The sequence below is a fragment of the Rhododendron vialii genome, chromosome 8a (genome assembly GCF_030253575.1).
Source record: "Rhododendron vialii isolate Sample 1 chromosome 8a, ASM3025357v1".
NCBI lineage: Eukaryota > Viridiplantae > Streptophyta > Magnoliopsida > Ericales > Ericaceae > Rhododendron > Rhododendron vialii.
This window is the reverse complement of record NC_080564.1, coordinates 34708463-34779732: the sequence shown is the minus strand read 5'-3', so window position 1 is coordinate 34779732 and position 71270 is coordinate 34708463. Positions and strand designations below refer to the sequence as shown.

At 38.0% G+C, this 71270-nt stretch overlaps 5 protein-coding genes across 12 annotated transcripts; 1 reads left to right on the top strand and 4 right to left on the bottom strand.

Annotated features, from left to right (window-relative positions):
- The first annotated feature begins 7606 nt into the window (after positions 1–7606).
- LOC131335795 (transcription factor MYB1-like) lies at positions 7607–9628 on the top strand. Its single transcript, XM_058371305.1, has 3 exons — positions 7607–8027; positions 8167–8296; positions 9193–9628. The coding sequence occupies exons 1-3, from the start codon at positions 7856–7858 to the stop codon at positions 9518–9520; spliced, it is 630 nt and encodes a 209-aa protein (XP_058227288.1). The 5' UTR covers positions 7607–7855; the 3' UTR covers positions 9521–9628.
- A 5219-nt stretch (positions 9629–14847) lies between these two features.
- On the bottom strand, positions 14848–17399 carry LOC131335796 (ubiquitin-like protein ATG12). Of its 4 annotated transcripts, XM_058371308.1 has the most exons (6): positions 17255–17375; positions 17053–17111; positions 15880–15948; positions 15719–15781; positions 15203–15310; positions 14848–15105 (listed from the first exon to the last, which is right to left on the bottom strand). In XM_058371308.1, the coding sequence occupies exons 1-5, from the start codon at positions 17286–17288 to the stop codon at positions 15251–15253; spliced, it is 285 nt and encodes a 94-aa protein (XP_058227291.1). In that variant the 5' UTR covers positions 17289–17375; the 3' UTR covers positions 14848–15105; positions 15203–15250. The 4 variants fall into 4 exon arrangements, with proteins under 4 accessions (XP_058227291.1, XP_058227292.1, XP_058227290.1 ...); XM_058371309.1 differs by having other exon boundaries at positions 14848–15310; positions 15880–15955; positions 17060–17111; positions 17255–17398; XM_058371307.1 differs by having other exon boundaries at positions 14848–15310.
- A 3204-nt stretch (positions 17400–20603) lies between these two features.
- On the bottom strand, positions 20604–22353 carry LOC131335794 (transcription factor MYB1-like). Its single transcript, XM_058371304.1, has 2 exons — positions 22017–22353; positions 20604–21431 (listed from the first exon to the last, which is right to left on the bottom strand). The coding sequence occupies exons 1-2, from the start codon at positions 22277–22279 to the stop codon at positions 20840–20842; spliced, it is 855 nt and encodes a 284-aa protein (XP_058227287.1). The 5' UTR covers positions 22280–22353; the 3' UTR covers positions 20604–20839.
- Positions 22354–48227: 25874 nt separating this feature from the next.
- On the bottom strand, positions 48228–50036 carry LOC131335792 (transcription factor MYB1-like). Of its 2 annotated transcripts, none has more exons than XM_058371301.1 (3): positions 49620–50036; positions 49361–49496; positions 48228–48953 (listed from the first exon to the last, which is right to left on the bottom strand). In XM_058371301.1, the coding sequence occupies exons 1-3, from the start codon at positions 49747–49749 to the stop codon at positions 48386–48388; spliced, it is 834 nt and encodes a 277-aa protein (XP_058227284.1). In that variant the 5' UTR covers positions 49750–50036; the 3' UTR covers positions 48228–48385. The 2 variants fall into 2 exon arrangements, with proteins under 2 accessions (XP_058227284.1, XP_058227285.1); XM_058371302.1 differs by having other exon boundaries at positions 49361–49490.
- A 4013-nt stretch (positions 50037–54049) lies between these two features.
- LOC131335791 (uncharacterized) lies at positions 54050–66861 on the bottom strand. 4 transcript variants are annotated; one of them, XM_058371297.1, is made up of 18 exons: positions 66331–66861; positions 65207–65606; positions 65047–65118; positions 64896–64958; positions 64575–64751; positions 63962–64319; positions 63711–63889; positions 62872–63624; positions 61971–62255; positions 60640–60795; positions 59761–60194; positions 58933–59413; positions 58186–58497; positions 56827–57640; positions 56652–56710; positions 55726–56211; positions 55038–55076; positions 54050–54502 (listed from the first exon to the last, which is right to left on the bottom strand). In XM_058371297.1, exons 1-18 carry the CDS (start codon positions 66702–66704, stop codon positions 54317–54319), a joined length of 5628 nt encoding a protein of 1875 aa, XP_058227280.1. In that variant the 5' UTR covers positions 66705–66861; the 3' UTR covers positions 54050–54316. The 4 variants fall into 4 exon arrangements, with proteins under 4 accessions (XP_058227280.1, XP_058227281.1, XP_058227282.1 ...); XM_058371298.1 differs by having other exon boundaries at positions 63711–63877; XM_058371299.1 differs by lacking the exons at positions 63962–64319; positions 64575–64751; positions 64896–64958; ... (1 more) ...; positions 65207–65606; positions 66331–66861 and having other exon boundaries at positions 63718–63857.
- Positions 66862–71270: the final 4409 nt, after the last annotated feature.

The following is a 71270-nucleotide window of genomic DNA, read 5'->3' as shown; positions in this document are numbered from 1 at the left end:
TGGGCATGCATGTGATGTGATCTACTAGCTAGCTTGCTGGGACCTCAATAATTCTCACTTGGGTCAGATCAACATCATATAATTAGCTAGGCCGTACATTCAAAAAAAAAAAGAGTATCATTTATATAATTAGCTAGTTAAAAGGTGCCATGGGGCTGGGGGTATATATAGTTGAGAATCTCCACATATGCTTATTGCTTTCTAGTTTCTAGCTTAGGTCGACATTTTATGCAGTGCTGTTGTTAGGTTGATTCCTAGCTTGTCAACTTTTTAGCCGTTGGGGTTTGTGCGGCATATTACGTACAGTCGGGATAATGTGACAACTTCGTTGGAATGTTTTTCTCTCATTATGATTCCATTAATTTGCTCTATTTATGTTTCGCCGTTTAAAAAAATAATAATTTACGGTGCTTATGATTCTTTGGTGACCTCAAACCATATGTAATTTTCTCATACTCAGCTGATTAAGAAAAGGGGAACACAACTTTTGCATGTTTTGATGGTTTGGGTCCATCAATTACTAGCGTTCAAAAAAGCTAGAAAGGCAGAAGGATTTAGGCTTCAATTTAACCTTAAAAGTGGCAAAATCACTTTGCAAGATCAGTAAAAAAAAAACATCAATCACAAATGTAGCACTAATTTTTTATGTCTTTAATATTGGTCGATGATGGTTTAATTAATTTTTACTTTTCTAGTACTGTCAACTTCAATTCGTGCTGGTCTACTCAACCAAAAAAGTGAAGATAAGATTGAAGCTAGCTTTTGGCTTTTTATAAAGTTAATTATTAAAAGGCCTAGACATTTATGAATAAATAAGCATGAGTAATAGCAAAAAGATTTTTTTGAAAGCAAAATTTGTATTCATTAGTGGTAGCTTTTCCCTACTGGAAAGTCGATCGGCCAATTTGGATATCGGCTCTTCTAATGCGTAAGCCTGAAAGATTAACCGTACGGAACTCAAAGAAACCCGAAAGATTAATCCGCTCTCCTAAACTAAATAAGTATCATGTTCCATAGCATCGATCACCTTGTCGATAAACGAAAAATAGCATCGGTCACATTGGTTAGTGGTGCTCGTGCAAAAATGATACACAAACGTGATCACCATAATGTTAATTTAATGGTTCATAACTTCGTAGGCTAATAGAGCATAAGGTTAAGATGTAGATAAAGAGATAGCTGATCATGAGGAAGCTAGAGAGATTCTATGCAAGGATCGATTGATATCGAATCTTATGAACGCACTGGATAAACTTACAAATAAAATTTTGTACCCTCACTTGCGCAAAATCCTGGATCTGTCTTTGCACTTACAAATTGGATGTGAGGTGGCCTAAAGAGTTGCTGGCAAAGTGAATCGAACCAACAGACACCCTTATATGTTTATTAGCTTCGCGGGTACCCTATATTTCTATCCTTGTAATATTTCATTATCAAAAATAAGATTTTAGTTTTTCGCTGGAAAAAAAAATGCACACCACATATAAACATAAATTGCCCCTATAAATTTTTTATGCATAGTACTAAAATGCGCGGGCCAAGTGTGAATTATTCTTGGCTGCATCGAATTGCACTTGGCATCAACGAATTACTCTTGGCCGCATCGAATTACTTTTGGCCACTTCAAATTGCACTTGGCGGTTACGAATTGCATTTGGCCGCTACTAATTGCATTTGGCCGCATCAAATTGCATGGCCACGTGCAATTTGATGCGGCCAAGTGTAATTCGTAGCGGCCAAGTGCAATTAAATGCGGCCAAGAGTAATTCGATGCGGCCAAGTGCCATTTGATGCGGCGAAGAATAATTCGATGCGGCAAGTGCAATTCGATGCGGTCAAGAGTAATTCGTAGTGGCTAAGTGTAATTCGTAGCGGCGAAGTGCAATGCGATACGGCCAAAAGTAATACGATGCAGCGAAAAGTAATTCCTAGTCAATGGGAAAAATATTACTCCGTATAAGCTAATTAATCTGATCCAATAAGCTAATTAATCTGGGAAACAAATTTCGTCGTGATGCAGGGAGGCGTGTTGGAAAAGAAGAAACGCGCAATAAGGACAATCCAAAATAAGTTTGAACTCGAGATACTTTCTATACGAACAAATTACAAGTGATATGAGAAAACTTCTCAAATTTTCAATAATCAATCATAAACAACCAACTTAGCCCTAAGGCTTATAACTTAATTTATAATAGAAGAAACCTTACATGCTAAGAAATAAAAACAAGAAAACAATAAAATTAGAAACTAACAATTCTTCTTCTATTAGAGAATTAGGAAACTAATTACTCTTGGATACTTATTTTTTTCTAATTTGAAGATACTTAAATTTTTCTAATTTGAAGATTCCTAGCAAAATATTAAAATCAAATATACTAGTTTTTTAATGAAATATTATTTCAAAAAAATGATGCACTGAAATTCCTATATTAATTATAAATTATTGGCCTGCATCAACATCGTCTATTAATTAATGAATCTAATAACATAAGGTGCAAAAGCCCTGCATGTACTAGACCAATAAAGAGATCGAAAGCACGTGGTGTGTGAGCATCTAGATTTAATAACAAGAACTTAATTCCTTAATTACCCACTTTCTCTTGCTTAAGGTTGCATGGTTGTCCTAATCTCCTTGACTTTACCCCTAATATCCCCTGCTAATCAATTGCTGATTTTTAATTAAGTTAATTCCAATGACGTGATGACGTTTAGTTTTTCCTTCTTTCTTTCTGCAAGTTGAAAGATTAGAAAATACTAACCCCCAAAAAAGTTGAAAGATTAGTATAATTACTCGTGAGATGAGTTGCTTTATATACAACCAAAAGCTTGTTTGTTTGGCCTGATTTGTCATGGTCACTTCACTTGGTCTTCAAATCTTAATTCCTTATTTGCTAATTAATCCATTTGGTTGGCTATATGCCATTCCCCTATGCATTTTTCATGTGATCTTTTTCTTCATTCAATTTGACTGCGCTGAAGCCTCCTGCAAAGATCGATTTTGTAACGTGCAATGGCAGCACAGTATTATTCTGACGATACTGAGACTCTCGCAGATACGACAAAAAAAATGGCAAATATATTCCTCTACGCCGGCCAGAAGTTTCTACCGACATAACACAAAATCATTTCCCACTTACAGGCCGGCTGACACTTTGTTCTTGTTATGGTCTGAGATCAGTTCGCAATTAAACATATGTTTCCAGCTAATTAATGAGACATTTATTACCATAAAGCACCTTGGATTCCTGTGATGAAATAGCACCCGATCGAGCACTTGGCACAGTTGATTAAGGTGGTGTTCCCCTAAGTTTTAGCAATTCTTTTTTGCATTTATTAATTTTATGCAAAAAAAAAAAACAGAAAAATATACTGTGTATCACTGAATCACGTGTTTACAGCAATTGCCTAGGTAAATTGGTAAGTGAAATTACCCTCTTAACCTTCATAAAAAAAAAAAAACACCTGTTTACCCTAATTGCCCGACATATGCCCTCTAATTTATAATTAAGTTAAATCCAACTGACATATGCTGCGTTTGTCATGCGAAGACTAATTTGTCATTTAATTTTGTCTTCTAGTCTTAACACCTTTGCTAATTAATCCATATTCAATTGGCCATATTCGTGCCTTTCCCTTGTACACGTGATCATTTCATTCATTCAGTGTTCTGCTCGGTCCCCCTGCAAAGAATTTTTGTACCAAAGAATGGCAGTATATATGAAACATGGAATCTTTAATCCCCAAGGATTTGATCGGCCGGTGGGAGCATGACATTCGAGACTCCTGCTCTGGCTTTAATTGAACCACCTGTGAGTGAATTGTAAGATTAGTCAATGTGCGTGAATGTCGGACTAGACACCCTGAATTATAAATAGAAAAACAAGGTGCTTACTCCTCCAAAATCATAGGTTCGACTCTTTTTGGAGCCACTCAGTGGCAGATGGAAGGGGGTGCCAGCGGGTTAATTTCCTGCCCAATTCCAAATATTCTCTTTAATTGTACGTGCCTTTAATTTAAAAAGAGAGGTATTAGACCTATCAAGTAACAATATATATACACACACACGGTGGTTAATTATCGCTGTAGAACTACACGCGGTCTGGACCCTCGCTAAATACAAATCCTATATCCGCAATCAGAACTACTAGAGATTTTTCCAGTCACTAACTTTAGAATCCTAATTAGATTAGTCGAGATGGGATAAACGACCCGGACACTCAGTTATGAAAAACTGAATCGTGGAATCCCAGTACTGCTACAATAAATCATGCATCAAGCAATTGATTCATGCATGCTGCTTTAAAATTCAATTGGGACAATTGTGCGTAGTTGATGGCTAAAAGGGGGAACTTTAAAGAAAATCGTCTACAAGTGTTTTTTGGTCCAGTTTTAAGTGTCGTTTTCGCTAGTGAATGGTTGGTTTATGATTTCCTAAGATCAGTCGAGGTGCGTGTAAAGTTAACCCGGCCACCTGCATGGTTAGATAAAAAGAAGAAGTACAAACGTGACAAATAAATAAACTTGAAGAAGAAACTCTTGCCATTTCAGCCTTTTATGGGTACAGTGAGATTCATTCCATGGAAATCACAAATTAAGATGCTGTCGAGGGGCTTGTGAGGTTTATTTACTCTTCCCCAGAAGTTTCCACTCTTAATTTCACCTAACCTTGCAATTAAGACGAAAACACAAACCTAATTCCCACTTAATACTGTCACTTTGTTCTTGTTTTATTTTGATTAGCAAGACTAAATAATGAGACATTTATTATATTATTAGAATATAAAGAACCTGAGCAGTTGGCACATTGACCGGATTAAAAATTTGGCACACCTGGTTTCCTCAATATTGGGAAATTATTAACCCAAGGGGTTGGCCGATTAGATTAGTCAAGGCCTTGAGATCGACTTAAGAGTTTGTTTACTTCTAAGGTCTCAGGTTTAATATCTTTGAGATGCTATCAACTCATTTGCCCAGTTTCTATAGAGCAATTGCTCCTGCTTCAAGTGGGGCCCCTGCTAGATCGAAGACGATGAGTTTATGGTCCCTCAGCATTAGTTGAGGTTCCTGTAAGTTGACCCGAACACCTGGTTATATGAAAACGAAACTTATGTAATGGATCGGATTTATTGATCTCATCATGGTAAATTGGTAACAGTAAAGCTACAGTTCCCGACCGGGGAATCCCGATCTATACACATAAAAAATGGAGTGTTTGGATCGGTCACCTAAACAAGTCGGATGCCGTTGATTCTCACGCAAGCCCACTCAGATTTTTTCTTTAGAATTTTTGAACGGCTCGGATCAGCCGTCCGGTGGTCGGAGTGAGCCCGGCGGGGCGTAGGGATTCCGATTGGGAAAATGGGTCGGGAAGTGTAGACTTTCTGAATTGGTAATGGACCGACCGAAAATAGAAAAATCAGATGATTATCGTAAATGCTCTGCAAGGAAGCAGCTGATGTATGTGCTGTGAATTTTATCAATAAACAAGAGTTGCGTCATGTAAAATTTCGGTTTTTAATATTGTAAAGTCCGAAGAAGAGTACTTAATAGTTTGTTTCATAGAGTATATAATAATTCATCATGTTTGTATAGAAATTCATAACATTCTTGTAAAAAATCATAACTTGAGAGTTAAGACAAAAACCCATAACATACAACTATTATGAATTCAATGTTGGTGTCATACTGTGTGCAATTGTTATTTGTGTACAAAATTAAATTAAGTTATGAATTCTAGGTTGATGCTATGAATTTATGTACCGACGATATTGATCATTATACAATTCAAAGAGTGCCGCATATGGTAGATCCTAGTGGCATAATCCTTAAAATGCTCTACGCTCGCGGTCTTAATTTTTCATTCTTGTGAATTTTAGTATGGGATGTGAGTGTTTGCAAAAAATTATTTTGACAAATGTTTAGATTCTACCTCCTAAAAATCAGTTTATAATGTTTGTTAAAAATTTTACATAATCAATTTTTAGAATATATCTACAAATTCTAAGAACATGAAAAAGGAAAAAAAAAAATCTAAAAATTTCAAAACTAGGTTTGGGTAGTTTTTTGAGATTATGTAACACAAATTCTCAAGAAAGAAATGAAATTCTCATAATCTCGCAGCTGCAACAAAGAGATTTCTCAACTTCTCCTAAAATTCAGAAACTAAAATCTGCAGCAGAAACTAAAACCAAAATCGAAAATCTGTTTTCAATGCTATCGGGCGCAAACACGCTTGATGTATTTTAAAAACGCTTTTACGCTCGCTTTGTAGACACCCAAATGAAAAAGGTGTAATATAGTATGTCCGTACATCTATATATATACTATAAAACAGGGGACTAATTGATTTTGGATCCTCACTAGCTAGTATCACGTGGGATGGGAATTGGGATCTAGTATCATTGAGTAAACGATGAATTTGAGGAATATTATTAACAAAGGAAGAGACCAAACCAATCAGAGACATTCTTCAGCAGAATTATCCTCTTTTCATGCCCATCGCTCTGAAAAAATTAAACCCTTTGAATTACAAAACTGTTAGTAGGTAGCAGCTTAATTTTATACTGAAATAATCTCTCGTCTTCCTAATACTATTTGGCATGCAGTCCTCGATGTCGTATATATATATATATATATTAACATTTACTACAACTTTATAGTAATACCTATGGCTCCATTTCTTTTCCTTTTTTCTTTTTTTTAAATGCAGAGGGTCTCGGGTCAGCTTGCGTGCATTTTAGGCTAATCTCTACAGTCCCTCCCATAGTTTTTTGACACGCTTACGCGTTGGGGTGAGATGACTCCAAGAATTACTGGTAAGGAGAATCGAACCTGAGAACGGAAATCCCCTTAGTGAAAGCAAATCCTCTAAGTTTCAAGTCTAAGACCACTAGGTCAGGCAAACTTCTTCAGTGATTTGAACAAAGGGAGCGGAACCGAAGCTCCAAGCATCAGCCAAGACTAGATGTACTTGAAAGGTTAATCGAGTGAAGCTCCAAACACCCTTGAAAAAGAGAGAGAGAGAATTGGCAAATTTATTCCAGTTCCACCACATTGTTGTGATAAAATTACCGTGTTCACAACTCACCTCCATACAATTACCGTGACCTAAACGGTGATTTGAACAATTCATTCCCGAACACCTCGCATCGATACATGAATAATTCCTATAATTAAGAGTCTAAGACAGTCTTTCTGTAGTCTTAGCTTACAATTATTGATCTCGAACTATAATCAAATGCTCACACACCATTTTTTAAGGTTATCATGAGCTTAGGATCCGTGATTTCATAGTATATGTAAGACAGAGCATTCGTCAAAGATTTGAAAAAAACAAAAAAAGTAGATGACAAACCTAGGCCACCACATGATTACTGTGGTGATTAAATTACCACAACCATTTGATCTGTGGCCCTTTTCCCCCTCCATGTCCATGTCACTTTTTTTGCCTTTACTTTTTGTCCAAAGCAGGTGTAAGCGCACCATTGAAATTTTTAACCTTTTCTCTCTCTCTCTCTCTCTCTCATTGTAGTTGTGTTTATTTTATTCCTCTAATGTAGCAGCCTTTGCCCTTTATAGTCCTACCACGTCGCATGTCCACCAAGTTACTTTTTGGATTCTCTCATTGCTCAATCATCAAGTTCACAAAAAGTCCCTTGTGAATGCTCCTCATAATCCCCCTTTTCTCGCCTATATATATACCACACACAAAATCATATGGTTGTTGAAGTTGTATCCATGCACCAAGAAGGGTAGATGATTTTGAATTAGGGACCCATCTCATCACCCCCGTCCCTCCAAGTCAATTTCTCTCTCTCTCTCTCTCTCTCTCTCTCTCTCTCTCTCTCTCTCTGCTATGGCTCCTATGGCAGAAGAGTCCATCAAAATTGACAGGAAAAAAGACGATAAGTCAGTTAAGAAGGAGATGATGAACAGGGGTGCATGGACGGCTGAGGAAGATAGAAAACTAGCAGAGGTTATTGAAATCCATGGTCCAAAGAGGTGGAAGAAAATTGCAACCAAAGCAGGTATATATTTCTTCAACAATTTTATGAGTCTGAGTGCACATATATAGAAGAAGCGTATGCATATGTGAATACGTACATATGCAGTTCAAAATACTCATAATTAAGCTAAGATGTGTAGTACTTTTTTTTTATTTTGCAGGGCTCGATCGATGCGGTAAGAGTTGCAGACTGAGATGGATGAATTACTTAAGGCCGAATATCAAGAGAGGAAACATAACTGATCAAGAAGAAGACTTGATTCTTCGGCTTCATAAACTCCTAGGAAACAGGTTTGTCTAAATCTCCATTGTCTTAGTAATATTACTACGGTAGCTATATTTGTGTACTATCTAATGTGTCACTCTATAGGGGTGAGTATGGTCTGGATTGGTTCAGTTTTGTAATAAACCAAGAACCAAATCAATACCTATGGATTATGAATTTTGAGAACCAAACCAATTCATGAAATTCGTAAAACCTGATCAATTCAAACCTTTAAGATATGGATCGGTTTCGGTTTTGAACCATGGTTTGCTTGAAGTTAAAATATCAATTTTATACACGATTTAAAGTACTCAAAATGGCATAGATAAATAAAACCAAAACTTATACTGTATTTAAACTTAAAATTCTATTGAAATCTCCAAAACTCGTGAACTAATAGAAATTTAGGGTAATTACTATTCACAGTAAAGGAATGTAGCAGTGAAGTGGAGTACTAAATTAGGAAGCTAATTCACCATGGCATAGCATATGTTTATTGGTATATCTATAGTAAATTAAAAATATATCAATGCATATATACGGTCTAGATCGGTTTGGGACTGCAACCGTTAATGTAAATCCACAAATCAAATCATATAACTCAATTTTGAATTTTTTAAAATCAAGACCAAACCACACTACTTAAAAACCAAACAAAATAATTCGGTTTGAATTGATTTGGACTGGATTCACGGTTTAACGGATCATTTGCTCACCTTTATCACTCTATTTAAGTGATGTGGGTAGATGCATGAGAAGACATAACTAATAATTAATAACACTATATAACACGCCACAATAGATGATATTTATATATGATCAACATAGCGTTACTCTTTTCAGATGTAATAACAACTCCAAAATTAATGTTTTCTTTGATATCGGGTTTTTATAGTCCGATTCGCTTGATGTTTTCTTCCAGATGGTCTTTGATTGCTGGAAGACTACCAGGCCGAACAGATAATGAAATCAAGAACTACTGGAATTCTCATTTGAGCAAGAAAATAAATCAAGTGGAGAAACACAGGGAAGGCTCAAGAAGAGAGGGCTCCAGGAGTAAGAGAAGAAGGGTAGTAGAGAAGGCCAGCAAGGAGGGGGAAGGAGAGGACAGTAAATCTAACGGTTGTGAGGACTCGAAGGACGAATTCGATCGTGACGATTTCTTTGATTTCTCCAATGAGAGTCCCCTGACTTTAGAGTGGGTTAGCAAATTTCTTGAACTAGATAATAACCAATGTGAATTATCATAAAAATTGTCAAGAAAACTGTGTCAATATTGTACGTAGACTTATGTTTTCTCCAACTGCAAGTGTCTTGGTTCAGTGCATGATCATCAATTTGGATTTGGATTTGATGCATTTGTCTAGTCTTTAACTCCAAATCATTTCTAGATACTCCATTATTCTAATCTGAAATCATTTTCCATGTACCTTGCTCTTGTTTTTCTCTTCTTTCATCATCATATAGAGGAAACTGACAGGAGAAAAAAGGACCACTCAAACAGTGAAGTTTTTGGCATGTAGTTCACAATCAGATGAGAGAGAGAGAGAGAGAGAGAGAGAGAGAGAGAGAGAGAGAGAGAGATTTTCACTTTTTGGTGAAATGAGGTGGAGGAGTGAAGTCCAGTGTGAAACTGTAAAGACAGGCATAAAAAGAGAGATAATGAAAGTGGAAAAAGGAGGAAATTTACATCATGGGAGACATTAGTTGGAGCACAATTGGGTTATTGGACGAAGGCCATGGGGGAGTAAAAGGATTACCCTTTGCAGTTTGCAGAGAGATTTCTCCATGATAAAAGTGTCATCAACAAAGTGAACCATAGTCCCAGAAAAGAAATTCTGTTACCCACTTCATCAGCAAAAAAAAGAAACTACTAGTCTCTGAGTAATTAAGGCCATGCGCTCATTCTTTTCTTTCTTCTATTAACTAATGTCTAGGTATCGGAGTTCGAAAGTTAATCTCATGCATATCGGCCGATGCGTAATACCTTGCGTTGCATAATACAAATACTTCTGGTACTTAAGGCACCCAAGAAAGAAGTGTGGAGACAAGACATGTCGACACAGATACGTACGACATCTTATTTCGCAGAAAATAAGACCCATAAGCCTTACGTTTTAATACAAGTTTTTTTGATAAGTACATTTTAATACAAGTTACATGAGCATAAATTATTTATATCTAAGTTGGATTCAATTAGCATTGATACTAGAACTTTTTAAACTTCACTCTCACTCTTATTGTGTTCCTACCTTGTCTTAGCGTATCTTCAACGAGTTTGCACAAATCAAAAAACATAATTAGTGACAATATCGGTCCGTAGACTTGTCTATATTTCTTACCTATGTACAGTGACATACACTACTGGAGTCTGAGCCGGGCGCGCTTGGGATCCCGTCCCCCCTACGCGGGTGGTCCGGTACGAAGGGTGTTTTGTTTCACTCGTAGATTTGAGCATTCGAAAGGGTATTGATTCCTGACTCCAGATCAAGCCCATGATCTTGGCTGGCTATCAGCTAAAAGTTTTTTCTAGTGATTGCTGACGTTTCATTGAAAGGAGCAAGGTATCTTGCAGCATTTTTTACAATCTTTGTTCTTTTATGCAAAAACCAAATTCCAAGTTTCCGTCAAAAATTGTCAGGGATGACTCTCCGTTGCGTTTGGATGGTTAATGGCGAAACCAAATTCCAAGCATTTTAGAGGCTGTGATGCACTTGGAAGCACGTGGGGGTCTCAGTTTAGAAGTTTACCTTATTTAGGAGTGTTTTTTATGTCATCAATTAAAAAAAAAAAAAAAAAAAGGTTGCTCCACCAGTGTAATAGTATATATGATAGAATGACCTTAATTTATTTCTAGCTGCAATCACCTTTTCAGACACTTTGAAGGTGATGTCGTAAGTTTGACAACTACCGAATTTGATGCCCAATTTGACACCAAAAATGGCATTATCGAAATTCGACAATGAGTTTGGCGCAAGAGTGAAGGGAGATTTGTCATTTTCCATCTTCGAATTTCGACTTTGGCAGGACATTTGGTAAGAAGATGGACTTGCTCTAGTAGTGACAAATGTTGAGATTTTTTTTGAGTCGTATTTCAAAGTAACGACCAATAGATGACCCATGTGAAACTTTTGAACCCAAAAATCATTGAAATTTGAGACGAAACCCACAGTATATAGTAATATACTACCAGATGAAGAACGAGTACTTGAGTAGTACTGCCAACATCTTAAAGTCATTCATGTGAAATTTTACTACTACTACTACTACTACTACAAACGTACGTACTCTCATCTCTTACAAACGTAGTAAGTACACACACTGCTCATGCATTCAATCGCGAAATCAATGCCATATGATGCCACTTGCCAGTGACAATAGTATTGCAGAACTGACAAAAAAAGAAAAAGAAAAAGCAGAGGAAGGTTGTTGCCAATGCCAGGTTCGTTCGTTCGTTCAATGTCCCTCTCAGATTCAGTGGAGGAAGACAAGTAGGACTCCGTCCTTGCCAACCACACCCATAAATACTGCTTATATATACAACCCACCCACCCACATTATATATACATCAATGTAGGTTTATTCAATGCCCCGCCCGGCCGTAAGGATAGCAACGGGTAGGGTATGATTGGGGGATTCTATTTCCTTCCGATTCCTAATTGGAGAATTCTTTTTAATCCCCTCCTCCATTAAGGGAATCAATCGGGTGCATTGGGGTAAACTCATATCTAAACTACTTGAACAAGAAAGAATATAATAGCTTTAAAAAAAAACAAATTCATTTGTGCTACGACAAAAAAAAAAAAAAAAAAAACCAAACCATTTCAAATACAGAATAAAATAGGTCACAAATAAATACCATATGTACGAATTAAAGATTACATATGATTTTAACAAATACCATCCGTGAACTTTCTAGATACGGGTAGTCGGGCAGGTATCACAAAATCCTACCGGCCTCATATGAGAGCAGGGATTTTTTTTTTTTTTTTATGTTCAACCACATATACTCGCTCCAATTGGGTAAAAATCGGGTAATACCCACCTCCTAATAGATGGGGCTAGTACCCATCGGGTTTGGAGGAAATTGTCATCCTTACGACCAGGCATGCAACAATCAATTGTAATTTGTAAAGAAAACCTCTATATGCTGTTTGGGAGCCATCTGATTAGCATTTTGCATAGGGGTGGCAAACGGGCGGGTTTGGGTCAAATTGGGTAAGTTGTTAGTGGGTTGGGTCTTTAATGGGTCATTGACCCATTTAGACCCATTAACTATGAGTCTAATTACCCATACCCGACCCGACCCATTTATTTTAAAGCAAACCCGACCCGCCCATTAACCCAATTACATATATACTAAAAATTATGATCGAAAAATTAGAAAAGTAAAAAAAAATTATGATCGAAACTCATAAATTTTTTCAAAAAGACGAGAATAAGTAATTTTTTTTGTCTTATTGAACTTTTTTTATCTTTATTCAGAAAATTATAAGTTTCGATCAAATTTTTTTATTTTTCCGATTCCTCTCATCAAAACAAATTAATAAGTCACAAAAATATGACACAAAACAAAAAAAATGCAAAAAAAATTTGAATAAGGACAAAAAAATAAGTCAATTTTTTAATCCAAACCCTTTGCGGGACTGCCATGAGAGAAATTTATTCACGGCGGAGCACAATTTCACGGGTCCATTCGCGTAATTAACGGATGAGATGTGTTTTCAATTTTGACTGGTCAAAATAATTATTACCGGTCACAATTGATTTTTAATTCGGACCATTCAAAATATTTTTGGACGCGTGTAATTTAGCACAAAACAATTGAATAAAAGAGAAAGAAGGCCATGCTCCTGGAGATTGGGGTGGGGGCGGGGAGAGAGAGAGAGAGAGAGAGAGAGAGAGAGAGAGAGAGAGAGAGAGAGAGAGAGAGAGAGAGAGAGGGAGGGAGGGAGGGGGGCGTACTCCTCCACTTCCCAATTGCAAAAGAGACCAATTAAGAGATGGAATTTGGTGAGTTACTTTCATTGCCCATTGGGTCATTTAAGTTGACCCAATTAATGCCCAATTATGACCCAACTAATAATGGGTTAGCTGGGTTTGAACCCATTCTTACCCAACTAATAAATGGGTTGGGTTGGATCTATTTTCTAGTTGATGGGTCTGAATTTGTTAATGGGTCTGGGTTCAATTAGCCACCCCTAATTTTGCATTATGCAAATTTGCGTGTGTGCAGGAGGAGTTTTTAGAATGGATTCTACAAGAATACATTGTGACAGTTAATATGTGTTGAATAATGGGTCAATATCTTTGACTCTAGAATCCACTAGGTTTCCTTAATTTCACAAAGAAAAAAAAGGAGAATGCTAGGTATAAAGAAAACTTATCCCGAAAGTACTCCGAAAACAGCAATCAATGGTTGGGAATCACTTTAATGATTATGTCACACACATCAAAGTGAATCTCAACCACTAGTTGATCTTTTTGGGGTACTTTCGGGGTAAATTTTCTTTGTCCCTAGCATTTCTGGAGAAAAAATGGCAAAGCCCATGCCATGCTCATGATTTATCATGCTTGTTTCGTGCCCGCGCCAAAAACAACTATCCAACTCAACTCACCTATGTGTGCCATGTCGCCTTCTAAACGTGTCGTGCCAGTTCCCTGGCCTGTTTACACCTCTATTCGCATCTTAAATAAAGCTGAATCTGATCAAATCAACTCTACCGTCTAATCATAGTAATTCTTCAGTAAATATTCAAGTAGAGCCATGATGCCTTAGCTAATATATGAGTTGAATGTTGACAACAAGACTTGTTCGTGGTACCATTACCCTGTTTTCCAGTTTATTTTCTTCTCAGTCATCACATATCCACAGTTTTGGACCAGAGAAAACAACAGAAACTTTACCCCTTGCTGTTCAGATTTTAGAAACAAACAACTCTTCGAAATTAGATTGAGAAAAGGACCAGATATGATTCAGACATACAAAAAAAACAGAGTACGGAAGGAATATACACCGCACAGCAAGTTGCTAACTGAAGCACCAAAAAATTTGGTTGCCAACAAGTCAACTAGATTATGTGTGGAAAGTTTTGAAGCTCCCCATACCAAACCTTCAATCTTCAACCAAATGGTTTCCCCTTTTAAGGAATTGAAATACAAAAAGCCGATTTGGAGAAGCAATACCAAAAATTGCCCAACTGATAAAGTTTGTTGGGAATAAGTAAATTGGACCATCGAAGCCAATGGAATACCAATCCTGATCTGCTACAACAATAAACTAAAAAACGCAGAAATATTGCTCAAAACAGAGCGAGTGCATTAAGCCTATATGATATTTTCTTCGGTTTTTCCCATTCACCTTTAATTCATTGGTGGAAATGGTAAAAATGAAAATTTTGAAAACTCTGTTTTCACAACGATTGCATCGTTGACTTGTTGTATGCTAACAGTTTTAGTGGCATTCATAAACATCGCTTGGTTTTGCCCAAAATGTGGTTTGCATTGCAAAATAAACATGACAAAAGCGTGAAAAACAATTGGTTCTGAATGAAAGGAGAATGCCAGCTGCAACAACAATAAAATGTGAAACTTTTCGATTAACGAAACCCCAAAGAATACAATCAAATCCTACCGTGTTCAGTTTATCATGTACATCAATATCCTTTTTGACAAATTTTAGACATCCAACTTTATGCCCGCTACCATGCTTCTATTTTCCAAACAGTTGCAGGAGATGATGATCAAAAAAAAAAAAAAAAAAGTTCGGAGATGAAATAGCAGTCATTGCTACTCTGGTGATGGATAGTGATAGTTGGAGGAGGGGAGAAAGAACCTAATCATGAATGTGACGGTCATCAAGTTAATCACTTGCCAGATGATAGGACAAGATAGGTGAACTAAACTTGGAATATATTACGGAATGTGCTCACCATATGAAGAGAAGCATATGATGTACAGCTTAGATCCATCAGTGATATTTAGCCCCATGCCATGGAGCAAGCATAGTTAACCACCAGCTTTCCATCAAAACCGAAGTTCTGAAAATTCAGAAGCGGCAAAACTAAATTAGCAATTGAGGGCAAACTGCCTTCCAAACATTCCACATATCGATTTGGTGAAGACAATACAGATTACGATTGCAACAAATATAACTTAGGGACATATAGTAGCGACTGGAATCTAAACTTGGTAATTGGAAACTTTCTATTTAAGCACTCAGAACTAGCATGTGGTCTCACAGATTGGTACCGTGTCCCATATGGTCCTTCATGCTCAGAACATAGCAGAACTATTAGAGATTACAACTGAGCCCACATAGATACAAAAAACAGAATATGGTTAGGTTTGACTACTATCTGACAATTTAACCTTAACATAATTGCTGTAATATAAAGCATACTTATCCAAAAAACATGAGAAAATGAACTTAAAACGTAAAAACTTACATTATACAGATCAATCACCAGCTCGTCTGGGTTGGGTGAGAAGGCACTGTTGACATAAACAAACTGCAGAGAAATGACAGAATAACAAAAGAATGGATTATATAGCTGCAAGCCTTAGCGATTCAATACAAGCAGGCAACAAACCATGAGAAAATACCAACCAATGTCTCCCTGTGAAGCTGGCGACGAAGAAAGTCAATCACTTTAGCAAACTTATCAGTACCTCCAATCTGGGAACTCAAAGACAAAATGAAATAAGACTAAAGAGATAAGGATTCCCAGGAGTTGACTAAAGCCAGACAATCAATACTTAATAGCACCATGAAAGCTTAAACAGTCGCGACCTAGAGTTAAGTCTAGTTCACAATTGAGGAAGAATAATCCATGAACAACCAAATAATCCACCCCAACAACACAGCCTTTCCACGATAAAATAAAACTTCCTTGTGTTGGTACAGTTGTAGTTGATACACCAGAGAGAATATGATAGGAGTCTGTCCACTCCTAAAAACATATTTCAATTTGGCAGTACAGATATCCAGGTCTCAATCCTAAGAAGAGATAATGACAATATGCAACTCCGGCTGAGAGTCCCCTTACAGAACAATGTTGAATACATAATACGATGAGGTGATCATTCTAATTCAATCTCAACACAATTTCCTGAACATTTGAAACAGTTAAGAAGCCCTCACCCCAAGGGAGGCATAGAAAGCGGTTACCGCATCAAATTACATTACAGTTTCCTATGGTCGACCTAAAATCATCTATGGTACACTCCAACATACTGTTTCTCTTTTTCTTGCAGGCTACCTCCAATAAAGTTTATCCAAGAAGAAGAAGAACCCCTTTTTTTTGTTGAAGCACTATATAAACTATAAAGAATACTTTCGCACCATCCCCACCTCCACATGAACGAAAAAACAAAACCCTAGTCGGACCCTACGTTTCCCACTGGAAACTTTTTAAACAAGAATCCTGAATCACAAACATAAACATTGATCTGGCTTGGGTTCAAGAAAGTTCAAAGAAAGGACATAAGGTTAAAATTCAATGTTCTAAAAATTGCAAAGCGCTAGTCGGGTGGAAAAGGGGCACTTAGGCGCCGACTAGTCAGATGCCTAATTTAGGCGTTGGACTTGCGCTTAGGTGGGGACTAGTCGGCCGACTTTTAGGACGCTGTAAGATTTTATGTTCTTCAAGGTGAACTACGGTTTCAAATAGGGTACTCGCAACCAGTTCCACGAAAGGAACCAAGAATATTCAGATCAGAAGCAATTAATCGAAAGCTTAAATATGTGAAATCAAGAAATTAAAAAAAAAAAAAGACGTGCCTTGAACTTGGCTTGCTTGAGAATTGGGGCGTCACCAGTTGCTCTTAGATGGACAACAACTACATCAAAAAGGTAAAGGAGAAAAGCCATGAATGAATGATCAAAACCTCGTTATTATGCAGTTTATTAATCAACTGAAATCAAACCCTATTCGATATAATAATATCTAGAAAGAAATCATCTCCGGTGAATAGAGACCGACCTTTACGAGCAGATTTCGAGGACTCCGATGCCATGTTTCGGGGAAGAAGACGCGCCAACTGTGAGAACAACGTACTCCGACGACCTGCGATTGTGGGTATTCCTATTTCCACCAAGTATTTACTGTTTACAACCCACTTTTTTGTTGGGTCGGTTTAAGCCCGCCCACAATGGGCTGGGTGGGTTTGGTGATGAGCGATTTACGGGCTGGTCCAAAAATAGGCCCACTGCAGGAGAGCTCCAGCCCCATTTACAAAATGCACGGGGAAAAAAAAAAAACTAATACTAATATCAAATTTTGAAGGGAAAAAAACTCCGAAACAACGCAAGCCCGGATCAAAAAAAAAAAAACCGCAAGCCCCAATGTAGTTCCGTGGTTGAGCTGTACCAACTCACGGACTCACTTCGCCTGAGTTCCACTTAACCGCCTAACCTAAAAAAATAATGTCTATATTTTATGGAAAATGATAATGTCAAAACTCCAGCGCATAAAAATCTTGTATATTGCAAATGGTACAAGTTTTTTGTGCACTAGAGTTTTAGTACCAACAAAAACAGTTTTTGCATTATCATTTCCCTATTTTATTTGAAACACTACATAAGGGTCCATTTGATTAGTGAGAAAAATAAAATGAAAAGTGAAAATGATAGAAAGTGAAGTGAAAGAAAAGAAAAAGAAAATATATTTTTTCTCACATCTGTTTGGTTAGAATGAAAGTTTTGCCGAAAAGATGGAGGGAAGAAGATATCCTTGTTTGGGTGAATGCACAAATTAAAATGCACAAATTCTTCAAATACAAAACAATATAAAGCATAGCCCCAAATTCTATTTGAATTAGAAGCGGGGAAATTGAATTAATTATGAGTACTACAAAGACCCACATGAAAAAATCACTATTTCTCTTTTGCAGTTTTTTCTGTTCCTATTCAAAAACAAAATTGAATTTGTGTTTTTTGCATCAAATTTTGTGGATTATTGGTTCGTTTCGATGACAAAAATCCAAAAGGTAAAAAATTATTACCCAAACTAAATTTGTATATGTATGTTCATTTTTATGTATGTCAAAAAAAATGTTGAGTTTGTATAAAAGAAAAAACCATACTTCAATTGTGTTTTGTCTGACTTTTCTTTTCCTAACAAAGGAAACATAAAGTAGGCCCTAGTTGAGAGACTTGAAATCTTGCATCTTAAATTTTGTTTAAATGTAAGCATAATTTGTTGGTGTTATTAGGTATATTTACTTTTTAATTATATATTAACTATGATTAACGTTATTGAAATATGAACTAATTAAATTTAGTATTTTGACAAAGCTCCAATTGACAATACCCAAATATGATAGATATTATCGAAAAAGATATATATCTAGTTTTTAGAAACTCTAAAATATATATCTAGCTCTAGAATATTCTTGTGAAATATCTAGAGTTTTTTGTGAGAATTAGTTACATGTGTAATTTAGAATTACCTGAAAGTTTATCTTGTATGAAAATATCTTTGTACTATAGTCTTTCACGGAGGTAGTACTACAAATAAGGATGTGTTATAACTATTTTGTACCAATCCAAAAAAAATTTAAGTTGAAGTGTAATATAAATACTCTCATTTCTCACTCTTGTCTCTAGTATTCATGTGTCAATCAGGGGATCAGGAGGAAAAGTTAATGGAAGAGGTGGACCTTTTCTTGTGGAAGGCTAGTTGATCGACCATCCGAACCAGAGTTGAAAGTTTTGAGGATTTCGCGGCTAACTGGTTGCGGGAAAAGATCGTTTTTTTGTCTTTCCCAATATATGTCACTGTTTTTGAATTCCAAAAAGATGTTTACTGTTCAATGGATGTTTCCATCTTTGTTTCAAATTCATGCCTGCATAGTTCCTTGTCAATTTGTTCCTTGTCAATTCGCTATATAATTCCGTTTTCAATCTTGATTGCAGAATATTATTTTATGCTGAAATAAAGATTTTGATTTTTTGGCCATAGAGAGTTATTTGGGCCTGATTTTGTTCGAGCAGACACAATCAAACAGCAAACTAGATTATGTACTCTCTCTTTTTTTTTAAATCTGTCAAGCATTTCATTTCACACCAAAGGCCTCTACCGATTGTTTTCCCCAATTTGGTATTTGGACCGGTCTGATTTTCCTAGATCCAGTGGGTGTGGTAGGTGGGGGAATAAGCTTTGTTTGCTTCGGTTTTGTTATGCTTTTTTCGTTTTTTTCTTTTTTTGTTGTTGTATTTTGATTACGATCGAGCTGTATTTTTATGGTTTCTAGTTGGTTCCTCTACTACTAATCAGTCGCATACGGGATTCTTATGTCGACACCTCGTGTTGGTTTGCCTAGCATCATGTCCTTCAGCCCGTAGTCTGATGCACTTAATTATCGCATACACTTGCTCGTGTCTCCAATTCCGTTGTTTTGATTCAATCCTATTGCAGTGATGTAATCTCTTGCCCTTTGGTTTCTGTGACTATGAACTTCATATGTATCTCCACTAGAAACAATTTAATTGATGCCTAAGGTTGAATATACCAAAATTTTAAAATTTTAGGGGGTTAAATATTGTCTTGAAGACAGCGATAGGGTGTGTCCATAGTTGAATATACCAAAATCTCAAAATTTTAGGGAATTAAATATTGTTTTGAAGACAGCGATAGGATGTGTCCGTAATTGAATATGTCAAAATCTCAAAATTTTTGCAGGTTATAAATATTGTCTTGAAGAAAGCGATAGGGTCACACACTCAGTGAAGCATCTCTTTCATCTCTTTCTTCTGTCAGAGATTTTATACAAATATATATGTGCAAGTGGCACCAAATAATCATTTAGGATGTGTTCCGTACGTTTATCAATCAAATATGAATGCTGCTGTACATACCGACAGCAACCGGACCGAAATTGTATTGATGGGCTCGGCAGGTCCACTTCGGCCACCGGACGGTCGATTCGAGCTGTCCAAAAATTTAAAAAAAAAAATGAGGGGTCCCGCGCTGGAGTCAACGGCATCCGATGCGTGTAGGGTGCTCGATCCAAACACCCCATTTTTGCATATATATGTATTGTACATATATATGCGAAAATGGGGTGCTTGGATATCGAGCACCCTACACGCATCGGATTCCGCGCAAATCCCCTCGTTTTTTTTTTTTTTAAATTTTGGGACGGCTCAGATCGGCTGTTCGGTGGCCGGAGTGAGCCCATCGAGGCCGTTGGTACGATTTCGGTCCGATTTATGTCGGTACCAATATCTTTACTGATCAAATATATATACAAGCTAGCGGCACCTCATGCGATGCACGTGATGCGATGCATGAAAACAGAGAGGAGAGAAAGATTTATGTGAAACGGTAGTAACAAATGAAGATTTTGGCACATTGACTACACCTCTAATATTAATATTACAAATTTCCGCTTGATCCAAAAAAAAAAAATATTAACATTACAGAGTCTGACGGCAATCGACTTAGCCATAATCAAACGTTACAACATAATAATTATTTTTGAAACATCCCAAGCGAGTCTAACGAGAATAAATTTTTTTACCATCTTTTAGAGAAGATGAACATTACCCTCCCTTGGACCTGGTGTTACTGATCTTCCAGACAATCTATGCCCGTATCCGGAAGAGGTGCCACTGAGTGAAGATCCAAGTCACATAACATGATTTCACCGGAGAACAAGAAGGTCTGATCAGAACTTGGAGATGAAGAGCTTGTGTTAGTGCTAGTATCCCCTGTTTCAAGCCCGTTCTGATCGATATCGCACAACGGTGCGAAATCATCGTGAAGGAAATCAGATAGGAACTTCTCGTCCACCTGATTGAAATCCATCACGAAATCGAGCGAATTATCTTCCATGGGCGCAAATGGCGACACGTCATCGACAAGCCCCGGACCCACCACCCGATCGCAAAAGGAGTCCCGCAGATTCTGCGCCTCTGGGCTGATCAAAAGCTTGGTGCACCTCGATGCCTTGGTCCGGACTACAGATGATCCTGTATTTGGCTTTGGCTCATCAATTCTGGAACTCGATTTTTTACCTCTGGCTTGATTACGGGGCTTGTGGTTCGTGGCAGTACTGCTGCGGTGGCCTTGCACTTTTTTGCAAATGTTGGTGTTCCAATAATTTTTAATTTCATTGTCGGTCCGACCCGGAAGCCGTCCAGCTATCAAAGACCATCTGCATGCGCATAGTCCTGTTATGAATTATCTAAGCCGAATAGTTTCAATTTAAGCACAAATTTCACTATCGTTTAGGACGATTCACAGTTAATGAGTTTGACACGCATTGCACTTTTTTTTTTTGTCAAGAAATGGATGTAGAAACATTGTTCTTGAGAAAATTTTAGTGAAGTGAAGTAAGAGAAAATAAAAAGTACTCCCTCCGTCCTTTTTTAAGTGTCCTGCTTCGTAACTCCAACTTATTAAAAAGACATCATCGTTACATCTTTCACATCAACTTTTTTCTTCACTTTCCCTACTTACCCATCATCATTACACTTTTACTCACTAACTTTTCAAAATAAAATCTACTTTTATGGACAAAATAGACAATACACCAACTTTTACCCTCCTAACTTTACAAAATGGACACTTATTAAGGGACAGCCCAAAATAAAATACTGAACACAAAAAAATGGACGGAGGGAGTATTTTTCTACATGTGTTCTCTTGATAAAAGAAAATTGTGAAAAAGTTAGATTGTGAACAACTATGCGATATAGAGGTAGATTGATAGGGGAGAGAGAGAGAGAGAGAGAGGGACCTGTTTCCAAGGAGGTTGTGGAGTCTAACGATGAGGTCCTCTTCATCACGTGTGATGTTTCCTCTCTTAATATCAGGTCTAAGGTAATTCAGCCAACGAAGCCGACAACTCTTCCCACATCTGTTGAGCCCTGCACTACTGGGAAGGTTTCTCCATTTTCCTTCACCATGGAGTTTGATGTAATCTGTTAGAATTTCGTCTTCAATTGCAGTCCATGCCCCTCTGTTCAATCCTTCCTTTGCACAACAAGGCCTTCTACCCATCTCTCTCTCTCTCTCTCTCTCTCTAAGAAGTGTTTAAACTTAGCTCATATCTCTCTCTCTCTCTCTCTCTCTCTGAAGTGTTTAAACTTAGCTCATATATATAGTACATTAGTACTACTACTAAGGTCTTCCCCACATGTTTCACGTTGACTGAAAAGCATAATATATATAAAAGAAATTTTGAAATTTTAACCTGACCTTTTATTTGACTAGACGGTTCCGAACATTACTAGTCCTACTAAGGTCTTCCCCACATATTTCATCTATGTGCTAAAACTATAAAGTATAATAAAAGAAAATTTTAACTTTGATCTGAGCAGCTCCGAACAATACCACTCCAGCTAAGGTCTTCCCCACATGTTTCATCAACGGGCTAAAACTAAAAACATAAGAAAAGAAATTCTGAACTTTGATATGAACTTTTATTTGACTAGACAGCTTCGAACATTACAGTAAAATGCAGATGTTAAAGCAAATCAAATTGTACCTAGCATGAGCACCAATGTTCGGTGTCATGGACACATCAAATGAATATGATGCAGCACAGTCTCTTTTTACAAAATTATCTGCAACAAGAAACAAAAACAATGTTTGAGCCAGAAATACTACTCCCTCTTTAAACAAACGAATTTGACAATTAATTTCAATTTTTCATTAACAAAAAACTAACCATCTTGCCCTAAATTTTACACCTTTATTTATAATAACAGCATTCTACCCTAAAAATTAAAAAGGAACTAACATAATGAAAAGCTAAATCTAGGTCTTGGAGAATAAGAAAATAATGAAAAGAAAATAGAATCCACCTAAATAAGAAAATTAATATTTTAGACAATTTATGCTAAAACGGAAAGATTCATAATAAAAAATTAATTCAGAAATTATAAAATAAAATTCACATATTTCTAGAATATTGGTCTGCATCGAAATATTTACAAGCCACTAGCACGGCAAACTCCCGAATGTTCGGAGCCGTCGAATAAAATAAAGCCTTTCAGGCCTCGGCATATTACTGTAATATTGATTCTATTGTGGTACAAATATATTTCACTGTAACTGTAATGTTTCTAGTCCCCTGCATCACTTTGGCTTCCATTAACGAAACAACGCATATAATTTGGTGGGAGGCCGGGGAGCCTCGCTTGCTTGCATCAGCGTAATTTACCGCATTTTTTGACACATGTAATTTTTTTTCTACGTTCTATGTGTTTGTTCGTTTCTTTATAATTTTTGTTAGATTTGCGTTATATTTTTTGGATTAATAAAATGTCTCGATAGGAGGAGTCTGAAAAGTACAAATTATGACCAAAAGCAAAAAAAAAAAAATTCACTAAAGACGAAAAAGTATCCAAACAGTTGTATTTTTTGTCTAAAATTTTGTCTTGTATGTACTTTTTCTAACATCGGTCCATTTTTTTTTATACTTTTTCGATTCGTCACCGAAAACTACGACGAAAAGCTAAACAAAAACTTATGAAAAGTAAAAAAATACCCAAAAGTTATGGACAAATAATATGTTCCACTATCAAATGCGTACGCCATTGCTTACATGGTGTTTTCGATAAATAAGTGAGGGTAACATATACGATATACCACATGGCTCGCATCCATGGCATCTGCTGGCAGATGTCTAAGGAACAATAGGGCGCCCCAAGAATGACGTTTTTTTACACAAAACAGACACTTCGTCCATCCATCTCTCGAGTCCATTCCTTCATTTCTTTATTTGGCCAATAATAGCATTTTTTTCAAACCAGGACATGTACATTTCCTTAAAAACTAAACAAGTGACAATTAAAAAAAAAAACAAAAAACTTTAGCTCATATATATGTACACACACTCCTAAGGTCTTCCCCACATGTTTCATTCAACGTGCTAAAACTGAAAAGCATAGAAAAAAGAATCCGAAAAGTAGTGATCTGATCTCTGCATGTGCAACCAAAGAGAATGATTTTGTTGTTTTCCAGGTATTAATATCAATGGTTGTGTGATCCTATAACGATGGGAGCAACGTTGGCTCATTGGACTTTACCTAGGATTGTCTGAAGGGAATATTTGGGGGGGAAAAATATAAAAGAAGAAAGGAAAATCACGTTGAATGCCAACTCAACTGCCCTTCCATGTAGCTGTCCTGGCTGGCTGCTTATGACTCCCAAGTCCCAAGCTAACTTTCTCACACCCCGGCCTCTTGAAAGTTTGTTGAAAATATCGCAGGACTCATAAACCAGAAAGAATTAGGTTGACTTGCACTGATTCGAAACTCGGACTTGGTTGAATAATGCCCAAGTTCAAATTTTCATTCTTACTGGAAGCTAAAACATAGTCCTAAAACCATTCATACGTAGCGGGCCGAACCTTAGTTTTGGTCCCGACATAAGTGTGGCAAGTTCCCTTACAAATAGTGGTGTAGTGTGAGGGCCGGGAACAATACTCTCTGTGGCGGAGGTGACAAGGTATCTCATTTGTTCATCCGCTCCGCGTGTATGTACCAAGGCTACGCAAAATATAAAAATTAATTTATAATTACACACAAAGTCTTCGCAAAATTGACACCAAATATACGTAGTACTTCTCCATTAGATGCGTAAACGGTTTGGTTTGGTCCGGTTTAAACTTTTTTTTTGGGACTGAACCGGACATATATTTCGGTTTGGCTAGGAGAATAATAATCATTGGGAAAACAGCCATGGCTAAAAGAATACTACTCCCTCCGTCCATTTTTAAATATCCTGCTTCATAACTCCAATTTATTAAGAAAACATCATCATTACATATTTTACATCACTTTTATCTCTGCTTTCTCTATTTACTCTTTATGGAGACATCATCATTACACTTTTACTCACTATCTTTTCAAGAAGGAATATACTTTTAGGAGCATAATGAAAAATGTACCAACTTTTACCTACTAACTTTACAAAAGTGACACTTATTAAGGGACAACCCAAAATAAAATACTGGACTTTAAAAAGGGGACGGAGGGAGTAAGATATAACCGGACGCCTTATAATTGGCTCATTGTGCATGTTAATTTTAGTCATTAACAAATGAATTACTAGTACCAACTAGTAGTACATGTTTTATTTAGTGGCGGATACAGTCAATAATCTCCCATTAGCAGAAAGACATTCACGTAACCTAGACCTCCTGATTATTCAATTATGGAGCCGGGTTCGGTTTGGGTCCCTATTTTAAGTGGTCCAATTTTTGTTGTTTAATTGTATGGGGATAATTTTTTCTAATGCCAAGAAATTAAGGCTCCGTTCCGGAAATTTTTTTAAAAAATAAGTACTTATTTTGCCACTTCTAATTCAAAAATAAGAAAGGGCATTCCACAAAATCCTTCTTAAAAAGTTCATTTCACATTTTCAAACTCAAAAATAATGTAAATGAAAAAAAAAATTCAATTTTTTTGCACCGTATTAAAGATCTCAATGAGATCTATCAAACAAGATCCATAGTGGTAGGAAAATTATTTGTGTAAACACATGATTTTTGAGCTTGAAGTTGCCTTATACAAAAAATAAGACTGTTGCTATGATAATGGGCGCCGGCGGAGGGAAATCGCACCCGCGGCCTCGCTGGGCCGTCTCCGGCCACCGGACGGCTGATCCGAGCTGTCCAAAAATTTTAGAAAAAAAAACCGAGGGGGCCCACGCGAGAATCAATGGCATCCGAGCTGTATAGGGTGTTTGATCCGAGTACCCATTTTCCGTGTATATATAGGCCCCCTCGGTTTTTTTTTATAGAATTTTTGGACGACTCGGATCGGCCGTCCGGTGGCCGGAGACGGCCCGGCGCGACCGCCGGTACGATTTCCCTCCCGGCGCCCATGGGTACCTATATAAATTCTACCAAAATAATTATCATCTTTCTTATTTTCCGGAACAACCCTTCTTATTCAACAACAAATAAGTTCTTAATTCCTTTCTGGAACACAGCCTAAGTACCCACAGCATTCGGGGTGCGGCTACCATTTCCCAGGGTGGTTTACTGGTTTGGGGGAATGGATCGATGTAGAGGTTATATTTTTTTCTAATACAAGGATTACTTGAGCTACGCATAAGTTGTCCCGAATACTATGAATTAAACAAAAAAAAAAAAGAAAAAAAGTTAGCAACAGCATTTTACGATTCATCTTAAATGAGTGAAGATCCATTCCAAATTTACGTAATGCTATTAATACTAAAATTTTTTGAGTTCACAGAGTACTTGTTTGTAAACAACTGAAAAACAACTAAACTAGGCATCTACTCGAATTGCAAAATAGTCCACTTGAGAGTTCTCGTAATTTATAGGAAATCAATTCATTAATTCTAAAAGTGAAAAAATGCTAAATTAACAAACAGGAAAAGTGCATGAAATTTAAAAAAAAAAAAAACGAAAAATAATTTTTCTATATTCATTCCAGACGGGACCTCGCAGGACCATAATTGAAATTTTCTATTTGTGCACTTAAGCTCGGTGAAAACTCACCCCATATTCTCTGTGAGTCAATCGACTTCGATTAGATTAAACAGATCTGTTGGGTTCGGAATGCTCTCATGGATTTAGTTACACAATATCATTTCTTGTCATCGCTAGCTCTAAAAACAGATTTACAAGTGCGATGTCAAATACCATAAAAGACTTAATCGAATAACTCTCTAACACCAATTGATTTTAGGAAAAATAGTGAAAAAACAATACTCCGACAAGATCCACCCAGAGAGAAACATGTTCACAAGGACACCACCATTATATCCGAACAACAATGTAACGCCCCGCTATTAGGGAACGTTAATTTAATAAATTTTTCGACATTTATTAAATAAAACGAAACATAACGTTATTACAAGCCAAATTATCCTCAAATTCGTGTTACACTTATTTAAATAGATGAGGGAGGGGTACTAAGGTAACTTTCACTTCTCTGGACAACCGTCTTCTTCTGCATTATTCTGCTCAGCACCAAACTCTTCCAAATTATAAAATCCCTCTGTTCGTCTCTAAACTCTGGCATAAGATGCCAAGATCACAAAAGTAACACCGTGAGCAATTCAGCCCAATAGCTAACTCTTACCCCTATGTCCCATACACTAACAAAAATAATATATAACAATTTATTATTTCTAAAAAAAAAATTAGCATGACAAAAATAATCAAATGTGTCGGTGTCTTTCAGAGTTAGCGTATCGTAAGCCGTGTCATCATTTTTCAAGTATCGATTCCACTTTCTATTTTATTTTCTCGAGCACTGGTTCCGCTGACCATCTTTCAGGACCTACCGGACTCCCAGGCTAAGTTCAGATTTTGCCACCCAAAAACACTGATTCCACTAACCATCTTTTAGATTCCATCGGGCTCTCAGGCTCACACACACACACCTGAGCCATGATTCTGCTAACCATCTTTCAGATTCCATCGGGTTCTCATGCTCACACACACATACCCGAGCCATGATTCCGCTAACCATTCTTTCAGATTCCATCGGGTTCTCATGCTCACACAATTATTAATCTTTCACATTTCATTTTCTTTTTACTTTTTGTATTCCAGTTCTCATTTCTCGTGTCTCATAATCATGCATCATTTTCTCGCATTCACCTCATTCTTTCAAAGCTTGCTACAATCATGCGATGATAATAAATCACTAATTTCATGCATTTCTATTTTAGACAGCATTGAAAATTATAACATTACAACTTATCAACAAACATGCGATTAATTAAGCATTACAACGATAAAATCAACTTTTCAACTTAAACAATAGATAAATAGTTAAACATATAGCACATCAACATTATACTTAGGTGAGCAGATAGAAGGTTTCTACCGTTCTTCTTGGTGGTAGAGCGGCTATGAAATACGTCGGGTGAAAATGCGGGCGGAGTAACGTCGTTTCGGCTTGATCGAATAATATAAAGGGATTAGTTTTTTTTTTTTTTGGGTTCCTTCTTTCTCTCGTTCTCTTTCTCCCCTTCTATTCTCTCCTTCTTTTCTTCTTCTTTTTTTTTTTTTTTACTTGGTGGTGTGTGGTGTTGTAGGTGGAGGGGAGCCTATTTATAGCAGTAGGAAGAAAATTCTAGATTATCTAAAGAATCAAATCAAATCTAATAATATTCAAATCAAATCTTTTATAATCATAACCATATCTTATAAAATCTAATAATATCTAAATCAAATCTAAGAAAATCCAACTATATCTAATAAAATCTTATATAATCTAACAATATCTTAAAAACTCTATATAATATCCAATAAAATCTTATCCTAATCATATCAAATCAAATCCAAACTAATCTTATCCTAATCATATCTAATAAAATCTAATCTTATCTTATCCTAGATTGTTAGGATCATGAACTTAAGGCTAGGGTTCTATAATAGTTGGGTACAAGGATGTCATGGTTCAAGATATGAAAAAAAAATCTTACGATATCAAAAGATTTTTTAATGGCTATCTTCTTGAGTTAAATAATAATAATACAAACACTTTAATAAATGATAGTAAAAGAATTATAATAAAATGTGTAATTAAAAAAATGACTTGAAAATTCGGGTTGTTATAAACAATGGTAGTTAACGCACACAAAAATACACATACTCTAAATGAGTTTCTACACGATGACAAAATCTACATTAATGCAATATGTCTGAGCCAAGAAATTTTTCCGTGCCGGATGGGTACCAACGTGGCTGTGCCCACTTGTTGCCCGAGCAGCTCATTCGGGCCGTTCAAAAGTGTGTTTGACGGTCCGGACTGAAACCCTTTCTCTCCAAATTCGAGTCGTCCAAAACCGAAAAGAACTGCCCAGATGCACCTAGCAGGCACTACGTGATACCCACCCGGCACTGAAAAATTTCTCGTGTGGGGCTCCTGGCCACCTACATGAATTTATGCAATGCAATTGTGTGTCGATCACACGGTTTTTGGCTATGTGAAATCTCAAAGAAGTAGGAGTACTCCTGCAACATCCGGTGGTTACTGTTTATATTTTTCCAAAAAAAGAAGCATAGCATGTGCTACCTAGTAGGAGTACAAATTAGTACTAGTAATTACTAGCTAGCAGTGCACTTAAGTTTATGTGGCTCAAATGCAAGCATGCATGCACGGATGAAAGCCACGGATACAAGAACCAAACAACAAGGGCACATGGAAGTGGGTCCATAAATAACAGTGGAAAGGTGGTCTAGGAGAGATGATCATTGACCGCCCTGGGGCACCGTCACTTAATTGGTGTCTAAAACAACTTCATTTTTAATCATACATTACGATGGACTCTACACATTTTGTTTTGAGTACTTTCATACCAATACGTGATGGAAAAAGGATCTCTGCGGTGTCCGTAGGGTGTAATTTTTTCAGTTATGATCCGAACATAGTTTTTTTGTGCACATACATTTTTGTGGGGCTCTCATCTTTTCTAAATATGTTTTTAGGATTTCTAAAAAAAAAATCAGCTACAATAGATATCGGTCAGAGCTTTCTCAGAAATTGTAGGGCGAATCACTCTGTTTTGCCCTATGATTTCTGAAAAAGTCATTACTGATATCTGTTGCAGCTGATTTTTTTAAAAAACCTTGAAATAATATTTTAAGAAAGATAAGCGGTTCAAATTATCTTTGTGGGATCCTATATGAGCTCCAAAAAATATGTGTGCATGATATGTGTAAAAAACATGTGCAAGTAGCACAGGAATTTTCTAAGTAGGTAGTCCTATTTTATTTTCCTTTTGAAATGGCAATGAGTACAGTCCATCAGAAGGCAACATTTATCAACACCCCCGCCAAAAGTTTAAAAAGACATTAAGGCTTCGTTTGTTTGGATGTAAAATATTTTTGTCAAAAACATTTTACGTAATTTCCGTTGTTTGGTTGTTCAAATGCACGAAAAATGAGCTTTTTTGAAAAATGTTTTTCACCAATGGCCGTAAAACAATTTACAGCCAAAAAACCAGTAAGTCAATTTCCTACGCTACGCACCCTTTGCACATTCGACCATCACGTCTATTGAACAACTGCTCGACAAAGGGATTCTCGTATTCCCTCATGTCACGTCAATACAAATGGAAAAAGGTCCGGTCCCCCCTCTCTCTAACTAACAGCAAGACTCTCTCTCTACCCACTTGCATTTCAAGTAGGCCTGTCAATGGATTGGATCCGATCCGAATCCGATAAGACTCAAATCCGATAGTGGTAATCCGGACCCGAATCCGAAAAATTCAGATCCGATCCGAAAATCCGAATCCGATCCGGAAACTTTTTTTACTTCAAAAATTTTAGCAAAAAAAAAAAAAATATTTTTCAAAAAAATACAATTTTTTTTAAAAAAAAAATATTTTCCAAAAAAAATTAAAAAAAATTAAAAAAAAAAATAAAAATACAACTTCTTAAAAATTACTATTTTTAAAAAAAAATTTAAAAAATTTTTAAAAATAAAGTTCGGATTCGGATTGATAACGGATTTAATCCGATCCGATCCGATCCGTATTGAATTACCGGATTCGGATTATCGGATCGACTTTATCGGATCCAGATGCGGATCGAATTTTTCGGATCGAATCCGGATTAGATCCGGTCCATTGACAGGCCTAATTCCAAGGCACACCATGGCCTTCATCTCTCTCCTGGACTTCCTCCAAACATCAAGTACTTTCACTTTAATACTACTCCATGCAAATTAGATGAGTTATTATTTTGTGTAATAGTAAAATTACAATTCAACCAAACACCCAAAAACAATTGTAAAACTTGTATTTTCCTGTAAAATATTTCACATGAAAAATATTTTTAGCTGTAAAATATTTTACGCCCAGCCAAACGTAGCCTAAAGGCAATTCAATTTTTATATCTCTTGATGTCCAATTAAACTAATTTTTTGCGTTGAATACTAGTATACAGGCCAGGCCTTACAAGATCTATGGTTCGACTTACTATAATGAGCGCAAAGTGTGACAGAGAAATAGAGATGGCAAAAATCGTTGGGTTTCCACATGAGGTGAAAAGAATGTAAACTCAAACCAAAAATGTGATTCACGAAAAACGTCGGAATTGTCCTAGGAATCTGAAACCAAATGTGGTTTTAAATTCTTTCAAAATGCCTTGTGCGCTCGCGTTGTCAATCCTTGCTCTCGCGAATTTTAGTATGTTGAGATGGAATTCGAAAACGCTTTCACGCTTGCGTTTAGCAAATTGGCCACTGTTGATCGACTGGGTCAAATGGCAACACGTGGCAACAACAAGTTGTTTGGTTTGGCTATAGTTTATGCGTGTCAGCGAACTAAGGCTCCGTTTGATTGGATGTAAAATATTTTTACCAAAAATATTTTACATAATTTCCGATGTTTGGTTGTTGAAAATTCCGGAAAATAAACTTTTTGGAAAAATCTTTTACAACTTTGGGTGTAAAACGATTTACTGCCAAAAGTCCCGTAAGTTATTTTACCCGATCATCTTTGCTGGACTAGTTGTGCCCCAGTGAAGAATTCTATTCTTCTATTGCGTGGCCACGTGAACACATTTGGAAAAGCTTTGCAATGGAGGATTCTCTCTCTCTCTCTCTCTCTCAAAATGAAGTCTCCCTCTACCCACGTGCACCAAGCCAGGGCAGAAATGTTCATCATCTCTCTACTTGCCTTTCCTCCAAGTACCCAATGCGTAGGACAAGTAGACGAGTTATTGATTTGTGAAAATAAATTTTGACTTCAACCAAACACCGGAAAACAATTGTAAATTTTCATTTTTTATGTAAAATGTTTTACATGGAAAATATTTTTAATTGTAAAATATTTTACGTCCAACCAAATGGAGCCTAAATGGACAAATCGACTGGTCAAAAACGTGTGTTACAGGGAGGGACACGTGGTAGATGATCGACAAAAAACCAAACTTCACCGTCACAAACATGCATCCACATTCCAGCTGCACGCAAACAAATTCTCTGTCGATGATCGACAGCAAGTGAAACAAACTGTAAACACACGCACATGCATTAAAAACAGTGGAGGACAGAGTTCATAACTAGGTTTTGAAAAGGGCAAATTTCACTGACCTCCCCTGAGGTTTCTGACACGAACAGAAACCTCCCCTGAGGTTTCTGAAATAACACTGCCCTCCCCTCCTTTACCTGAAAATACCAAGGGACCCCCCTCTCCGTTAATTGGACGTTAAAAACGGATGGAAAAGGTTATTTCTCTCTCCACCCACTACTAAAACTAAACTAAACTCCCAACCAAACAAAACCGATGTTATTGTACTATATTTTTTACAATACCTATACTACCCTCACCAAACTCTTTACCCCTCTTATTTATAAAATATAAAATACAAAAATCACTACACTTTGTACCCGTTTCATTTTGAGATTTTGTCTTTATTTAAAAGGATTCACATTTGTTAATCTTCTATCAAATTTTTGTGTATTATTAGTTCGTCTTGATAAGAGGAATTGAAAAAGTAAAAAATTAAGATTTTTTCCAAATATTTTGAGAAATTCAATATTTTGGGTAAAAATAATAATTTTGTACTATTTTAATTCCTCTTGTTGAGATAAGCCAATAATCCACAAAAATTTAACGCAAAACTTGCAAATACGAAAAAATTCAAATATGAACAAAAATCAAAAAGCCTAAAAATCCTATAAACAAACCCCGTAAAAATCAAAAAGCCTAAAAATTCCACTAACAAGCCCGTACCCTCCATTGCCAATAGTTTGTTTTTTGGTTTTTACGGGATTTGTTTGTGAAATTTTTAGGCTTTTTAGTTTTTGTTCATATTCGAATTTTTTTCATGCGGACCTGTTTGTGGGATTTTTAGGCTTTTTTATTTTTGTCCATATTTGAATTTTTTTTGTATTTACTAGTTTTGTGTTAATTTTTGTGGATCATTGGTTTGTCTCAACGAGAGGAATCAAAATAATATAAAATTGTTACTTTTATCCAAAATATTGAATTTCTCAAAATATTTGGTAAAAGTCTTAATTTTTTACTTTTTCAATTCCTCTTATCGAGACGAACGAATAATTCAAAAAAGTTTGATAGAAAATTAGCAAATGTGAAACCTTTTAAATAAGGACAAAATCTCAAAGTGAAACGGGTACAAAGTGTAGTGATTTTTGTATTTTATATTTTATAAATAAGAGGGGTAAAGAGTTTGGTGAGGGTAGTATAGGTATTGTAAAAAATATAGTACAATGACATCGGTTTTGTTTGGTTGGGAGTTTAGTTTAGTTTTAGTAGTGGGTGGAGAGAGAAATAATCTTTTCCATCGTTTTTAACGTTCAATTAACGGAGAGGGGTGTCCCTTGGTATTTTCAGGTAAAGGAGGGGAGGGCAGTGTTATTTCAGAAACCTCAGGGGAGGTTTCTGTTCGTGTCAGAAACCTCAGGTGAGGTCAGTGAAATTTGCCCTTTTCAGTGGGAAATCATTCCGGGTACGATCGTACGTACGTAGGTGAATTTGCTTGAACGCAATAATTACAAAGAGAGAGACTACGGTTCCCTACCTGGGGATCTGACCGAATTCCCGATGCCGCGCCAGGCCCATTCCGGCCACCAGACGGCTGATCGGAGCCGGTCAAAAATTCTAAAAAAGAAAATCGAGTGGGTTTACGCGGGAATTAACTGCATCCGATGTGTTTAGGTGGCCGATCCAAACACTCCATTGTCCGTTAATTCCTGCTTAGACTCACTCGGTTTTTTTTTATAGAATTTTTGATCGGCTCCGATCAGCCGTCCAGTGGCCGAAGTGGGCCAGCACGGCGTCGGGAATTCGGTCGGGATCCACCGGTTGGGATGCTTAGACTTTGCGAATTACAAAGACCAATCACGGGGTATGTGTATTCCTGAATCCATTCATTTTTCTGAATTATTTGCAGTTGTCACTTGTCAATCAGTCACACATGCTCAACCTTAATGCTATACATGCCCCAGAAATCTGACAAGTTTGACAGAGCTGGTTTGGAGTATAGTCTGGAAAGCTACCACTTTAAGCCTACCGCTTTAGGCTCTAAATTTTAACTAGTTTTGCAATCCTCAGTCGTATTAAGGCCTATATAAAAGTGCGGTCTTTATAAAAATCAAGCCTACTGGTTTAAAATTATTCAAGAGCCCAATTCAAAGTAAAGGCTGAGTGAAAAGGTCTAAACGTAAGATAATTCAATGTCTTGTTATGCAAGTCTGGAAGAATTTTTTTAAGAAGAGATGAGCTTTTCAACATTGGTGGGAGGTACGTACTTATGTTCCTAATTGAAAGCCATGAAGGAGTTACACCAAAAGAACTAATAAAGCTCATTAATGTGCTTGTTTACTTGAGAGCAAATAATAATAGTTGTTTTCCAAATAATTGCATGGATTGCAGACATCAAAATTGTTTACTATTCCGTTTATAGTTGCCTCAGGGGAAATGATCTTTTTAAAGTTAATTGATAAAAACCTCCCTTTGGTCAATCATGTCACAGGGGAGATCAAATGGATTACCTGTTATTTATTCCCTCCGTCCCAATTCTATCGTCCTCTCGTTTTATTCTAACCGGCTAAAAAACTAATTATAACTTTTAATTGGTAATACTGATTATATGCAATATGGATCTTGTTTGATTTTCAATAAACTCTTTTAAACGGTATTTTCAAAATCACCTAAAACATTAGATTGTAATATATAATCAATTGAAAAATGACACGAACTCTAAAAAGGACAAAAGAATTGTGACAGAGGGAATATTGAAAAAAAATGGGTGGAAAACTTGATTATGCAAGTTCAACTTGTACATGTGCAGCTAAAAATATGAGAATTATAATGTTCAAATGATAGTTCTTGGGATATTATAATGAGAATTGATATTCACACTTTCTTTTTTTATTTTTAGCAAAGAAAATACATATATTTTCAACAATAAAAAATAAAAAAAGGGAGTGTAGATAATAAATAAGGGAGCGTGAATATCAATTTCCATAATAGTTATTGATTTTGGGTATTTATGCTCTCAAATGCATGTACTTATCTATATGATCTAACCAACTTTTCGGTATCATTTTCTTCAATAGTCGACATTAAATTGCTAATTCAAACATAATTAAAGGAACTTAAAACTTAACACTAAGCGCAGGGCCGGCTTTGAGATTTATGCGGCCTAAAGTTAACTCTTTTTTTTTGCCACGGCGATATACATCAGCGGGGGTTAGTGGAGGTGTTAGAGTTAGCACGGAGAGACCAGAAGCTATTCATAGCCCTGGTCCCCTAAAGGGTCTGTCTTCTGTGGGGCTCGAACCCAAGACCTTCTACAAAGGAGAGGCAATGACTGATAATGTTAAGTTTTTTTCTCTCTATTTCTCTCCACTTATTACCCAAAATTTAGAATCTCCAAAACGAACAAGCCCTTTGGGTTTCCATATGAGGTGGAAAGAATGTAAACTCAAACCTAAAATGTGATTCACGAAAACTGTCGGAACTATCCTTGGAATCTGAAACCAACGTCAGTTAATTTTTTTCAAAATGCATTGCACTTGCGTTGTTAATCTTTGCTCTCGAATATTTGAGTATGTTGAGATGGGATTCGAAAACGCTTCCATGCTTGCGTTTATGTGTACGCACGCGCATGCAAAGTATGAAACTTACGGTAGGAATACTATAACGTGAGTCACTTAGAGCTGATGCAGTAAAAACAGTGATGGACAGAGTTCATAACTAGGTTTTGAAAAGTGGGAAATAAATCGATCGTACGTTGGTGAATTTGCTTGAACGCAATAATTACAAAGGCCGGGGTACGTGTATTCCTGAATCCATTCATTCTTCTGAATTATTTGCACTAGTCGTCAATCAGTCACACATGCTCAACATGCTATATATGCCCCAGAAATCTGACAGCTTTATTTTACCTGGTTTGGGGTAAAGTCCGTAAAGTTATTGCTTTGGCTCTAAAGTTTTACTCTATCCGTCCAATTTTTATTGTTCATTTTCGTTTTTCGTGTCGTTCTTGCAACGCTTATATCTCTCAATCTACAATGTTTTTCATAATTTTGAAAACTTTGTATTATAGATCTAATCGAGAACTATCAAACAAGATCCATATTGCATATTTTTGAAGATTCATATTAGAAGATATAAGCGTTGAAAGAACGGCACGAAAAACGAAAATGAACTATAAAAATGGGTCGGAGGGAGTACTAGTTATGCAAGCCTCAATCGTATAAGGCCTGTATAAAAGTGCGATCTGTTAGGATCGAAACACACATGCACACGATTTCACGTACAAGTATAAAACAGTAAAGAAATCGACATAGGAATATACGTGGTTTCCTAAAACCGGGTACGTCCATGGTAGAGATAGAGCAGTCTTTCTTATTGATAATCATAGTACATAGAGTTTTACAATAGATAACTTTTGTTCCTCCTCTATTCCTGCCATAATTCATATTATGGCCTGAATTTCCGTAATACCCTTATAACACCGTATCATACGTTCCGCTTCACTGCACTTCGCTCCACTCCACTCCATTACGCCTTCAACTGGCCCTTAATGTAGAACTTCTCGGTACCTCTCATATATGAGCCACAGTTCTAACACGATCTTTATAAAAATCAAGTCTACCTATTTAAAATTATTGAAGGGCCCGATTCTAAGTAAAGCTAGCTCAGTGAAAAGGTCCAAGCGTAAGATAATTCAATGTCTTATTATGCAAGTCTAGAAGAATTTTTTTTAGAAGATGAGCTTTCCAACATTGGTGGGAGGTACTTATGTTCCTAATTGAAAGTCTTGAAGGTGTTTCACCAAAACAACTAATAAAGCTCATTAATGTGCTTGCTTACTTGAAAGCAAATAATAATAGTTGTTTTCCAAATATTGCATGGATCGCCAACATCAAAATTATTTACCATTCCGTTTATAGTTGTCTCAGGGGAAATAATCTTTTTGAAGTTAATTGATAAAAACCTCCCTTTGGTCAATATATCATGTCACAGGGGAGATCAAATGGATTAATTACCTGTTTATCTATTGAAAAGACTAGGGTGGAAAACTTGATTATGCAAGTTCAACTTGTACATGTGCAGCTAAAAATATGAGAAGAATAATGTTCAAATGATAGTTCTTGGGATATTATAATGAGAATTGATATTCACACTCCATTTTGTTTTTAACAAAGAAAATACATACACTTTCATCAACAATAAAAAATGGAGTGTGGATAACAAATAAGGGTTCGTGAATATCAATTTCCATAATGAGAATTGATATTATAATAGCTATTGATTTTGGGTATTTATGCTCTCAAATGCATGTATGTATCTATATGATCTATCCAACTTTTTGGTACCATTTTCTTCAATAGTCGACATTAAATTGCTAATTCAAACATAATTAAATTAAGGAACTTAAAACTTAACATGCATTAAGCGCAGGGCCGGTTTTGAGATTTATGTGGCCTAAAGTTAACTTGATAAGCGCTTAGTGTTAAGTTTCTTTTCAAAGATTAATAAGATTTTTTTTGCCAAGGAATAAAAAAAAAATTTATAATTTATTTATAATAAACTATACATGGATTCGAAGAAGAACAGATCTCATGAATAAATTGAGTTGTCGTCGTTAAACTAGGCCAAACATATTCTCATTTTGCTCCTCACTCACATCTGTTTTAAGGGACTGTTCCCCGTCACTCTCAATATTAAATCGTGAACTACTACTACTATGTACGTACCCACTACAAATATCACTTTCCGTCCAACTTGTATGTGTTAAAGAAGTACAGTAATTCATGCATTCTTCATTGACGTAAATTAATTGACCAAAAAGTTAGGACTGAAACCATAACATATAGTATATTATGCTGTTAATTACTTTGACAAGTAATTGAACGAAGCAACCTTTTTCCAAGTACTAATAATTTATGAACAAAATAATCGCATGCCGTACTGTCCGTACTTATATATATTACTACTAAACTGGGTGGGTTATAGAGTGGGTGGCTGCTAACTAATTCGTTAGGTGGAAAGAAACGTTTGAATGTTTCGATCGAACTTCTCACAAAAAAGCCATCAGGTCAACAACAATATGATTAGGATTGTGCGTTTTCCAAAAGGCCAATTATTGGGTACTCCCAAAGTAAAATTCACGCGGCATTGCCAAGTGGTACTACTAACAAATAAAATATCGCCACCACACGATATGGGTCACTCTTTGTCTTCTTACTACTAAACAATAGTGAGTTATGTTCCTATCACATAATTTGTCGTTACTTAAATGCATGAGGTTGAGAGTTGGTGAGCTATGGTTATGCGGCTTTATTTATGTTTATGTTTGGATTTGGTGTTTGTTCCATTTCTTTGTTACCCACCTACTAGAAGAGTGGCATTTTTAATTGGTAAATAAAATGGTAAAGTAATCTAGTTCGGAGTTCCGGGTCCGACATTGTAGTTGTAGTTTATTTGTACAGGTTGTAGAGCATATACTTTATTCTCGTTGTTTGTTTTGGCTTATGAGCCGCGCAGTTTATATCTGTTTCCTTAACCATACAAATTGCGTTTTTTCCGGGGAAAAAAAATTCTAGTGTGTATGAGATGAGCTAGAGTTTCATTTTGGGCGGGCCAGATGGATATATATAGTGATAAAAAACGAACATTGGAGTTTCCAATATGGGCTAGTGCTGAACTTAGTGAATCAGCAGCCCAAAGTATAATTCAGATCGAGTATATATAGCTTGTGTGTACTTAGACCCCAGTCGCATCGATCGTACAATAATTGGTTGGGCATAGACCAATACCGTATCAGACAGAGGCATTTGTTTTTTGTGTGAGGGAAATGACACATGCAAAGACATTTTTGTCACGGATTCTGAATTATTGAGGTGAAGTCATTTTGCCTTGTTTGGATAGTGTTTTAAAAAGAATTCTTTCGCTAAAAAAACACTCATTATTTTTATTTTTAATTATTATTCACTTATATTTTTAATCATTATTCTTATTTCTTTCTCTATTTCTTTTCAATTATTACACCTATTTTCAATCATTACTCTCGTTTTTCTCTCTACTCATAATCCTATTAAAAAATTTTAAAAATTTCTTAAAAACTCATCTAAATACAGCATCATTTCTGTCATGAATTGTGTGAGATATTTGTCTATTTTGCTTCTCATTAAATCTTATCACGACTCTTTTTTTCTCTGTCTCCTTTTCTCACCATGGAAATAACCTCGGCGGCTCGGCCTAAAAAGTCCAATAATTGTTTTCAAGCTAATCTATCTAATATTCCTTTATTTTATTTTTTTTGACAAGAATATTCCTTTAATTTGAGAAGCTGTGTTTAGCACATTTCCAGGTTAATGTTTTTTGTTAATTTTCCGCTAAAGTTTTTGTACTTTCAATCGCTACTGTGCTAGATCTAGGATAATGACATTTAGGCCCCGTTCCGGAACGTGAAATAAGTACTTATTTTTTAAAAAGACAATTTTAAGCTTAAAAATGATGAGCTTATTGAAATATAAAAATATGCAATATTGATCTTGTTTGAAAGATCTCAATGAGATCTTTAATACAGTATTAAAAAAATTGAAAAATTATTTTTCATTTACGTTATTTTTTAGTTTGAAAATGTAAAATAAGTACTTATTTTTTAAGAAGGTGTTCTGGAACGGGCTCTAATTGTTGTACGCAAATTGGAGGGAGGCAGCAAAAAGTACGTACTAGATTGAATAAACCTATAAGAACGAGCACAGTACGTTGGTTTGTCTTACTCCCTTCTTCAGTGGAGGCAGGGGTTCGTACTCCGCGAAGGGTGTGGTTGAGTTCAGGGTTATGGACAGCCTCTGAATTTTTTGTTGATGACTTACTAAGTCTCCACAAATCTACGATGATGTATAAAGTGTGACAAAAAAAAAAAGAATATACCTCTAAGTATAGTTATAATCTACGCAGTATATTAGAGAAATGTTTTCAAGAAAAACTAACTGTGTATGAATTTACGTACGTATATGACCCTACTGTGTACAAATCCTAAGTCGATGATTGCACGTCAATCTTATTTCGAGCGATCGATCTACCATGGAAAGACAAGAAATAGTACAAGTTTTGACAACATCGACGTAGATGTGCAATTCAGTCTCAAGAAAAAAAATGAATTATTCCTCTGAGATGATGACAGCTTTCAAATCTCCCCTTATCCGTTATCCTAATCCAAGCTACTTATTAATTAAACTGGTCCTTTCATTTGGCAGGAGAAGTCAAGCTTAATACGGATGGATGCTGATATGATTGTGATCGATGTGGCGCCTAGAGGTGTTAAATGGGCCGTGCCGGCACAGCACGGGCACGTGGTGGCATGGCACGGCACAGGTACGGTCTTGGCCTGACACGACACGACACGATTTTAGTGGGCCGGGGGCACGACACGGGCACGGGATTGGGCGGCACGGGCACGGGCACGGCACGGAAGTTGGCCTGGCACAGCACGGCACGACACGGTCGTAGACGGGCACGACACGGGCACGGGCATGGAAAGTGGACAGGCACGACACGATTTTAGCCGGGCAAGGGCATGAGCACGGGTATGGGCACGACACGGCATGGGAAAAAAATAAAATAAGCCAAAAAAAAAATAAAAAATTTCTATTCAGTAAAAAATATTTTAAAAAATTAAAGGTATACAACTAAGATATTTAATTAGAAAAAAAAATCTTAAAAAATCTTGTTTTTAAAAAATTATCAAATTTTATTGGGTAAAAAATATTTGTTTTGTTTTTTTAGTGAATAAGTTTTGGAACTTTGGTTTGTAAATTTAACATTACAAGATAACAAGTATAACTAAAAAAACTTATCAAAATATTTATGGTGCAAGAGTAATTTAATACGAAAGAAAATGTGCAAGAGCCGTATACTCGTATATTATTTACCCCAAATTTAACGAGAAATAAGAAAAAAAAGTCTGAAACAAAAAAATAAGGAAAAAATACATAATAGAAATAAAAGGAAAATAAAAAACAAAAAGGGTTAAGAAAAAAATACATAGTAGAAATAAGGGGAAAATAAAAAACAAAAAAGAGTTGGCTAGACAGCCTAGACTATGACTTGAACCCAGGTCTCTAGGTTCTTTTATACATAAACAAACCACTATGCCACCAATTAATTTGAGTTATAAATTTGAAAATTTAGTATATAATATATAGCTCTATTATATAAAAATGAGACTATCAAGCAGTAGCCACACAATCGCAACACAATCACGATATGGATACCATTTAATGCATTCATTTTGTTGTGCTTAGTGTTTTAATCATGGGATCCAATTTTGAAAGCTCTTTCATCGGCACACTGATTCATTGTTTGATTGAATTTTTTTTACGTCCGATCAAGTATATAGCAATAAGCATTTTACTTGATTATTGACATGAATGATCTAATCCCTCCCACATAAAAATTAGATGGTTCCGATTTTTTAAAAATATCTTAGGCGGCCCTCAAGTAGTGCATATATTATAGGACTTTAATGACTCTGGAAGCACCGAATGTGTTCCAATCATATGGTTTTCGACATTCGATTATCACCTATTCAAATGAGAATGATAAATTTGATAAGACGTTAAATCATAACGGTTTAGATCGAACATTCGAAAAAAAGAGTCTGCAGCTACCTTTCAAATCTATACATTAAACTTAGTTGGTTATGAACCAAGGTATTCTGCTATAGTCTAATGTACATTAGCCACACGATCACAAAACAAATATAATGATCCATACCGCTCATTTTGTTATTCTCTGTGTTTTAATGACTCTCACCAATTTTTGGGTCTATTGGGTTTTAAAAACTCCTTTATCGGGACGTAGATTCATTAATACGAAAATGAACGCTATAAACAATCAAGTATATAACGATAACCAATTTACTTCATTTTTGGTAGGAATAATATAATCTCTCCCACATAAAAGATAGACGATTCTGATTTTCCAAAAACAGCTTGGGCGGCCCTCGAGTGATGCACTATAGGACTTTATGAGAATTTTCCGTTATTTGGTGCATATAGAATGAGGTGCAATGTATGCATAGGAGCACAACTTGGCCAAGTATATATAGAAAGAGAGAGGAGGTTCGGCAGGCCCTAGCAGCTGAAGGTGCTCTCTCTCTCTCTTTCTCTATCTCTCTCTCTCTCTCTCTGTCGTTTCAAAGTTCGAACGAAACCCTCAAACTCTAGAGTTCATTTCAGTCCAATCGTTTGTCCAGACATCGATATCTGAGATTCTAAGTTTATCGTTGCCATTCAGCAGGTCTCAACGGCTCCCTCTCTCACTCTTTTATCTCTCAAGTCTCAACGTCTCTTTCTCACTCTCACAGTCTCAACTCTCAGTCTCTCACGGATTCACTCTCAACTCTCTCTCTCTCTCTCTCTCTCTCTCTCTCTCTCTCTCTCTCTCTCTCTCTCTCTCTACACGTTCTGGCTTCTAGGTTCGTTACATTCAAAGATCCAAAAGCCCTTGATTTGTTTGTGGAACTCGACGATTGAGGGTTAAACAGTGACAGACGTGAACGACGAGTTTCCATTTCCGGTCACAGACGTCAACATATCTGACCTCTCTCTTATAGGTACCTCTCTCTTTACCCTCTCCAGTTCTACTTATCTACTGTAATTAGGGTATTTGGAATTAGGGTTCTGAATAATTTTTGAAACTTGAAATTAGGGTTTTCAAATGGCCAGATCTGATGATTTTGTACTGAAATAGTTTCTAGAAATGGCTGAGTCATTTGACTCATTTTCGTGGTCAAATTTGACAGATTATTTCGTGGTCAAATCTGATTATTGGACTGAGCAGAAACTGAGCAAAAATTGAATAGAAATGATTTTGTGTGCTGCTGCTATTTGAACAACTCTGTGTGTCAGTGTGTGGGTGTGGGTGTGGGTGTCTTTCAATGCAAGTTTTAGTGTCCCAAGTATGTATGTGTGTGTTTCTGCTGCTTCTTCTGGTGCTATTTTTCGGGCAATTTTATACTAGTTTCAAAATGTGCAGCTTTTAGTTTGCTTTTGGTTCAAAGTTTGGAAGGTTTTGGCAGATTTTTGGTTCAAAAAAGTGCAAGTTTGTCATGTGTATGTTTGTTCCAGCAGGTGTGTGTGTGTGTGTGTGTGTGTGTTAAAGATACGGCAGCCGACTGGTTTCAAAATGTGCAGTTTGAGAGAAATCTGTACTTTTACTGTGAAGTGCAGATGCATATGTGTGTGTGTGTGTGTCTGTTGCATCTTTTGGTGTTGTTTTTAGGGCAATTTTATGCTGGTTTCAAAATGTACATTTTTTAGTTGGTTTTTGGTTCAAAATTTGGAGGGTTTTCACAGGTTTTTTGTTCAAAAAAGTGCAGGTGTGTCATGTGTGTGTTTGTTCCAGCAGGTGTGTGTGTGTGTGTTAAAGATACGGAAGCCGGTTGGTTTCAAAATGTGCAGTTTGAGAGAAATTTGCACTTTTACTGTGAAGTATAGGTGCATATGTGTGTGTATGTCTGCTGCTTCTTTTGGTGCTGTTTTTAGAGCAATTTTATACTGGTTTCAAAATATGCAGTTTTTAGTTGGTTGTTGGTTCAAAGTTTGGAGGATTTTGGCAAGTTTTTCATTATTGGTTCAATAAAGTGCAGGTATGTGTTTGTTCCAGTAGGTGTGTAGGTGTGTGTGTGTGTGTGTGTGTGTGTGTGTGTTAACTGTTAAAGATACAGCAACCAACAGTTGGTGTGTATGTGTGTTCCAATTGGGCCATTTCTAGATTTATTTGGCCATGATGATAAAGTTTGTTAAAATGTGTTGGATTTAGGCGAGGCAACATTTGAAGGTCAAATTGGCAACTAATGTTGCAGCCTATTGGCCCTTCAAAAAGTGGTCTCGAAACTTACAAATTATCTGAGCCTATTAGCAATTGTTTGACACGTATCCACGTATCCAAGCACTCCGCTACCAAGTCCCAAGGGAAGAAGCAACAAAAGATGAAAGACTAAGAATTTCTTTTTAATTAGGAGCAGTTAGGACAATAGGACCATTTGTAATATGTCAATTTTTTAATTGTTAAATTTTACTTTATTAAGACCAAGAATTTCTTTTTAATTAGAGGTTGTAATATGTTATTTTTTTAATTGTTAAATTTTTTTGGCGTGCCATAGTATATGAAAATGCAGCGTCCATTGTTATTCTTTCTCTTTTCATTGTGAATTGTCATTTCCTTTTTCTCTTCTGCAAGTTACAGAGTGATTATGATATTCTAAATTCGAGTGTAGACCTTTTACTTAACATAATTCTCGTGCACTAGTAGGAGTGTAAAACGGTAAAAGCTTCTTTAAGAAAACACCTCAAACTATTCAAATATGCGACAATAAGAATTGAAAGCGCAAGTGCAGATTGATTGAGCCATTTACCAAACTCGCTTGTATACTAACCGAAAAGTTGTCTAAGATTTATTAAGTAGGAAACTTGAAAAACGAGGAAAAAGAGGAAACGTTCAAAGAAAAAAAAAGAAAAAGAAGGGGGAATCGAAGTTGAGGTTGAATAGCAACTTCTCTCTCTCTCTCTCTCTCTCTCTCTCTCTCTCAAACACACACACGCGATCATCCCTTATTTTTTATGAGAATGCAATGAATGTAAGAATCTCTCTATCCCTGCCCAATGTCACTGAGTTTCCAATATGCCAAAAAATCAAATGTATACAATGGTTGCATGTCTGATGCAAGATTAGTTATGCTTTAAGTCAACCCACACATGTTAGGGCAGACTAAAACTACACGGCTTAAAACGGCACGACACGGCCTGATCCGACACGACACGATTAAGTAAATGGGCCGGCACATCTTGACACGATTGAAAACGGCACGGCACGACATGATTTAAGAACGCGGGCCGGCACGACACGACACGATTTAAGAAAACGGACCGGCACGACACGACATGATTTAAGAAAATGGGCCAGCACGACAAGACACGATTTCAGAAACGGGCCGGCACTACACAACACGATTGGCAAATGGCACGGAACGGCATGACACGATTTAAGTAAACGGGCCGGTACGGCACGACACGATTGACAAACGGCATGGCACGACACGACACGATTTAAGTAAATAAAGTAAATGAGCTGGCACGGCACGGCACGAAGCACGATTAGCACGAGAGGAGTGTTCAAGGATAGTGTGGGTCAAGGACGGAATCAGAATTTTACCCTAGTAGTGGCGAAATGTATACTAAAAAAATCTAGTGGTGGCGAGACTATATAAGTTGAAAATAATTTTTTTTTTACATATAATAATTGTATTTTCTAAAATTCTTGTCGTAGCGGTCACCGTCACTAGACCCCCGGTCCCATCCTTAGTGTGGGTGCGTGGATCCTGGAATTCTATAGAAAAACTACTGGTCAATCTAGCCTTGAAGTTGAGCTATGGGCAATATATAGAGGACTCACTATCATTTTGGATTAAGGCATTGCTAATGTCAAAATGGAAACGGATTCTTTATTGGCTGTGAGACTTCTTCATGGAGATATATACTGCCATTGCCAAGTTTGTATGAATTTTCGAATTACCGAAAAAAAAAAGAAAAAGTAATGGCGTTTGTAACACATTTTGGGCTGAATTTGTGAAGTCTGATTTGGTTTGATTTGTCGCTTCACAAACTATGAGGGGTTCGACCTTAAGATATATATTCGCCATACGCATGCAGCAGCCAACATGGTCTGTGCTCTAGTTTATGTTTGATACATGCTGAAAAATTGGTGCGAGTCGTGGACTTACCGAAATCAAGAAAACGACGTGAATCTGCCTTGTTTTTTTTTTTTATTTTATGTTTTGCTTGATTGTTCTTTGTGCGATTGTGTGTACACGGTTTTCAATCAAATGCATAATACATCTAGCAAACAGTAAGAGATTTTGATCCGAACCGTTCATGACGTAAAGCTCGTCGAGAACTTCATCATGTCAAAAATCATATTAAGCGAACACTGATTAATATCTGATCGGGTTGATTTTTTTTCACTAAAATGGGTTTGATCCGGTATGGCCAAATCCATAACATAAATTCACTCCAATTAGGTATTATTCAGTATCCGATTAACATGATAATCGACATGGCTGAAGTTCTCGACGAGCCCTACGACATGAAGGGTTCCGACCATAAAAGTAAAAATGAATCCGGCATGGGCCGAAAATTGACAAATTGAACGGTGCAGTCCCTATCCCACCGATAAGCCAATTGCCAAAAATAATTGCCCCAATTATGGCATCATGTTTTTTGCATGGAAATAGGTACGCAACTACGTATAAGAAAAGGATGTGTCAAAGATGAGGTTAACTACGTTTCAGGCAAGGCAGATGAAGACAGTAACAGCACAGTCTCTTTCTACTACTGCTAATTAAATTAAGCACAAGTGCATGCATGTGTGCACGCACATGGAGACAGACAAACATGATTGGTGCACTGAGTTTGAGGTAATGCATGGCGTTTGTAAATTCAATTTTAATGTATAACGTCCACACACATTTAGGCTCCGTTTGTCTGGGCGTAAAATATTTTACCTTTTTTCCAGTGTTTGATTGTGTAAAAAAATAAGAAAACATTTTACGTGTAAAATATTTTTCATCAATTGGATAAAAATGACTTACCCTTAAATCCTCCGTAAGGTTATTTTCTGAAATGAACCTACTACATTCTACAGCAATTCTCACTGCTTAGTATTCTCGATCATCAGTCCTGACCCACGTACAATTTCAATATTTTCAAATTTCTCCACCGTTTAAGCCCCCCTTTCTCTCTCTCTCTCTCTACACTATTTTGTTGATTTCTGAAAATATTTTCAAGTGTCAACCAAGCACCGAAAAATAAAAATTTGAAGTTTATTTTCTGAAAAAATATTTTACATTATAAAACATTTTACATCGAAATAAATGGAGCCTACACAAATACACAAACTCTTCTCACAAGAGGAGTGGGGCCCCCCACTCCTCTTGTGAGGGCCCCACTCCTCTTGTGAGAGGAGCTTGTGTATTTGTGTGTGCAAGTGTGTGTGATTGTAGCACCAATACTGTTGTAAATTAAACATTTTGGGGTTCATGAAGTTTGATTTAGTTTAATTTGTCGCTTCATAAACTATGAAGGGATTTGATCTTAAGATACATATTTTGCGATAATTAAGCAACAGCTAGCCAACGTAGTCTGTACTCTCTCCTGTGGCTGTGTTTGATAAACAGTAACACTACAGTCACCGACTGGGGGTCGGTGACTTGCCACCAACCGGGTGTGGGGTCCACTCCGGGTCCTGCACGAATGATCCGAGTCATTCAATAATTATTATTTTTTTAAACTGAGTGGGCCCCGTGGAAAATAAACTCAATCTGATATATGTACGTACTCGATCCAAACTTCCCAAAATTGGACGATCCGAGCTATTTAAAAATGAAAGTTTGGAACTTACACACATCGGATTGAGCTTATTTCTCGCGGGGCCAACTCGTTTTTTTTCTTAAATTATTGAGCAACTTGGATCATCTGTGTGGGACCCGGAGTGGGTCCCACACACGGTCGGTGGCCGGTCACCGACCTTCCCAGTCGGTGACTGTAGTGTTTTCGTTTGATAAATACTTAAATCGTTGTATGTCTCGTGCTTAGTTTCTTCTTCTTTTGCGAATTGGGAAGGGATTTTGAACAACAATTGTACAATAATTGGTTGGGTAAGTTTGTGTCCTGTGCATTTGTTTTAATTTGTGTAAGGGAAATGACAAAACGACATTTATACTGAGGTAGCAATTAATATTTTTGAAATATATATAAGCCGAGTGTTTTTTTTTGGTGCGGTAATGAAGAGTGGTCTTCAGACCAGCTTGCGCGCACCACATGATTAATCTTTCCAGCCCCCCACTAGCCTTTACTAACCCAAAGAGTTTTTACCCTTGGGCTTTTCGCAGTGCTGGAGAGTTGAACCTGGGACCTCGGGATGGTAAGTCCCTCCGTCCTGGCTGATCAACCAACTGCACCAGCCCTTGGGGTTAATATTAACCGAGTGTTATTCCAATATTGTGAAATCATGAAAACAAAGAGAAAATTAAGAGGGTAAAGGAAAGAATTCCCTACCGAAAATTACTAGTATGGAACACCATTGACATGCATGACATGAAATGGCACAGTGACTTTCCTAATGTCCATCGCCATTCCATTCATCTTCTTCTAACTCCAGAAAAGAAGCCACCCTCTTCAGCTCCAAATCCAAACTCGGTTGGATTAATTGGACACCTTTCATCTCATTTGCGTCTACAAATCCATCTTCTGACTGCAGAGAGAGAATACGATTATCGTCGCCCTTAACATGATTAACAATGTCGCTCTTTCCCACATTCATTTGCCCGCACTGAGCGTGAGGGAAATCCACCACAGGTACGAAAACGTCGCCAAAGTCGACTTCCATCAAGAAGTTGAAAGAATCATCGTCCAACGGGACTAGGTTTTCATTTTGTACTGATGTCAGCTGAATTTCTTGAGGCGGGATTAATGGAGTTTTGGAGCATTTAACAGAATTGTAAGTTTGGGCTTTCACTTGATCAGGTTTCTCAATGGGCTTGGTCTCCTCCTCGGGTTTGGTTTGGGGTAGTTTGATGGGCAGCTTTGATTTCTTGTCGTGAGACTTCTTGGCTAGGTTTGTGTTCCAGTAGTTCTTGATTTCATTGTCGGTTCGTCCGGGCAGTCTCTTAGCTATCAATGCCCACCTGTGAGGAATAACTCGCAAAAACATATATATGCTAATGAAGTAGAAAATGAAACCGCTATCACCAAGCCATATATTATCTATTCTTCTCACAATTACGGCAATGTGATCTACGAAGCCGCAACATGGAACGATAGCAATTATGTTATCTGCCTCTATATCTTTGGCATGGTTTTTAGTCAAGAGATTTACGCGCGCTAGCATACACGGCTTTGGCAAAATAGCCATTCTAACCATAGAATTAAACTCCAAATTAAGTCTTCACCATTTATGCTTGATTGCTGGTTAATTCTTCAAAAAGAGGAGTACTCATGCATTCTAAACCTAGAAGAGTTCTTGAGATGCAATTAAACATAGACTTTTGGTGCTTACTCAAGCAAAAAAAAAGAGGAAAGAGACATCACATACCTATTGCCAAGAAGACTATGGAGTCTAATGATGAGGTCCTCTTCATCGGCAGAGATTTCGCCTCTCTTTATATCCGGCCTCAAGTAGTTTAACCATCTGAGCCTGCAACTCTTCCCGCACCTCTTCAAACCTTCAACTCAAGATTATAACCACAAAATAAAAATTCTAGTTAAACCGTGTTTGGATCATGAATTAAGTACAGAAAAATGGTACAAATTAAAAAACAAAGATACAAGTTTAGAGTCTGAATTAATATTACCTGCTTTTTGAGCAACACTTCTCCATCTTCCTTGTCCATGGGTTTTGATGAAGTTGATGAGGATTTGATCTTCTTGCAAAGACCAAGCTCCTCTGTTCACTCCTTTGGCACAACAAGGACTCCTACCCATTTTCTCTAGCGTACTACTTTTTCATTTTTCTCATTGCGCTCAATCAATCTATTGGTGTACTCTACAATCTTTCCACTTCTGCTCTATATATTATTAATATACTTGCGTACTTCTTTTTGTTATAGCCAGATGTCCAGGCTAGCTTGCACAAACCTCGACTAATTCCGAGGCCATGAAGTTAACAACTAGACAAATCCTCCAATGGCTCAAAAATTTAGAATGTTTAGCCTCCACATGCTCATGCATGGAAGACAAACTCCTACTGATTTTTCTCCAAATTCCTTGTGGTTAACTAATATAGCATACTTGGAAAATTAATTGTATGGTACGGGTTTTTTGATACCTTACGCGAGTGGTTGGGGGTACATTATTGTAGGACTAATTTTTATTTTTTTTTGATTGGCAATGATTGTACGACTATATTGAATGACATCATATGGGACAAATACACCTAGCACTGAAGTTTTGGCACTCAGCACAATATGGAATGGAATTTCACTTTCCTTCTCGTGAAGGTAGGCACACAGCCAAATCAAGTAGGAGTATAGTTTTTTTTTGTTTGGTAAAGGAAAAAAAAAACCTACCGAAGAAAAACCTATACTTGATTTTTCCGGTAAAAAAAAGAAATCAAAGTAGAGGTTGTACTCTCGTATTTGTGTTTGTCAATTTCCATTTCCGTTTTTCGTAGTGGTCATTTCACTTGTGTACGTTGTTCGCATAACGAAGAAGAGATTTGGGATTCAAGTCTATAGAGATATATAACGTCATACACTCTTTGATTGTTTATCCACTTGTTGGCCCAAAGAGCAACCTAAGAGGGGGGTGAATTGGGTATCTCAAATATAACGCGGAATTTTAAAAACTAATTGCAATCTATTCAACCACAATTCCAATTTCAATGATATACTATTCTACTCATGCAATATTGATATGCAAAACTAAAAATAAAGAGAGTAGGGAAGAGAGAATCAAACGAAAGGATTTATAGTAGTTTGGTCCGCAACTTCACAGCCTAATCCACTCCCCAAGTGTCCAACTCGGGATTTGCTGCACTATCTCTAATAGTTACAATCTTTTAGCTTTACGGGTGCTAGACAACCTTTACAACGAGCAATCTATCCCCAGTCGCTCCGACTAATTTTGACTCCGGTGCTAGTCACACCTAATCCAACTAGTTTTGACTCCGGTGCTAATAACACCTAACTCTCAAGTGATTTTCTCTCCAAAACCACTCACAAAAAGATGAACTCTCACAAGAGTATGAATAAGGGTGTACAATCCCTTTTACAATAAAGATCAAAATAAGAGCTCTCTCATACAAGTGTAAAATTATCGAGTTGAAGAATAGAGTATGAAGAGATTGATGTATTCTTTGAAATATTTCTCTGAAGCTATGTTGTGTAATCCTTACTTCCCTTTATATACTCCAAGAATGCAATCAGCACATCAATTGCTTCCATCCAAATTCCGCTAGCCGTTGGGACAATCTTCTAGTCAACAAAAATGCAGCCAGTCAATTTCTTATTTCGATTTCTTTTCTGCAGTAGCCGTTAGAGATAATTAAGCCTCCAATTAATCTTCAATCTTTCTCATTGATTAGCATTTTGCTTTCCATAAAATCCCTTGTAGCCAATTAAAAAATAGGATAAGATTTGTCCTTCATCTTTCTCCTTTCAATTTATCTTGACCATTGAAGATAGTGATTTGGTGTTGCAATATTCCCATGTGCACTTCAACCAAATCCTACAAAATAAACATTAAGGTATTCCAACTATCACAATATTAATTAAATTTTTTTTCAATAAAAATATATTTTGTTATCATCAAAATCAATAAGGTATTCCATAGAAACCTTTGGGTTAACACCACTAATTGACCTTAACCCCCACTGATGTAAACAAGACAAAAGGAAGAGTTTATAAAAATAAAAATAATAAAAGAAGAAGAAGAAGAAGAAGAAGATAAATCTCACTTACCTCTCCTAATGTATGACAAATGCAAAGACATTCCCTAAGATTTTTGAAATGACACTACTCTCCCACGGTGATAAGCTACTGATATATATATATATATATATATATATATATAGTAGTTTCTATTTTGTTGGACTTATTTTTCATTTTAATTTCTTTCTTCTCTCTTTTGTATTTTTCCATTCTTTTTTTTTCACGCTTTTGTATTTTTCCTTCCATAGTGAGCTTTCTGATAAATTGTGAGAATGAGAAAGAAAGAAGACTCTATCGTTGTTTTTACTTGGAGTGAAATTTATTCACGGAGCAGCGCAATCACAGCTGTTCATTCCCGCAATCAATGATTGAGATTCGTTTTCAATTTTGACAAGTCATAATTGGTTGTCAATCCAAACTGTCCAAAAACTTTGGATGCGCGCGATTAGGCTCCGTAAATCCTTCTTTAGAGAAAGCTCTATAATGGCATATATACAACCCCTAATGTGTAAATCACAAAAAGTTAAAGTCTTAATTTGTAATAAAAATATATATATTGAAAGTTGCTAGTTAATTCACCGATAAGTTTGTAGAAGTGATTCTGAACAAAAAGGAGAAGGTGAAATTTTAGTTTGCAATTGATATTTTTGGTAAACATATATTTGTAATTCTTTGTATGAATAGGTAACTTTCGTGAATCAATAATTCTAAAATCACATCTCAACACACACGCACTTACACACCTACACTCACATGAAAAGCAGGTTCTGCACGCATTAGAGATGAGAGACGGGTCCCGTACACACTAAAGGCACACACTAGACATCTCTAATGTGTGCGGAACCCGTCTCTCATGTGAGTTTGTGTTTAAAGGTGTATGTTTGGGTGGGGTACTAGCAAAATTGAACCTATGACGCACAACTTGTTTACCAGGAAAAAAAAAAAAACATTCGAAATATTTAAACGAGAAATTGGGCACAAAATCTCCACGTGATAAAAATGGTCATAATCAACTGTGTTTATTGGAAATGGCCCCACTGTTGGACCAACCTCTCTGTCACTGCAAATTCCCATCACAACCAAATCGAAATACGGAATACAAGTAGAACTCACATTTGCCACTGCCGCAGTGTTCATCTCCTGGTCCTCTCTTTATAGGAGAGCCCGTCGTGGGCGATTTGGAATTCAGGGTTATGGATAAATTTTAAAATTTGTTGTGGACTAACCTATTAACTCTTTCATTAACACCACTCCTTCAATAACCTCATTGATGTATACAATGTTTTTTTTCTCGGCATTGATGGATACAATGTTGACCAAACAAAACAAAAAAAAAGTAGAACCCACTTTTGTTCGTACAATATATGCCAATGTGCCTGCAGCTGGTAGCACAGGTCTGTTTCTGGGTTGTCTTTGTTCCACACAGTTCGGAGAAACCCCATCTCACAGCCACCAAAATTACGAATCAGTTTGTCATTCGACCACACTAGCATTTGCCAAGGTATCATGACCCCTTCTTATGTAACATGTTTGTATAAACATGTGCGTCCTGTTTTAAGTGAGTCCCGCTAGTATCCTCCGAGTCTTGTAACGATTTCAAGATTAATGAAATTTTTTTTTGGTAAACAAAAAAAAAAAGTGGGTCCCGCTAGTAGCGGTAAGTTTATGGTCTCTAAAAATTAGTTGAGATGCACGTAAGGTGACCCGGATCCCCGTTAGTGGATTTAAGTATTATAATCCTCTTATGCCGCGCTTGATTGATTAGACTACTATTGTATGAGGGACTAGCGTATCCAACATGACTATAGTGAGGAGATATGTACCAAATTTCCCATTCTGTTAGTTGCACTAGAAGAACCCCAGGTCCGTAGGATATTGTCTAAATGAACCCGACAATACATGGAACCACAAGCACGAGAGCACAGGCTCAGTTCACTCCCTCAAAACACGAGTTACACTTGAGTTATAACCAAAAGGATCGACTCTATGGAGTTGTAGTAGTCCTCACGCACCAACAATGGGTCATAAAAAGCATTTGATCTGAGATTCAACTCTCACCCGAGTACTATTAATCCCTGTGTTAGACCATTTTAGCATGACTTCGTCCATGTTTTAAATGGGTCTCCTGTTAGTAGATGGTGGAATTGATTGTCTCAACTAGTTATTGGATACCCGAGTTGTCAAGAGCAAAACCAAAATGGTTGTATTGACAGGTTCTATCTCGTCTGTTTTATTGGCCACGTTAGATCAAATTCATCCCCTTTTTCAGCAGTCCAATTTTTCCTCACTAACCACACGCACTATGCAACGGGGAGCATAACACTAACTTGTAACATCAACAAGAACCACAAGCGAAAAGAAATGCCGTACAGCTTTATATAATGTCCAAACCAATTTTTACACGGAACTTGATCCAAGTCCTACGATGTCATAAACAGACTGAGTACCAAGTTTCACAGTACCTATATACAGAACTATAAATGTCTACGGTACCCAGCAGATCTTCAACAACACTTCAACCGCCTCTTAACTCCATTGGTGGTCTTTTTGAAAGCACGGTGGAATTGCTCCAAATAAACCTCGACAATGATAAAAATTTATGGCAATAGATGGGGTGGATTCTACAACAAGGTAGTACATAAAGGATTCGCAAAGTAATGCTCTCGGGAAATCATCTTTGATTTCTTCAATCTACTACCAAGAAGACTAGCCAGTATAGAAGGGGCCTCACCATACGTAGTCTCGTGCATCTTGCGCACGATGATATGATTGTCCATAATCATCAGTTTTAACAGACTTCTGCAGCTCTGAGAAATTCAAAATCAATTATAAGCATTCATCCCATTACGACAAAACTCTAGGAAAGCGCTTTTCTGGTCTGGAGAGAGAGGTGACATGACGTCATTTCTCAAGAACCAAACAAGTTGAGCAGTCAGGAAAAGTGGCAAAAAAGTGAAATATGCAGTAATTTCAGAACACTTCTGCAGAGAATGATAGAATTCTGTCTGGGGTGCGGGGTTATTATGCAACTCTTCCCTCTCTTTGCGTTCTGTGAAACAATTTATATTCTCTGTCGCCGTAGATATAAGAGGCACCATTACCGTGAAATATACTAGTTTCTTTGTTTCATTCATCTGTTGTCAAATTATAAATGTTGCAACTACAGGGTCAGACTTTATGTCATTGGGATGTTCCATGACCAAGAAAACCAAGCCAAGCCATGAAGTACATATAGCCATATAGTCACCAAAAAGTAGGATTAACATAAGTTTCAGTCAGTTCAAAAAAACACATATAAGTTCAGTTACCATTTTTTTTTCAGTTACCATATTTCGAGCATACCTGAGGATTCAATACGCTAATCCGATTGATGATACCCTCCTGCAACAAGGAACCGATACGTCAAAATTGTGAACTGTGGAAGCTTTACACATTTTTAAAATGAACTAACTCCTTCAAGCACAAGCTATCCATTATACAGTTACAACGTTTCTAATAATAAGAATAAAGTTGAAAGATCAGAAAAACTAAGTTTTGGGGTCGTTAACTTTGCAACTTTCAAATTCTATGGTTGATTGCCTCTTAGAAGATTAATTTTGTTATGGCTGATAACAAAGCAAATATTGGATGTTACCACTGGCAGCACCTACCACAACATTTAGCCCATTATTACACATTAAAGAAAGCACACTAACAAAAACTTTTAGAAGATGATGAAGAAGAAAAGTCTACTCTAAAATGTCAATCATCCTTTCAGAATCTATCTAATCAACTGAAAACAAAAAGGAAAGTAACAGCTAAACCAGAAGAAAAAAAATGCACCACCACTCTAATTTTAAGAAAATCTAAATCTAATACACACTACTGGAAAATCGTTTATGCAGCCACCAGCTAATAGCAGCATCAACACCAAAAGTAGTACACTTCCTAAATCCCAAGCAATTTGAACACTTTCAAATTTACTGAAACAGATGACAATTTATAGGTAAATGACAACGCATCCCAAAAGCTTATGTGCAAAAGCACTTACCTCTAATATCCCCGGATTTTGCATCACAATACCAAGAACACGACGTACAAGTCCCTTGTGAACAACCGTGTTGATTGTACCATCGCCATTCACCCAAGGTAATATTGGTGCACACAAATCAAAATCATCAGAACAGAACCCAAAGGTTTCCCCCTCGTGACCATTTCCCTGGGCTATAACTTTTGCCTGCTTCCAGCCTTCAGACTTTTTGCTGCCCCGCATTTCACTAGATGGATGATAAACCTCTTCAGGAAGATTTAGGATGGTGACTTTGTGCACTTCATCAGAGTCCATGCTTAAATCCTTTGGTACATTAGCACCATGATCTTCAAGATTTTCAGTAGAAGGATTCACTTGCCCATTATCACTTTTAGTATATGCCGGTAAGGAAACCTCGAGATCTTGATTACAGTTGGCCATTGAGGTCAAAAAATACTTGGACCGGTACAAGGAATCTACAATGTGTACAGAATCATAGGCATTAACCTGCATCAAAAGCAGGAGTATATTAGGATCGTCAAACGTGAAATATAATGTTTATCACAGCAAAGGTGGTGATGGTTAAAAATCATCGATTGAAGCTTCTCAAGGACAAAGCTTATGGCAACGTTCCAAAAGATAATCTCCTCTTTTTATCCATACAGGATGAAATCATTATCTTCCAAAAGCAACTGAAAGAACCTTGCCGAAATCATTTCCAAATTCATAGTTGGCACTTGGCAGCTAGACTATTATGGTGCCACTGAACTAACTTGTCATCAGTGATGCTAGACAAATGGAACACATGCGTCTTCAAAGGGGCATTGGAAGTAAAATAAACCATTAATGCAGCTCTTATATACCACACTTGACAATACCACAAACCCTTAATGCTAGGAATTTAAATCTAGAGGTTTACAAGCAAAGTTCTTTAAAATATGACCGACCTTTAAAGCTCGCCCAAATGCTTCCAGTACCTCAACAATTAGTTCTTGGATATTTTCCCCTGGAAACACACACCAATACACAATCATGACACTAACTAGGTCTTCCCAAAGTTGAAAGCAAACAAGCACAGAACACAGACAATACACGAATCCATATAGGAACCACATTGCATACCCTCCATGTTTATGACCTGGGAGACTTCTTCCATGCTCAAACCTTGGTCACCTGCCTTCTGAATAGCCGAGTAAACATTCCTAAAGAGCTCAGGATAAAAAGAACACGTTTTTTGCTGATCAGTTGGTAAAGCCATCAGACGTGCAGCATAGCTTGTCATAGTTTCCCATTCTGACTCACCGGCAGCAACTGCCGTAGGAATGCTGCTCCCCTCATAAAGGATTTCCTTGATATGGTCCGAAGGAAATGCAGTGGCCCCAATATTTACACTGGAAGACTGAATGACTTGGTCATTTTCACCCGAAAAAGGCATCCCACTATGGTTATTACCATCTTTGAACAAATCCATAGTATCACTTGTTGAAATTGTTGCCCTGCTTATAGTTAATATAATACCAGGAAAACCTTTTCCTCGGCGAGGGATGAGCTCACCTTCTCCGCAAGAGATGATCTCACCTTCTCCAGCCAATGAAGACTTCAATTTCTTAGCCCTCTCACCACTGCAAAATTCACTACTATCAAATTTCCGCTTCAGTATTCTCAAGTCTTCAGCCTCTCCAACACCTTCATCTGGCAGGCATGGTGAGATTAACCACTCTCCAGATGAAACTAGAGCACACAAATGGAAAACGTCCCCACATTGTAACTCAGCAGTGATATCAATCCCGTCTTCCATCGGTTCTTTTTCTTTTTCCTGGAGCCAACTAGCAAACTTAGCAGCCCTATTTCCAGTATTAGTTGGAAAGGGAGATGAAGAAATACTCTGCAGAAACTGTTGAGAAAGTATGAAGGGATTACCTCCACTACCGCCAACCTGCCCAAGATAGATATGCACAAACTTGAGAGCAAAACACATAGAAAGCACTAGTATTAGACAAGCAGAGGTGCAAAGACAAATTGGTACAGCTGAATGAAGCAACTAAATTATACTGAGAGAGAGAGAGAGAGAGAAGGTGCTACTCAAGTCTAAACCCATCTCCCAAGTCACCACCCAACAAGCCTTCCTTCGAAAAATGAAATATCTCATTCAAACCTACCCACCATGACATTTTAAGGGGGGGGGGGGGGGGAATGCCACCAGGAAACACATTATTCAAATTTACTGTTCTTTATTTTTGAAGAGGCAAATTACATGAGATGTGATTCATGTGAACCATACAGTTCATGGTATACCAAGTATGGAGTACATTGGTAAATGATAATAAGTTACGCATATAAATGTGGAAACTAAAAACGCCCTAGCCAAAATGTAAAGTTCTAGTTGCTGCTTATTGCTTTTTTACGTAAATTTGAAGAATTAAGATTGATGACCCAATGCACATCCATATCGAACCTGATAATTGGAGGTACAAAACTTACCATAATTTTCTTCTCTCTAAGGTAGTTAAAGGCAGCAAAAAGATCATGCTCAGAATATCGCCGCAACGTTTCAGCTAGCAAATTCGGCACCTCTGGAGCTGTTGAGGTGCTCAGAAAGACGAGCTTAAATAGCTCTGCAGCATTCGAAACCGCTACTGATTCATGTGCCCATCTACTAACACTACTCCCTTCATGCAAAAGCTTACTATACTTTTGAGGAAGGCGACGACGTCTAGATCTCCGAGGACAAACATTATTCCCACCACCGTGTTTGCGAATATCCTCACTAACTGGTCCCGATCCCAAGTGATCCTGCAAACAGAAATGCTAAACAAATTAAATAGATAATTATAATTATAATATGCAGCTGACTCAACAAAACCTCAAAAGAATGCAACTATTCTGATGCCCAAAGCCACCTTACAGGCAGTTGATGCAAAACTACCGAAGAAAAGAAAAACTATCATACCAACATCCTTGGATCTATGCCCCATCATAATTGACGATGCAACCGAGTTTAAAGGAAACCATAAGATGTATAGATTATCCATTACTAGAATGTAGAAGACTCACCGAGTCATCTACCGTCTAAAATATATGAAGAAAACCACTCAATTTCATACTCGAATTGTTCGCCAAATTTCTTGATTGACTAATCATCACTACTCAAGTCATGACTGAAACAACTGACCATGCATAATATTTACAGAAAAACTAGTTCATGTTTGAAAGGAATGTTTCACTCACATGCCCTCCAGCATCCATATTTAGTTCTGACCATTCCACCGGTACAGACCTAGCTCTTTTAGAGGCGTCCAGTTTAGCAATCCTTTTGTAATGGAGAACCTCATCAAGCGCTACCTTAATACATACGTCATCAAAATCATCCCATTGTCCCTCAAAATACATATCTTCACTATGTTCATCATTACAAGAGAGACTCCTGTGAAGATTTTTCCCAAACAAGGAATCCCCAACTATCCCTCTACAATCACCATGGCTTAATGACTTATTTTGCAATTTATCCAGATGTTTGGCATATCGTTCACCGAGCATGTTACAAAGTCTCAATACAGCTTTTCTAAACTTTAAATCACTGTTCAATAGTGCCATTCTCCTTTTGCAGGTGGCAGGAGGAGCTGGAAGATCCCGAAGTGAAGACCAATCTGTGCAATGAAAGTTTGCCCCAAGAGCAGCCCGATATCTTACATATTCTATCACCAATTGCCTGAAGAGAAATTCATAATAGTCAGACATCATACTAACGGCATACCATACAAAAAATCATGTTGTAAAATAACTGAATGCAGAATCAAGTAGACACAAACATTCCACCTACGTGGAAAAAGAAAAAAGAAGCAACCATGCCCAAAAAAAAAGAAGCAGCACAAATGTCGCCACACCCTCCACCCCAACATCTCCACCAGAAGAAGAAAAAAAACCCGTAGGTAAATGGTTGAGGATACAAAGATAGAAATATCTTGCAAACTTGCACCTCCACTCCCTATCTGATACTGTCACTTAGGGAAGGTTGTTATTGGTGACAGCTGATGAGATTCTTTTTCTTTTATTTACCTTTCAGCCTTTTCCGTCCACGAAAACTTTCTTTGACGTGTTGACTTAATACTTGAAAAGGCACATTCATGAATAAACGAGTGATGCTCCACTTCTTCCTTTGACTCTACCTCCTCTATTGCCTCCATACGATCTCCATCTTGAAATGTATGTAAATGACTGTCCTCTCCTGAAGAGGCTACAGGGGCATTTTGTCCATCTAGGAACTGATCATCAGTATCGGTCTCTCTACCAAGCCCCTGTCCACTTGTTTTTTTATCTACAATGCCAATTTTTTTACGCCTTGATGACCTTCCTTCTGAAGTGTTTTTTCTTTTTCGTGAAGATGAAACATGCCTTTTCTTTTGTGGCTGAAACTCCTCCCCTCTGGCATCTGAACCTCCCTGAAATCTTGCAAGTCGTTTTTGCCGCTTATCATAGTAGACACGAAGCACCTGTAAGTCACAAATTCTCAAATGACAAAGAGAACTAAATAACCAACATCTCAACATTTTCACCCCAAATCCTTTCTATTAAAAAATTGAAAAGTATATATCTTAAAAACACCTAGAAGACCAAAGGCTGGGTAAATAATCAATAGCCATAAAAGTACTCTAACTAGCAGAGTGCTATAGAAGTAAAAGGACCAAAACACTGCAGTTATGTTAACTACAGAAACCAACTTCCCAGAGACAACTATTATAGTGAAGTCAAAAAGCTTTCCCGACTCCAATAAAGTAACAAAATAAAGTATAAAACCCCAAAACCAAAAATCACTTGAGTGCACTGATGATTAAGTGAACATAAATATGATGAGATGACTCAAACCTATTGAATGGATACTATAGGTCTTCTAAGGAAAAGCATATATTAGTCGAGGAAACTCAAGTAGAGACTAACCTGCTCTAATGTCAAATTAAGATCTTCTGCAATCTTCTCACACTCTTTGAATGGAAGTTTTTTATTTAAATCATCATTCACAACACGCTTGAGAAGCTCCGCACGCTGATCTGCTGTCATAACCCTGACCGAGGCCCATGTCCGCCAAAGAAATACCTGAATAAAATATTTTATGACTTCATACTTAAAGCAGAAGAAACTAAAGAAAATTAATACGACAGCGAGGAACTTGAATGCAGATAATAATTGAGACATATATCCATACATTTCACATAATCATCAGATGCAACCAAATTCAGAGGCGCATAGTTGTTAAAAGCGATAGGCGCAGGAAGGAGCCAAAGGTCATTTGAGGTCTAAGTTCAAAGCAAGGTGCGCATTGTAGAGAAAAAAATAGCAAAGACATAGATGATTCAAGGTTCAAACAAAAGCAAATTGAAACAACAAATCATAAACATGAAACAAGAAAATATGAAAAGCATCTACCCATCTAAAGGTCATGAAAGCATCTACCAAATGTTTTGTTCGCACATTCTTAGATATATGCTAAATAGGCAAATATCAATAAAATGAAAAGCAAGTTAAAGCTAAAGATCATTCTTTTCTTATACAGCAACTTAAAAAACACAATAAAAGAGGAGAAATAAAACAAGAAGAACCCTTGCTCCCAGCTGAAGAAGAAAAGAATAAGAAGACGAGAAGAAGGGAAGAAGAGAACAAGAAGAAGGAGAATAGAAGAGGAAGAAGAAGAGAACCTGAAGATCACATGTGAAACCAGGTGAAATCAATATCTTTCTTCTTAATTACCCTCAAATAAGAAGGAAACATTCCTCCAAAACAACACTAACAAACACAAACACAAATGCAATGAGAAATGGAATTCAATTCAGAGCATACGACTAAGGAAACTAGGCTAACAGAGGCAGCCTCTTGGATATGTTTTCCCAGTTGATGAGATACAAAAATAACTAAAGAAAGTGTGGGAGCAGTTGGAAACAGCTTCGCTTTTTGTGAATAAAGGATGCAGCCCACAATTGCAACCATTAATGGACGCTATGGTTTTGCCCCTTCTTAGATGCGTTATTTGATAAACCAAGCAATCAAGAAAATCAGACACATTTCTCTGATTTTGCATAAGAATGGGCTGCACATATTGAAAATTCTGATTATGTAGGAATAGTGAATATTAGGCAGATCTTCAATGCCACACATATGTAAAGATAAAGCCTCAAAGGAGCATGTACACTATAGTTCACAGACAACTTGTCCAGTATCATAGGCAACAACATTAAAGCAACCATTTGAGACAAAACAAGAAATGTTGACTACACCTCGGGAACAGCAGAACCAGGGAATGCATGTAAAGCAGCTTTTGAATCAGCAGCAGCATAACTAAACTCTAACGTGTTCCAGTATTCATCAACAGCTTTTCGGCTTGACAGAATAAAATCATGTCTCACTTGAGGGCGAAGATCGAAAGAAAAGACACCAGACGACGCCATAACTATAGAGACAGGCTCTTCAATGTAAGGCTTAAGTTCCAAAGCATATGTCAAAGTGGCATGTGGGATGTTCGTTATTTCTTCAGAATGCCCATCCCTTTCCAGACGACTCAACTGCTAGAATCCACAGCAACTCCTCAATCTTTATGTAAACATATCAAGCAAAGGCACAAAAGAAACTATATACGAGTATACAATAACATTCTGCATAAACATGAGAGTCCTCCTCTACGCAGAGCAACATAAAGATGTACATGATACAACAAAAATATGCCATCTGCAAACTGTGGTATTTAAGGAAAGAAAAGAATTTAAAGCATCCAAAACATGCGCTAGAAAATATACCGTGCAACTATCTCTAAAATTAGTCGCTAACATGTCTGTATGAATGACCAAAGAATTAGAAAGAACTTAGAAGCAATCAAAATAAATAATACAACATTGACTAAATCTTCATCCTGGAACCACAAACCATAACAGGGCCATTGCATCAAATAAACGGGAAGTATGGCCTCTTTTTAAATTAGCACCTTGATACGCAAGTGTGTTGGTCATGCTACAGTTAAAAGGTTCCTAACCTAATTTCTCAGTTACCTAGAGATTCAACTCTATATCCTCCAGGTGAATCATATTATCATGCAAAACATTTTTAACCATAGAGCACCAGACATGCACAGAGCACTGATTACTATTAAAACATAAAAATTATAGATGGTCAGAAAAGCATCACTTTCAAACGTCGTAATCGGTCAATAATACATGACAGCCGTCCAGTTGCAAGAGTATCCATGAGACTTTTGTATTCCTTGTCAGGAAGATCAGAAAGGCGCAAACCACTTCTACATTTCTCAACCATATCTTCAAACTTCCGAGTGGACCCAACCACTTGCAAGAATAGCTCAACAGGCATGGCCTTAATAGCCGCATCAAGTGCAAATATTTTGCAAGTGCTGTGAGGATTCTTCAGGTCATACCCAGGTTTACCAAATGATAAAGCATCATCCCAACCAGGTGAACCACTGACGTAGCCCCATAGATAGATATGCAGTAGCTTTGTCCGAACCATCTTTGCCAGTACAAACCCATTAGCACGCATGGCTTCCGACCTTTCAGCTTGGTCATCTAATTTTGCACTTTTAAATATTCTCTGGACACCATCTATTACTGGAACAGATTGACCCTTCTTTGATCGGGAGGAGCACTGGGCTCTAATTTCCATATCAAAAGACCTCAGTTTCTCATGAATTTTACCCAATAGTTCAGGGGATACCTCAAGAGATGGTTGCAGAACCACGTCTGTTGTACGGCTGCGACTACAGTTTGTTACGACAGGGACACTAACACGAATGCATTTACAGTGCCCTTCTTCCTGAAGTTTATTCAGAGTGCGGTTTACGGTCTTTCTGTCCATCTTCGTCAGCTTGTCCTTCTCAAGACTCTCAAGCTCCCTCGTTAGTTCAGCTCTTATAATGAATTTCTCCTCCTGTTCAAAGAGAAATGAAACTTAAATAAGTGTATTGAAAACCGAGTAAAATAAAGAAACAAGAGTTGATGGATGATGAGAAAAACCTGCAACCTTAGAAGTATCCACTGCTCCCTTCGTACACTAGATGCAGTCGAAGTGAGACATGGATACTTCTCATATGACCGCCGTCTGCGAGGTGTTGACAAATCAAGGGATGACGTTTCTACAGTAGCAACATTTGATACAGCAACTGCACTCACCACCTGTAGTTCTGCATGAGAAACTATACCACTTAGATTAAAGGCTATATAACCCATTACACTTCTGTAGAAAAACATCATGATGTTGCACTCACCGTTCGATGGAGAAGCATGAGAAAGTTCTGGTTCAATCACTTCTTCATGAGCTTTTCCATCGTATTCAATATTAACATTAGAAGTCCAAAGATCTAACTCCGGGATGGCTTGAGCTGACTTCTCATGACGTGCAAGATTCCCATCAGGTGGATTATAAGTGCCATTTTCATTCGAGACATTTTCTGGCTTACTCACAAATTTATTAGATGCTTCTAGATTGAAGTTCTCAGAAGTCCAAACTCGATAAGCCAGGCCTCTATTGTGGTTTTCTACCTCCAGAGGCATTCCGAACCTAGAGAACATAGTAAGAAGCCGGCGATAGTACTGTTTGTTGTTTATCCCAAGCCTCTTGCAGATCTATACACAGAATTACAAGTATTCATAAGAGTTAGTCAGGCATTTGCAAGAAGGCTTCAGAGACATGTATTAACGAAGCTTCTTCCTAAATTTCCAATCTTAAATGACAGACAACCTTCATTAAAACTTGGATAAGTAAATACAAAGAGTGTGTGGGAAATATGAAAGAACAATCAGGGAATAAAAATTACAAGTGTCAAAATTCGAGAGCACTAAAATATGAAACTAGAAAGGGGAAAAAAATGTACAACACACCTCTGTAATTGTTAACCCTTTTGATCCTTCAGCCGCGACAATACCATATATTTGATGTTCGATTGGAAGCTCCAAGAGCTGTTCAGTGATTTGACCTCTCTTTCCCTCACGTCCGAGAGTTTTAGGCTCAAAAATTTTCGGAGAAAAGCTTTTCAGCAAACGCAGACAGCTGACCTCCTATGATGAAATACAACAGTATTAAGTATCCCTAATGAAGATTTCTCATCTGCAAACTGAGAACTAATTAAGGTGGAGACAATGATATTTAGGCATAGTGCTGAAGTACAATGATGCATGAAATAAAAGTAACTTTATAGTTACCTTCTCGTTCAGTTTTGCGCAGAACTCCTCAACTATACGAGCATCTTTCAGCCTGTTACAGATCTAAGAAGCACATGTACTACAAAAATTCAGTGGAAGATATTTTAAAGGAAAAAAATGAATCTCTAGTTTAAACCGTATAGAAACTTACATTTCTCCAAGCCCTGTGCCCAGTTGTTGTTCTATAACCAAGGTCCCGCTTAATATCTTCCACCAGAAGAATCTTCAGTGGCAAAAACATATCGTCAACAAGATTTGCTTAATGACCTAAATACAGTCAGACGGACCAACAGAAGGTAAATATGAGTCACCTTGTCGCCAGCTTGATCAAGTTTATCGCAAATCGCTTTCAATGCAGGCAGATAATCCTTTACATGCACATCCTCTTTCACACATCCTTCACCAGCGCCGTCACCACTCACAGTATTTACATCCATATTCTCATTAGCCACCATGCGTTTGTCCTCTTTGGTTATTTCAAGTCTTTGTTGACAACCCAAATGCTTTGCATAACGATACAAGTGGAGCATATTGGTATTCACAATAGAACTATTTTTCAGTTCCCCTTCACTGTTAGCTTCTTTGGTCCTCACCAGTGTCGACTGCCTCACAATCAGCCCTCGGCACTCAAGATTCCTCAGCACGTAGAAAATGTTATTCCCCTTGATGCCAAATTCCTTAGCAATTTCACTTTGGGTGATCCCATTTGTTCTGTAAAAACCACAAGATGTCAACAAACAACTCAAAACTATATTCAGTCATTCACAGGTCGGTTTCTCACTTTCTTGCCAATAGCATAGTCACATCTTCCCCTACAACTGACAGGGCTGTCACTTATCTAGATAAATAGTTCAAATACGCAAGTGTACGCAAATTTACCAAAGTTAACATCAAATGATTCACTAATTCCGTTGTTTTCTACTGACAAAACTAGAAGACATGTATCCAGACACACATGTCCCCGCATCAGAATGTCAAAAGAAAACTAGCTTTTTTCACACATCACAAACACAATTAGACCACTTCTTCCTAAATTATTGTTCCTGATATTTTTCATCTTTCCCGAATAAATGTTACTCCTACATTTTTTGGATTGATCATTTATCTCGACAAGAAGAAAAGTGTAGCTGGGCTGTCGATAAGCTCAGAAAAAATCGTTCTCCAATACATTTTTACACTTCCCAATATACTTTCACACACTATTATGCACATAGGAAATTGATATTCGCGCTCTATTTTTGTTTTTTACCGATGGTGCTCCACTTTGTTCATAAAATTACTAGTAACTTCACGTTAAAATTAGAGTTAAAATTAGAGCGTCATCTGTAAAAAGTGGAGCACGAAAATCAGTTTCCTTCACATATTTCAATATACTTTTCTAACCTTAACGACAGTTCAGTCTTTAGCATTATAAAGATTAGGAATCAGGCAAAACCTGGCAATGGCGAGGCGCTCAAGGGCACGACGCTGGGGCCCCGAGATGGCCGCATCGGAGGCCTTAATATCGTAAACCCCAACGAAGCTATCACGGAGATGCTCGGCGGCGACGATCTTCAACCTCAGCCTCTCGCACTCCTCGACCGACTGGATTCTGGGGTCATTCGAGTCGAGCGAGGCGCCTCTGGCTTCGAATTGGAGGCCGGGCACGTTGCGGAGGTTGGCCCAGAGGGCTTGCTTGACGTTGGGGCAGAGGGGGAGGCCGTGGGAGGAGAGAGGGGACTGGAGTTTGGGCCAGAGGGTGGGGAGGGGGAGGCCGGCGGCGCCGAAGGAGCAAATTTCTTCGAGCGCAGAGTGGACGATTGAGTCCATGGGCGGGCAGGAGAAGAGAGCATGAAACAGTTGGTGGTTTTGGGTGAGTGGTTTATGGCGGGGGAGAGGAAGGGAGGAGGTTTTTGCAGAGGGGAGTGGTGGGGGTAGGTTTTAGGGTTCGAGTCTTCACCGTGGAAAAATTTGGGAAGTTGGTGCTACTCTCTGTTTGAATAAAAGAAACGGAAAAAATAATTACGTAGAGGAAAAGGAAAGAAGAAATTGAAGAGAAGATTGAACTAGTAGTTTTTATAACTTTTTTTTGTTTTTGGGGAAATTGAAGGTGCATTAAGCTCCGAGTCCCACTGTTGGCACCGATGGTACCATCCCGAAATCGTACCGACCAGGGTCGCCGGGCTCATTTCGGCTACTAGACGATCGATCCGAGCCGTTCAAAAATTCTATAAAAAAAAATCGACGGGGCCTGCACTGGAATCAACGGCATTCGACGTGTGTGGGTGTAGACACCCCATTCTGGACTGTCCAGATAACGTTATTTGTCGATCTTATATTTCCCCAATGATGATTTTAGTCGAAAACAGTTTAAGGACAAAGGTGTGGTCGAGCTTTGAGCGTCCCGAACCTCTCTCAAACACCTTTCAAAACCCTTCAAACCAGAGCCAAACAGCCCCAGCAAAACCCAATTGGCATACGCCAGTGTCCTGGAGGCGTACGCCAGTTATCTGCCACGTGTCAGTCATCGACCAGTGGCCTAGCTTTTACTGGCGCACGCCATTTACAAGTGGCGCACGCCAGTCAAACCCAGTCAAATCAACTTTATTCAGCAACTTGGGCGGGACTTTTGTGCCACCCTGACGTCGGCTACAGCGTCCCTGATGATTACTTTCGGCAGAGACGTTCCCTCTCTCTCCTACACCCCCCATCAAGGCAAGTCCCATGCATTTAATGCATGGGAGGCTCCAACCTTGCCTTAGCCAGCCAAACAGGCCTTAGCACCTAACTGATCTCAGTCTTCCCCCCCCCTATAAATACCCCCCTTGCATTCATTTGCAAGGGGTTGGCCTCATTAAGAAGTAGAAGCTCTCTCCTTCCTCCTTTCTTGCTCTCTATCCCTTTTTCTTCCATTGAAAGAGAAAAGAAAACAGCCCACTTCCACACACCCTGCTGACATCCAGCCACCATCTAAGCTTCCATCTCCAAGCTTTAAAGTTCAATACCACCTTCAATCCTCAAACAAAAAGGTATACCACCTTTGTGTCCCTTTCTGTTTTTGGCCCCTGAGGGGAACCAGTGAGGCCCAGGCTAGTAAGTAATACTAGTCCTGGCCTCAAACTGGCAAAATACGACAAACGTATGAGGTGATACATGGCGCACGCCAGTAACCATATGCCGTACGCCAGTCATGGTAGAACGAGCACTACTGGCGTGGGGATCATGGATCGTCATTCCTCTTATTTTATCTTTCTGTCAGTCACCCTTGCATGCTAAATAACCAGTTTACCGCTTTCTGTATATTTAGAACTGTTTAGATGTAGTAGTTAATACTCGCTTCTTATCTGCTTAAAAGGCCCCTGGGATCCTTCTGGTCATGCTCCAGAGCCCAGATGATGCAAAAGCCAAGCACTGGATTAGGGTCCAAAGTGCGTACGACAGTCCATGACTGGCGTACGGCAGTTAAAGCTAGGATCCAGTGGCTGGCCCTTTGCATCTTAGTTCAATCCTGGCCTCCTTTCTGTCCCCACATTGTTTAGGGGGTTTCCTGTCTATTTTCAAGGCTTCAAGCCATCTCATCTGTCTGTAAATGTATATATCCTGCTTATTTAACTGCATGGTTTGTCCTGGGTGTGCGCTGGTCCCTTTCCAGAGCCCAGAGGATTGCAAATAAGGACTGTGAAGCTTAACAAGTGGAGTACGCCAGTTATGAGGTGGCGTGCGCATGTCCAATCAGCATGCAGTGGCTCGGCCAGTGCATGCTGACGGAACCTGCTTACGTTCCTTCAGGGCAGCGTACTTCAGTTTATTCAAGCTGCTCAGTGCTTGTTCTCAATCTATATTTAGCATTGCAAGCAAAATCATCCATAAACATTTTGTCACCTAATTACAACTTGTTAAAGTTTTAACCCCCATTAACTGTTCCCCCGCCCTAACTGGCTAAAAAAATGATCAAATGAGAGAAAAATGCAAGCGCTTTTACAAAACGCCCGAGTAAAGACCGATCTCCGGATTGGGCGAGAGGGGTGCCATAAAACCCTTCCCCTCTCGTAACCTGGCTCCCGAACCTCAGATATCGAAGGTGACGACGGACCAGTCTACAAGCCTTTTCAAAATCAAACGAACGTGGCAAACGTTTTCGAGTTCGGTTCCTTGGGTGCTTTCACCGCTAAAACCCGAGTGGCGACTCTGAATCGAGGCGTTTCGCCGCGCTCTTCCAACAAAAGGGGCCGCGCCCGATTTTTAATTTTACAAATAAAATTTCCGGGGGCGCGTGCCCACAGTGGCGACTCTGCTGGGGAAATTGCATTGATTGATATTTGACGATTAATACATAATTGAACAATTCTCAAAAAGCTTGTCAAAACAGTACGCTTCGCGCTGCTGAAGAACGGAATGGTAACGTAACAGGATCTCAGCATTCGACCAATCCGAACTGGGGCTTTTACTATTGTTCTCTTGTGTAGTTTTCTCCAAAATATCAATTAACAAAAGTGAGCCAAGCTTCAAAAGGCGTTTGTTTTCAAAAGTGTTGCATTTTCTCTCATCTAATCATTCTTCGGCATTCTCCGTTTGTATCGATGGTTGGTCAGCCCCGTTGAGGTGTTTTGGGTAACCGGCACAGTTTACTGGAGCCCGGGGTCCTCGAACGCCCAACAACCTTGGACGATGATGAGTCGTACTACCGTTCGACCATTGCTTTGCTCCACGCGTTGCAATGGGAGGTATATCGCGGCTCTAGTCAGAGGAACCCCTTTAAGCCAAAACCGGCCTCTACAGCGTGTACAAAGCACTAGAACCTTTCAACCTAAGACAGGAACCCGCAGGGTAGGATTACTTGCTTCTAACCCCATATCCTGTCTATGTGTTGCCGCTTTCCATATCGCATGCCTGTACATACATTCATGATCGTTTTGCGTAGGAGCATGCTAGGGCGGCTTTTAGGATATCTTTTGTCGAGTCTGTCTTGCGTCCATTCGACTTTGCCTTGGACCGATGACGAGTCGTGCATCTCGATGTTGCACGTTACCAGAATTTTCAAATCCTTAATCCATGAGACTTCGGGAAGTCGATACTTCCTAAATCCTTGTCTCAAACCCCATCGAGGTTTCAAACCGAAAGCTAGGAACAACGGAGAGAATGGCATGATGCTTACACCACTCGGGTTAAAAGTGCTAATCACTTACACCAGGCTCTGGCACAGTGTTGCTTACGCCATTTCGGTTACGGTATCATGACATCTATACCGAGTTGTTCCAAAATCAAACTTTGAAACTTCGAGAAGGGAGAAAGTCAAAGACTTAGGCTGTTTTGGCATCCCTTAGTAACATTCGATTCAATCAAGGATACACCGTCGAAAAGAAAATCCGAGGATTCCATGGCAACTGTCCGAGTGGTGTGACGCAGACTCGCCCTAGTTCTAGGGTCTAGGAGGACACCGACGACGTTGGCATGATCATTTTTCAATTCCCGTCTATTCTTTCAAATAAAATGACTGCAGGCTGTCACTGAGCTCTTGTACTTTGCCGTCTAGTCATGCCGATGTCAAAGCAGAATTCCGAGATCAAGAGCCAAACCTACTTGGGACCGTCCGTCGAGTCTGTTTGAGGATCTGATTTGGGGTTCGTTTTTCAGTCGACCGCAACGGAAGCTCTGGCCTGCGCTGTGTCACGAGAGGATTCGCCACCGACTACTCCGCACGAATCCCCTCCGTCTACTCCATCTCCGCCAACATCTCCCAAGCTTGTTAAAACAGAAGTACTAGCCATGGCGGATGTCCCACCTCCGAATCTTGCAACCGTCCTAGCCGATCTACAGCGCAACCTGGCCATCATGCAACAGAGAGCCGACCAGGCCGACGCCTCTATGGCCAATCTTCAAACCCTAATCGAGGAGCGACTTCCCCTGGTAGCAGGAGGGGAAGGCGGCGAAAGGCGTGAACAGGGAGCCGCCGGCCAAGAGGAACCATTGGTTGAGAATCCCGCTCCAAGCCTAGAAATGGCAGCTTTGGTCGCCAAAATGGCCAAGTTGGAAGAAGCCGTCGCCAAATCTGAAAGAAAAGGGTCGGGAGTGCTAGACATGGACCGCCTCTGCCCATTTCCGAATGCCCGGCTGCCCGACCGTTTCAAAATGCCCGACTTTGCAAAGTTCGACGGTACTGGAGACCCGAAAACTCACTTGTTGGCCTATCATGGAGCCATGAAGCTGCATGGCGTCGAGGAGGATGCCATGGCTCAGCTATTTCCGCAAACTCTTGCCGGTCCAGCCTTCCAATGGTTCTTGTCGCTCGACATCTCCAAGAGGCGGACATGGGAGGACATTGGCACGGCCTTCAATGCTCAGTATAGCTACAACGCCCAACTCAAAATGACCACTCGGGAGTTGGAATCCACCAAG

Excerpts from the sequence above, each read along its gene's own strand:
- LOC131335795 (XM_058371305.1), top strand. The coding sequence starts at position 7,856 with ATGGCTCCTATGGCAGAAGAGTCCATCAAAATTGACAGGAAAAAAGAC. Across the intron at positions 8,028-8,166 it reads GAAAATTGCAACCAAAGCAG|GGCTCGATCGATGCGGTAAG; the intron begins GTATATATTTCT and ends TTTATTTTGCAG. Across the intron at positions 8,297-9,192 it reads CATAAACTCCTAGGAAACAG|ATGGTCTTTGATTGCTGGAA; the intron begins GTTTGTCTAAAT and ends GTTTTCTTCCAG.
- LOC131335794 (XM_058371304.1), bottom strand. The coding sequence starts at position 22,279 with ATGGGTAGAAGGCCTTGTTGTGCAAAGGAAGGATTGAACAGAGGGGCA. Across the intron at positions 21,432-22,016 it reads CACAACCTCCTTGGAAACAG|ATGGTCTTTGATAGCTGGAC; the intron begins GTCCCTCTCTCT and ends ATGCGCATGCAG.
- LOC131335792 (XM_058371301.1), bottom strand. The coding sequence starts at position 49,749 with ATGGGTAGGAGTCCTTGTTGTGCCAAAGGAGTGAACAGAGGAGCTTGG. Across the intron at positions 49,497-49,619 it reads AAGTGTTGCTCAAAAAGCAG|TTGAAGGTTTGAAGAGGTGC; the intron begins GTAATATTAATT and ends TATAATCTTGAG. Across the intron at positions 48,954-49,360 it reads CATAGTCTTCTTGGCAATAG|GTGGGCATTGATAGCTAAGA; the intron begins GTATGTGATGTC and ends TATTCCTCACAG.
- LOC131335796 (XM_058371306.1), bottom strand. The coding sequence starts at position 17,288 with ATGGCATCGGAGTCCTCGAAATCTGCTCGTAAAG. Across the intron at positions 17,112-17,254 it reads CTCGAAATCTGCTCGTAAAG|TTGTTGTCCATCTAAGAGCA; the intron begins GTCGGTCTCTAT and ends TTTTTGATGTAG. Across the intron at positions 15,949-17,052 it reads TCAAGCAAGCCAAGTTCAAG|ATTGGAGGTACTGATAAGTT; the intron begins GCACGTCTTTTT and ends TTGAGTTCCCAG.
- LOC131335791 (XM_058371297.1), bottom strand. The coding sequence starts at position 66,704 with ATGGACTCAATCGTCCACTCTGCGCTCGAAGAAATTTGCTCCTTCGGC. Across the intron at positions 63,625-63,710 it reads GGATACTTCTAAGGTTGCAG|GAGGAGAAATTCATTATAAG; the intron begins GTTTTTCTCATC and ends CTCTTTGAACAG. Across the intron at positions 62,256-62,871 it reads ACCGATTACGACGTTTGAAA|TTGAGTCGTCTGGAAAGGGA; the intron begins GTGATGCTTTTC and ends GGATTCTAGCAG.